We start from the raw sequence: 71,432 nt of genomic DNA on the forward strand, positions 1-71,432 counted from the left end.
TAGCTACCAAGATAGCGGCAGCTGTAATAATTGTTCTCATATTAGTTTCTATGGCCAATCTGCACTGGACATTTAAAACAGTATCATATCACATGAAACAGTAATGGCTCCCCCCTCAAAATAAATAAATAAATAAATTCTGGGAACTATAGTTTGTTAAGGAAGCTGAGAGCTGTTAGCAGACCCCTTTCCCCCTCCCAGAGTTCCCTGGGAAGAGTGATTGACTGCTAAGCCACTCCATGTAGTTAAATCTAAAATACGGTCAGGGTCTCTGTCTAGATTACGAAAATCAACATTGCAACTGCTTTCATGTCCAAAACAAAGTAAGGCACCCTCGTCCTATGTGATAAGCATGCATATTCTCCCACGGTGGACCACAGAAAAAACCCCACAGAAGAAAATACCCCACAACAATGAAAGAGCTGTGCGGGAAAATGTGAACCTTTTCACCATTATTGAGGTCCTGGTGTTTAGCAGCTGTGTTTTTTAAAATAAACAGCATACCACTTTTGTAAAACGTGACTGAATTGTCTAAATAGTTCAGTTGTCTAATCTTTGAGTGAAATGGGTTCCACTTCTTGGCAAAACAAAAGCTTTCTGATTGACAAGGTGGGCAAAGATACCAAATTAAAAGCTGTCTTCTTTGGGCTGCTGAAAATGCTGTGTAGATCTTGCAAGGGCTGTCACATTTGCAAACTGATGATGAAGTCAATCAGCCCAGTTAGGTTCATAATCTCTGTCTGTGCCAACAGTTGCCAGGAAAGTATCTGCTTTGTGATGTAAGCTTGGGCCAAAATGTTGCTATAGAAACTAATTCACTAAAGATGCTTCAGGAAAGGGAGCAGAAAAAAGGCACAACTTCCTCCCTTGACCCTGGCTGGAGATGATGCCATCGAAGTGTCTGCGTGCTTCAGGGAGAAAAGTAGGCAGTTCTGGTTCTGGTTCTGGAAAAGACAATAAGGCCTAACTTGCCCTCTGCGAGAACCAAACACTAACGGTTTGGGTGATGCCCCATGAACCCTAGTGGGGTCTCTGCTGGAGTGTTAATGTTGGCAACCCCTCCATCTTCTGTTCAGCCTGAATATACTGTACATGTAAAATAAGCCTTAGATCATAGAAAAAGACACCAGTCTCCAGGAAACCTTCAATCCAAGGAAGCCAGGCGGAAGGTATGTCCTAAAAGACTTGGGCTGCTCAGAGCTGGGGTGTGTGTGTGTGTGTGGAGAACGATAGGATATTTAGAAAAATGGGTGACTAGTCCAGTGAAATAACTTGCCCAGGATGCTGCCAATGATACAAAAGGCTGCTTCCATTCCTATCTCTCTTTTCAGGAGTTAATGGGGGAAGGCTCTTGTGTTAGTTCTACCCACCACCAGACGTGTGGGAGATCCATAGGGATGCAAGGCTGGGGGTAGGAAATGGTCAGGGAAGCCCAGATCCAGCTGCCCTGGCCCTCCTGGAGAGGGGTAAATTAAGGAGCAGGCCAGGTGCTTGGAAATTGGATGAAGATACCAAGTGTTGACATAGGAGTCAGATGGAGACAGAGAAAGAGTCCACTGCCCATTGGGTGAGGCCTTGGCCAAGATCTGACTTCACAATGGGCTGTGGAATGTTTTGCTTCCCAGGAAACCTGGTGAGTTGTTTGAAAGGATCCTGAGATCAGTTAAAAGCTCATTCAGCTGTCTCCTTCAGATCAGTTGACACCACAGATGCCTTTCTGCTTTAAGAGCTGTCTTTTTTTTGATCAGTTGGCATCGGAAACATCTGTCTCCTTCGGACAACAATTTTGGCTCAGTTGAAAGCCCAGAGAATTGTCTTCTGCCTCCCCTGCTGCCACAGAAGGTAAGGAAAGCGGGGAAGAGGGGAGACATTCTGAAGCCTTCTTCTTCCCCCCACCCCATGGCCAGTTTTTAAAGATGCTCCTTGGTTTTTTGACCTTCATAAATTCCATGCTCCCAGGGAGTGTTCTGGTTAATTTTCTGATTTTCCCCCCATTTTTGTCTCTATCCAAATGTTGGGAGAATTGCCACCCCCCCCAAAAAAAAACCCCAGTAAAATGCTCCCCCTGCTCCCAATTTCACCACCCACAAATAGGAAATTCTGGGAGCTCATTTTTCACGCAGCCCTAAAATACACACCCCACCTCTGCAGGGTTCACACAACCGCACCCTTAAGTACTCCCTCCCTAGGGTGCATTTCCAGCATCTTGAATTAGTTTCTCAATCCCCAACTCCTATCTATGGGATGTAAAGGTGCAGTCAAGTGCAACATTCTGACAGAGGACTAACGGCCTCCATGTTCTAACTGGTTGCTGTGACAACCAGTTTGTCGGTTGCAGGTAGTTTTGAAAAATAACTGCTCAGTTGCAGTCACCTCAGGACCCACTTCCCTCTGGTATAGTTTATTTGCTTGTTATGTAACCTAAGCCTGCCTTCAGGTACACTTCTGAAAACCTGAATGAATCTGAGAGCAAAATAGTTTTATATTAACATGAATCAGATTCGTGTGTGTATTCTTTAAGAGGGATTCAAAGGGATTTTTTAACCAGGAAGGCATCTTTATTAGTAGAACTCAGATGAATCGGCAACAAGCTGATCGCTGCATAAACTTATAAAGGGGATTGTTTAACTCTGCTAAAGTAAACCTTCCCACACTATCGGCTCTAGACAGCAGATCCGGGATGTCAGATGTCATGGAGTAGGGGGAGGAGGGCAGTTGCAATCTAGCAGCAACGTCTGCAGTGTTTGGAAGGTTAGACACATAAAACAAGGTGATTTAGCATCATAACATTGGGTAACAAAAACAAAATAAAAAATAAAAAATTCCTTCCAGTAGCACCTTAGAGACCAACTAAGTTTGTTCTTGGTATGAGCTTTCGTGTGCATGGACACTTCTTCAGATACACGAAAGCTCATACCAAGAACGAACTTAGTTGGTCTCTAAGGTGCTACTGGAAGGATTTTTTTTATTTTTATTTTTGTTTTGACTATGGCAGACCAACACGGCTACCCACCTGTAACTAGAGGTGGAGAGTTAGCCAGGTGGAGAGAGAAGGTGTAGCCCACACCCTAAAATGAAAAGGCAAGAACTTTCAAACCACTGGAACCGATAATACACAATGACTAAAGGAGGAACAGCCGGCCAGCCAACACCTTGGGCAGGCAAGTGAGTTTTCATGAGGTGTTGGAAACTAGATCACAGTCACGGCTCACCTTATTCTCTTTGATTCCCATAGGAATGCAAGGCAGGGGGTGTTCAGGGAAAACAATAAGGGAAGCCCAGATCCAGATGCCCTGGCCCTCCTGGAGAGGGGTAAATTAAGGGGCAGGCAAGATCCTTGGAAGCCGGATGAAGATACCAAGTGTTGACATGGGCCTGAGATGGAGAGAGAGAGAGAGCCCACAGTCCATTGGGTGAGGCCTTGGCCAAGATCTGACTTCACAATGGGCTGTGGAATGTTTTGTTTCCCAGGAAACCAGGTGAGTTGTTTGAAAGAATCCTGAGATCAGTTAAAAGCTCATTCAGCTGTCTCCTTCAGATCAGTTGACACCGTGGATGTCTGTCTGCTTCAGAGAACTGTCTTTTTTGGATCAGTTGGCATCGGAAACATCTGTCTCCTTCAGACAACTATCTTTGGCTCGGTTGAAAGCCCAGAGAATGATCTTCTGCCTCCCCTGCTGCTACAGAAAGTAAGGTAAGCGGGGAGACATTCTGAAGTCTTGTTCTTTCTCCCACCCCATGGACAATTTTGAAAGATGCTCCTTGATTTTTTGACCTTCATAAATTCCAAGTTCCCAGGGAGTGTTCTGGTTATTTTTCTGAGTTTTTTTTGGTTTGTCTCCATCCAAATGGCATGAGAATTACCACCTCTCCACCCCCCAATCAGTAAAATGCTGTCCAGGCTGGCAAAGGGTGGTTGCTCAGTAGTGGAGCCTGTGTTTTTGCATGCAAAATCCCTGATGGCATTTCCAGGCAGGGCTGTGAATGCCCCTTGCCTGAATCTCTCTAGAGAGCTGCTTCTGCCATTCAGTGTAAACCATACGGAGATAGATGTGCTAATGTGGTTTGAGTCAGTAGAAGACAGCTTCCTGTGTTCTCATTTAAATCAGCCCTTTGGGACTGTGAGGACTAGAATCTTATTTTATGTTTAGGCAGGGGAGAAACTAGGTTTTATTTCCCCCGGGTCAAAGGCCTAATTTGGCATGCACACCCCATGCACATAGGGCTGGGAAGCAAAGACTCCTGCCTGATGCCCTGAGGACCCTTCCAGTCAGCATGGAGGTGGACCAATGATCTGACTGGACAAAGCAGCTCCTCAAGGCCCACCAAGGGTGACTCTTTGGGCCACTGGCATAGGGGGCGGGGTGCCCCGGGCAGCGGGATCCCAATAGGGTTCCATCTCGGCACACCCCGCCCCCAGAATGTGCACCACGCCCCTGTGGGCGGCGCACCCCACCCCCAGAACGTGCGCCCCACCCCTGCGGGCAGCGTGCCCTGCCCCGAGAACGCATGCTGGCCCCCCCACCTGCTTCTCGCCCCCAGCGCCACTGCTTTGGGCATTGCTCCCAGTCCAGGAAGAGAGCAGGATCCATCTCTCCTTGAAAGGCAGAACCCACCTCTTAAAAAAACAAAACAACCCCCCAAAACCCCCTACTTTAGCTGCGTTGTTTCCTAACCCTGGTGGGATTTGGTGTCTATCTGACGTTCCTCCCCTTTCTGCCTTCTTTGTGCACAGCTGTTTATGATGGAGGCCTCTCACCTGCGGTTCCTGCACAACCCAACTGTCCTCTTCTACCTCTTCCTCAACCTTGGAGAGTTTCTAAAGATCCCAAATAAGGCTGCTTCTCTTGCTCAACTGGAGACCCTCCAGACCGTTGTGCAGGCCATTGCCTCGTCGTGGGTGGCTCAGGACAAGAGGGAGAGGGTCCTTCTCCCCAGCTCATAGGCCTCGCTCAGGAAGACAATTGGAGGACAGCACCAGATGAGCCCTGCAGCGACTGGATCAGGCCCGAGGAACCCTGCTAGAGTGGCAGCCTGTTCTCAAAAGGGCCTACAAGCAGCATGGCAAGAGGCCAATGATAAAAGGGGAGACCATAAAACCACGTTTCCTCGTTCAAAGGTGGGAAACTGCACAGGCCAGCCCTGGTGTGTAGAATAAGGTTACCAGATTTTTTTCCAGTGAATCCGGAGACACTTTTCAACTTCAATGGATTTTGTATGGGGACTGATGTGTAAATCCAGGGACTATCCTCAGGAAACAGGGACGTCTGGTAACCTTAGTGTAGACTCTTCTACCGTCTTGTGTCTCTTCAGATCCACAAGCGCTCTACCACTTTGTCAGCACTTCAGAAATGGCACCACAGGTATATAAGCTGGTGGCGTCCAGCCTTTCTGAAAGGAGGCAGGGGCTTATGCCACACAAGGATCAGATTTGGAGCCAGACTACTCTGTATGTGGCTGTGGCACATTCATCCTCCACTTCCTTGCTTTTTCAGTCATGGATGTTTCTTGCTATTCAGCTGCTTGCTGTCCAGCTGTGGGCGAAGCTTGACAAGATGCCTCCAGCCTGAGGTTTTGAAGCTCCCACCACCACAGTCCTCCACCAAGAGAAACGGACAGCAGCCACCGCATAAGAAGGGAGCAGCCCCACCCACCCCCCGCAATAGAAGAGAGCATTTCTATACATTGGTACCTCCGGTTGTGCACAGGATCCATTCCGGAGCCCCGGTCAGATCCTGAGGAATTTGCAACCGGAGGTGCCGCTTCTGCGCATGCATGCCGCGCGATAGAGCGCTCCTGTGCATGCGCGCATCATGCGAAACCCGGAAAAATACTTCCGGGTTTGCCACGTTCACATCCTGAAGGATACGCAATCAGAGGTGTGCGGATCCATAGGCACCACTGTACTCCCAGTGTATCTGTTTCTTTAAAACATATTAGCATTTTTTTCTTTTGTTTTATTAATATTTTCATTTATTTTCCAAATTACAGTAACAACAATGAAACAACCAACTGCCCAACAACAAACAACTAAAACTTGCCCTGGTATTTGTACAGACTTGTATCATTATAATAGTTTCACTGAATTATTCCAAAAGGTCTCATTTGGTGGTTTCCTTCTGTGAGATCCAAACCATTGTTTCTCAACCTTGGGCCTTCATCACCCCTGACCACTGGTCCTACTAACTAGGGATGATCGCAGTTGTAGTCCAAAAACAGTTGGAGGCCCAAGGTTGAGAAACACTGATCTAAACAATTCATATATTTAGTAAACATTTGCCATGTATCATAAAATGAAAATTTATTGTGTTTGCCATAAAGTCCTTCTGGAATGAAATATTTGAACACCTAAAGAAAATTCTAAGAATGCATTTCGGGGGGAAATTCGGATTTATTTTTGGTGGGATTAATACCAAAGAATATCCCCAAAAACAAAATAAATATATTATTATACGCAACAGCAGCAGCAAGATTGCTGATTGCCAAGAATTGGAAAGGGAAAAATTTACCGACAATAGCAGAATGGAGGGGGAAATTACTAGAGTTTGTTGAAATGTCCAAAATAACAGCTAATATCAGAGGTCGTAGATTTAATCAAAGAATGGGAAGGACTAAAAGAATACATGGAGAAATACTGTCCAAATTATGAATTAATAATAGACTGAGTAGAGAGAATTGCACGGAAAAATGGATGATAAGAAAATAATTCAATTATAGACAGACAGAGGATTACAACCTACAGGAAACGAACGCAACTGAATACGATAGAAGAAACTGAAATTGATGTTATACACTCACTCATGGGGGAGGGGAAGCAGGGGAGGAGGGAGGGAGGGAGAGGGTAAAAAGGATATCTTAAAGTGAATTGTTTTGTTCTGGGCTGTTTTGTTTTGTTTTGAGTTTGAATTTGGAATTTGATGGACTCAATGTATATGTTAAAACCTGAATATGATAAATAAAGAAATAATTGTGATGTTAAAAATAAAATAAAAAATAATAAGGAAAATTTATTGTATTTGCCTCTAGTTGCTCTGACCTAACAAGTCAGTTTCTCAGCCACTACTACTGACTATACTCTAGCATACCAAGGTTCAGTGTTCAGATCCTCCCCTTTCTTCCAGGATCTGGGTAAACTGCATCCATGCAGATGTTAACAGAAATGTTAGAAGCTCATTATTTGGCTAACCTTGAGTGATCAAGCGTCTTAATTCCTAGCAGCACCAGAGCAGGAGACAATTTAACCATCATGTTACATACCAAGTTAATTTTTTTTTTTAATACATTGCTTTATAAAGTTTTAATGTTATCAAGGTGCTACCACATATGAATATAAGTAACTTTAACAACACATTTCCTCCAACAATTGGGGGTAATTTTTTTTAGCTATCTGGGATAGCCTTACTGGTACATAATGCCACCTGTGCAATAACTTTAATGAAGACTCCCGGATTATGACAGAAACTGATTTCAAAGTCAGACCACAAGGTGGCCTGTTTTTCATTAGGTATTTGAATTTCTAGGTCCAATGCCCAGGGCATTCTTGCACTTAAAAGACTGCCATATTCAGGAGCTATTGGAGCTCTATAAATTGAAAATGCTATCTCTTTAAACAATTGAAAAGTTAACAGAAATGTCTTCTAACATTGTCAGATTCCTGCATGCCTGGACAGAGATATCTGGTTTTAAAAGCAATCCTAACAGCTGGTTAAGACAAAATAAAACAATTAAAAAATTCCTTCCAGTAGCACCTTAGAGACCAACTAAGTTTGTTCTTGGTACAGGTAGGTAGCCGTGTTGGTCTGCCATAGTCAAAACAAAATAAAAAATAAATAAATTCCTTCCAGTAGCACCTTAGAGACCAACTAAGTTTGTTCTTGGTATGAGCTTTCGTGTGCATGCACACTTCTTCAGATACACGAAGTGTGCATGCACACGAAAGCTCATACCAAGAACAAACTTAGTTGGTCTCTAAGGTGCTAATGGAAGGATTTTTAATTTTTTTGTTTTGTTTTGACTATGGCAGACCAACACGGCTACCTACCCGTAGCTGGTTAAGGTGATACCACAACCATCTGAGATTTGGTAGACTGACAAGGAAAAGTTCCCTCCATGTGGGAATACCATTTACATTAGAATATTTTTTAATGTAGAGTCTGTTCCCAACTGCTCCAATCCGGCCATGCCCCCTGCCTCCTGAAAAGACAGGTGGAATCGGCGGGGCAAGGAGTGAGAGGAGAGATCAGTGGGACAAGCTTAAAAAACTTTTGATTTCCATATGGTCACTGTAGTACATCGGAAGGGGTTTGTGTCTTAGCAAGCAAAGTAAGTGAGGAAAGACCTGCTCTATAGATTGGTTCTGAAAGTTCTGTTGTCACACATGGTTCAGCTGGTGGATTAGTGCCACCAAGTTTTTCAGTTGAAAAGCATTCTACTGCTGCATCACAATCAGCAGTGGGGCATATGCCTGTGTTGCCCAGGCTGAGCGTGCTCCCGAGGGGGGCGGTGTGCAGTGGGTGCGCAACCAGGCGCAGGAGAGCCACTTAGGTGCATGGAGCGGTGTGCGCGCCCTGCAGCTGGGGGCAGAGTGAGCCGCCAATGGCGGAAATTTGGTGCGCCGCCCGCCCGCAACTCTCAAGCCTCCCTCAGCTGTCAAAATGAAGGGGGAAGGGGGGAAGGCCGCTGGCAAAGCGGCGCAGCTCCCCCTTCCTCCAACGGCTCAGGGTAGGCTTGGGAATTGTGGGCGGGCAGCATGGCAAATGTCACCCCATAGCTGTCAACTTTCGGATTTGAAAATAAGGGATCAGCAGCCTCACCTATCCCGGGGACAGTCACATGTCAGTGGTGGGCGGAGCCAGAAGCAAAAGTGGGCGGAGCAGCAATGTAAACTCCAAGTGGGCTCGGGCTCGGAGCGGAGCAAAGAGGGCAGCCAGCAAAGAGGAGGGCAGCCATGTGCTCCGCGCGATGGAGCCCCATTGTCTTCTTGTCTGATCCCATCAAAACAGGACAGGAAGCAGCAGCTGCTCAAAGGCAGCCAGGCTCCGCCCGCCAGCTAACTCTATTGGCCGGCTGAGGGGCTTGGCGGCAACGGACAGGGGCTGATGCAGGGGGAGGAATACACCCCCCTGTAAGCACGGGAAACGGCTCCCACTTGCTTTGAGGGCTGAGGCTTTTCTCTCCAAGTAGGCGAGGTTTTTCCACCCAGTCCCTGGCCAGCAGAGGAGGAGCTGCTTCCATTAAAAACGGGAAATTTAAGGGAAATAAAAAATAAGGGAGAGCAGCGGGAAACTGCTTAAAATAAGGGAGAATCCCGGGGAAAACGGGATACTTGACAGCACTGTGTCACCCCCCTCAGCAAAGACACCCAGGGCGGTCTGCCCCCCACCGCACCCCCTTCCTCCACCCCTGATCACACTGCTGACTCATGTTAAGCTTGAGTCAACAGTGTGAAAAACACACACCAGGAAATAAATATCAGAAAGGGGCAGGATTAGACAGGGACACAGAAAACATTTTTATTTTGAATCAAGACCCCTTTTGCTCTGCTCCGTTCCCCCTTTCTTCCTGCCCTCTGCTGGTGCATCGCACAGGGCTGGACCTCAGCAGTGGCAGCCTCCCCTCCTCCTCACCTGTTTTTGGGCAGCCGTGATGAGTTGCCCAAGGGAGGAGGCTGGCAACGGGGTGTCCTTTGCAACTGCAGCCGCTGCTGGAGACAACCGCCGGCTCACCCTCTTCCCCAAGCACGGTGGCAACGGCAGGGAAAATCGGGACATTTGGGGGCCAAATCAGAAGCTGGGGTGACTTTCATAATTCCAGGACTGTCCTGGAAAATCGTGACACTTGGAGGGTATGATAGTAAATGGAACTGAACCTCCTGATGGGATGATAGAGGCCTGCAGAGAGATCAGTTGAATATAAAAGGGGTGAGATTTTTTTTTTTAGGTATCCTGACCCCAAGCTGCACATAGTTTTTCACACCTTGAACTTAGCTTGGTAGTTGACTGGCAGCCAGTGCAATTCTTCAGCATATCACACCGGTGACAGTGTTTTGGTGAACAGCCGAGCTGCTGCAATCCGAACTCGGCACATTTTCTGGGCCAAGTCTACAGGCGAAAAGGAAATGCTGGTCGAAAACTTTCTGCAGCCAGCCCGGCACTCAGCGCTGCTGCTGAAGGGCGAAAAAGGAGCGGCTGAACCTTTGCCCCGGGAGCCACACTGAAAATAATGAGCTTTTACTTTAATGTCAGCGCCACAGCGCTGTCAGAGGAAACAGTAGCGCAGCTATTTTGAGAAACCACAACAATTTAGGTAAATCATGCAGTGCATTCAGGTGTGTGTGCGTGTGTGTGTGTTGGGGAAGAGGACTCAACACATATTTTTGATTCTGAATTGAACACCTTTTCATATCAGTCTGGTGTGGGGAACAGCTTGAAGCTCTGAGTTAAGTCTGCTTCCAATTACAGGCCTTTGTCCTCCTCAAATGTAAGTCTGGCTTTCTCGAGTTGCTTGTGCTGCATGGGGGCGGGGGCAGTACGATTATGAGTCTGCTGTCTGCGTTTGATGGCTGCGGTGAAAACTGGCAGGCCCTGCTCTTTCCAGCTGCTGTCAATGGCCCCTGAGATCAGCTCAGGTATCCTGTCTGATGCAGCACTCTCCATCACTTGCTGATTGGCAGGGCTTAATCTGGACGAGGGCTCCTCCGACCTACTGCAGGGGGTGGTCCGTTCAGTAGCAGAGTGCATCTGAACATCTACAGAGAGCCCTTGCCTTCTCAAAGAGTTATGAGGATTGCCACCCCTGCCTTTGTGTTAGAAAGAATGTTTCCAGACCAGAGGATGTGGCTTTCAGGCAGGCTTTGAGATATGAAATCCTCCTCCTCCCAATTTTATTTACACTTTTCAAGTTTATACATTTCAGTAGTTTTATACATTTCACTCATTTTTCTTTCTTCTTCTTTTTTTTGCAAATCATCTTTATTGGTTTCTTTTAAGTTACATTCATAGAATCACGTTATAACATCTCAGTTCTCCTATGGCTAAACATGTATTTATGAATAATACTAAAGAAAACAAAAACAAAAATTGGTTCGTTCGCATTCCCTTTATACTTGACTTCCCTCCTCTCCTTACTTGGGTCCTCTGTTTTACTTATTTGAATGCCTCTCTTAACACGTCTATGAGTTTGTTTTCCTGTTTTTCCACCGCTGGTTTTGAGTGTTAACTTGGGACAGATTTTCAGGGCACTATGTTATTTCCATGTGGATCGCAACAGCCACGTTAGTTCACCTATGTTTTAAACTGTGGTTTATGGGGTGAAAGTGCTTGGCTCCTCCCCTATTGCTGCGCTGCGTGAAGGTAAACCATGGTTTGGCTTGGTGTTATGTCTGAACTTGGGCTTATAGTTTGTTTCCCCCAAACAAACCATGAGTGGTTAGCCAAGAACAAACTTTGGTTACAGCTCACTATGGATTATTATTATTATTATTATTAGATATTTATTATTGGATATTTGCAGGGACTCAAGGCAGCTTACAGATAAAAATAAGAGCTAATAACATAGGAAATAAGCAATTGTTGTTGTTTTTTAAAAAAATTAAGCATGGACAGAATTTATCTATATTTAAAAATCTATTAAAACCATACAAATAATAACAGTAAAACCAGCTCTTTCATTAAAAGCAGTCTGTTCCCAAGAGCCCTTGTCGGCAAAGGGACAACAAGGAGAGAAACTATCAAGCTAGGGAGGGAGTTCCAAAGTTGCATGTGAGCAGCCACCATGAAGACCCTTTCTCGAAATCTCAGAACCAAGGCAGGTTCAGATACGGGAATATGGTATTTCAGAGAGGCTGGACTAAGCCATGCAGGGCTTCATAGGTGTCAGGAAACCCCCCTCACCAAGGCAGGTAGCGTCCTGGGATCGTTTGGAGTACAGGGACCCTCCTCCGCTGTTCACCAGTTCGTCTTCCCCCTCCTCCGCCGGAAGCGACCATTCCTCCAGTGGGGAGGGGGAGTTAGAGGCAGGAAGGCGGTGCAGGGGCTCTGAAAGGATCGCAGAGCCCAAACGCCGAGGGGATAGCGGGGAACGGGGTCAGGTTCCCACGCTCCGAGGTCGCAGGCAGGAAGGACGTGGAAGGGGGAGGCGGGGGTTCAGAATCCCGCGCCTCTTTTGCTGGACAAAGAACTGGAAGGGTTCATTCCTGGACTCTGCGGAGGGATGAGATGGACGTTTGAACTTTTGCTCCACTGTATATAGCTTGCACAATAAAGAACTTAGTTTAGAAGTTCTACGTTGGCCACTGAACGTCCTTGCAATAGGTCATAACCGACACTTTGAATTGTGCCTGGACACAGACCGGTAGCCTATGGAGCTCTTGCAACAAGGGAGTTGTCTGCTTCCTATAACCATCGCCAGGCACCAATCTGGCTGCAGCTCTTTGAGCCAGTTGAAGTTTCTGAGCACTTTCCAAAGGCATGTTGCAGTAATCCAAACGGGGTGTAACTTAGGCGTGTGCCATTGTGGTAGGGCTGGTCCTGCAGTACTCAAATGCAGTGCTGGAGAGTGTGGGAAAGGACGAGGAGGAAGCCTGAAGGCCAGGTGCTGCTGCTGTGTTGTCTGAGCAGGTGGAAGGCCAGGCTCCTCGTGTCGAAGCCAGACTTGGCAAATCCAGAGGCTTCATACTGCTTACCAATCAGAGATGCCGATGTTGCCCATATTGGTGCAAGGAAAAAATAAGTTATAAACAGAGAATTCCTGGATGCCAAGATCCAAGTTTGGGGCAAGTACTCTTTGGTGGGAGAAACACCCGTGCAGTCACAAAACATGCAGCAAACAGTGGAAATATAGGCTGTTAGACCTTTAAAATATGCCCTTCAAAGTGAGTTCCAGAGATTCCCTCTTCTCCCGGCATAGGAAAAAGACCCCGTGTTTGGTAAGTTAAAATTTTTGCTTGATTATAAACTCTCTAAAGGTCAGATTCATGTGCTTTAGAAAGTTCACAGGCAATAAAACCTGGCTTAGTATAAAAGAAGAATAAGTTAGTAAGTTAATTTAGAATATGCAGAAAATGATAAATGCAAGGAACCGCAGAAAGAGGAGGAAGGGAGTTTTGAAATGTTAGAACTATTGTTTGCACTCTGCTGTATGTTTTGTTTATATTGTTTCTCATTATTGAACTTGTTTTTAATGTTTATGAACCAATTTGAAATTATTGACAGAATGTTGCATATAAATATCAGTCAGTCAACCATAGATCACACCAAAACATAGTAACGTTTCGAATAAATAAAAGACACACGCAGAATGGGTCAATGGCACAAGGTGAGAGGGTTTAGCTCACCTCCCCATGTGTCATGACCCTGACCTAATTTGGGCTCCTTCACTTTGATCTTTTGAAAACAAAACTCAGAAGATCCAATCACAACTCTTGCAGTCACATTTAATTTGGCCCTTGCTCCAGGGTCTTACCTGTTCAATTGTCTAAGAATCCTCTTTGCGCTGTTATGCTGGAGGCAAGCATCATTTGTCCAAGGAGACTTTTACTGGCACTGCTTCAAAATGGACTTGCAGCACATGAATGGTTGACTGGGGGCTCATCCACACTTCCACTTGTCCAGCATGGTGTAGTGGTTAAGAGCGGTGGACTTGTAATCTGGTGAACCGGGTTCGCTTCCCCGCTCCTCCACGTGCAGCTGCTGGGTGACCTTGGGCTAGTCACACTTCTCTGAAGTCTCTCAGCCTCACACCTCACAGAGTGTTTACTGTGGGGGAGGAAGGGAAAGGAGATTGTTAGCCACTTTGAGACACCTTAAGGGGAGTGAAAGGTAGGATAACAAGTCCAAACTCCTCCTCCTCCTCTACTTCTACTTCTTCTGCTTTCCTCCAAGGAAAACCACTCTTTAGTGCTAAGTTGGAGCAAACAGCAATTCAGGTTTCCCCCAGATTGCTATTTGTTCTGACCTATCACTAAAGACTCCTGCCCACCTAGCAGTTCAAAAGCACGTCAAAGTGCAAGTAGATAAATAGGTACCGCTCCGGCGGGAAGGTAAACGGCATTTCCGTGCGCTGCTCTGGTTCGCCAGAAGCGGCTTAGTCATGCTGGCCACATGACCCAGAAGCTGTCTGCGGACAAACGCCGGCTCCCTTGGCCTATAGAGCGAGATGAGCGCCGCAACCCCAGAGTCGGACACGACTGGACTTAATGGTCAGGGGTCCCTTTACCTTTTTTATCACTAAAGAGCTGGTTTTCTCTTGGAAAGAAGTGGAAAATTGCCGAGACCTGGGCTTTCTAGGCCCAAGACAAGCAGAAGGATGGGCGAGCCCTTTGATGCACAAGCAAGATGCAAAACCTAATGAGATGGATTCAACTGAATAGCCAGTACAACAGGTCCCACTAGTTCAATAAGGGCTTTTCTCCCCTCCTCTCCCATATCAGCTCTGCAGGATCTGAAGAACCCCCAAAACAGCACAGGGAAGGGAAAGATGGTTTGACAAATGGCTCAAAGAACTTTCACCTTAGCATGGTGTTGAATTCCACTCAATGTTTGCTTGTCACACACAAGTCTGGAGAAGAGCAATCCTGGGATCCTTGGATGAAGGACAGATATAAATTTAATAAATAATAGTAATAATAATGACAGCAAGGCTTGGCCTGCTCTGAATTGGGTTGCCATGTGGCTCCTCATAGGAGGAAATGCAAGTGTGAAATGTGTATAACCTGCTCTTTGGTGGCAGAATGGATTGAACCTTGCAACCTGTTGTTGTGGCCTTTCCACATCTGTGAAGTGAGCCTGAGTGTCTCTATTTTGAGTGCAAACTACAGCTACATTTGCTACAGCTGAGATTGCAAACTCTTTGGAGTAGCGTTTGGGCGCCTGACCCTTTGTTACTCTCTCAGATCTACGCACAAGATGTAGATCTTCTTCGCTGAGTTTCTCCTGAACAGGACTTTTTGGAGAAACTTTACCAATTGTAAACAGTGGCTCTAAAGATTCCAGCACATCATCATCTGTTGATGGCCTGGTCATAGCATGAGTCCGTCTTTCGATGACAGTGTCACCTTGGAACCACCTTCTTTGCGCTCAGCACGTGGTACAGAGACCATCGCTTGAGAACTGAAAACGCGAAAGAATGGGCGGGGTACAAATAATAAATTATTATTATTATTGCTTCGACTGAGCCTGGTCCAAGCAGCACAAGTCCATTTTTTTCAAGAAAGAGCAAATGTGCACCTTCTGAGCCACAGGCAGACAGAGAATGGCTTCATCCACCCACACTGTAAGAGGCAGCTTTGGTGCTGCTCAGGCAGAGGGAGGTGAGATTGTTATCTTGATGCAGATCACATGGGGACTTGCAGAGCACAGGATGAGCAGGGGAGGAAATCAGTCAGACAGTGAAGTGGTGAAGGCATGATGGGGTGAGAAGCTCAGGAGGAAGCCAAGGTAACTGGGCAGATGGCTCTGTGTCATGGTGGAAGGGGAACTGGTTATTGGGGGGGGGGTTGCAGAATGAGGGGTGAGGAAGAGAAGTAACAGAACTGGGACAGGGAGATGTACTCTGCACCCCTTTGTTGCAGCACATCTTGCCATTGATTGGGTAGATACAATTGAAAATTGAAAATAAAACATTTTTTAAAAATGCATTATTCAGGAGAGGCACTCTTGCACTGTAGCACAACAAAGGCAGGGCAAAAAACTAAACAAAACAAAAAACCCAGAACATTTGTGGTGCAAAAAGCTTGCATAACTAATGATTAAATTTCAGCAGGAAGCTATGGGGCATGCACTGATTGGAAAGGAAGCAGTATGTTCACCCCGAAACTTTTGCAGGTGGAAGCAGTATTGAAAAGGGGATTATGTACAACTGCCCTGACACCCTCAGGAGCAGAAATAAACACTGATGCACAACCAAAAGGATATCCAGAGAGACCCAGAGTCAGCCCAGCAAAGCACAACTGAGACTGAACAAAATCCTGCACACATATGGCCTAAAAGATTTTGCTCTGCAGGTGTTAATCAGCCAGGATTTTCCTTCGGTGGTTTTGTGATGAGCTTGTGCCAGACGAACCTGCTGCCCCAGTTCCTGTGGGTCCCATATTCTCACCCTCTGGACACATCTGCAGTATTAAACCAGGGCTGTGGAGCTAGCTGCCTGGAACAAAGCAGTGCCCACAGCAGGGAGGAGGGTAGGAAATGAAAGGTTGGTCCTCTCTTTGGGATGCACAGAGCAATCCCTGCTCCAAGGCTGGCACCATGCAAGGGGGTTGGGCAGCATGGCTTCCCAGTGCACAAGGGATGTGGTAGGACAGGTTCTGTGGGTCAGGGCAGAGCTGGTTGCTCAAGAGGCAAGCCCCACAGTGCCCCACCCATGGCTCTTTGGAGCTAGGCCAGTCTGTGAGGTTTGGCAAAGCACGGCGAACCTTCTCTTGACGGTTTCAGACAAGGCAGATGGGCTTCTGTTGATACTCCACTGTCCGCTCCCAGGTTCTGCAAGCCTCAAGCAGCTTAGCTTGCAAGTTACAATTAGCAATTCTGCGCGGTGCAATCTCTTTCATCACAGGAAGTGTCTGGGTATGAGAATGACAGTGTGGGATGCAGATGGGCTTGCCATCTTATTTTCTGTTCCTGTTGTTAAAGGCGCAGGAGCCTTGCTAGAAAAATGTCCGTGACTGAAACACAGCCGGTGCAGGGCAACATCTCTCAGGACCAGAAATCTCCACGAATGGACAGGGATGGAATTTGGCTGCGGTAATCCTGCTGCAACATCCACCTGCCACTAAAAAGGACTGGTTCCTTGGTGGAAAAAGCCTACCTTCTGGGTTTCAGGAGGAGAAAAGCGCATCTTTCCATTGCCCTGAGAAGGCAGGTATTGCTTGTGTTTCCTTGCTGCTCAGGAGAGGAAATCCAGTCCATGTGGCTTTGGTCAAACTGCCAAGACAGGAAGAGTATTAGGCCATTCAGTAAGAACCAGAAGGTGGGAAATCTGGGCTCACTTTTAGCTTGACTGTGATAACCCGAAACCTTGCATGGAATACAAGGGTCTTTTGTTTTTGATGCTTTTCCGGAACCTTCTGCATTTACGCTTTTGCTTTTCAGATGGAGGCTCCCCAGAAACACAGGTCCGGAATAGATACGCCGTCCTTGTTGAGGTCCTACAGGTGGCAGACAGTTCTACAGAACGGGGAGAAGGAACCCGAGTTGAACCATGCAACATGGGGCGGCGGCAGCCGGAAGGACAAGCTGCAGAAATGGAGGCGAGCACAAAGCCAGCCAGAGACTGAGCATTCTGAATCTAGCCATGAGCACCCACAAGCACCAGTGGCCCCCCAAGACAGCAGAGCTGCTGCTAAGAGATCCGTCTTCCAGAGGGCTTTCTCCACTCCAGCCAAAGTGCCCAAGGCCCAGGAGAGAAGCAGTAAGATGAGTTTAAGGAAGTACTTGCGCTCTGTGTCCCACCGAAGGAACCAGGAGGGGACCCTCCGATCGGAAAGGGAGACTAAGGAAGCGAGCAAAGGTAAGACAAGGGTAGTTTTGTGATGGACCCAGCTGAGTTTCTGTGTTGTTTTGAACTAGAAGAGAGAAGACCATACATGCAGGACAGGCTGGGGGAAGTGGGTGGCTGAGTAAAGCTGGTTCAAGGCCTAACATTGCTCAAAAACACGTTCCACATCCTGTCTAGGGTTCTCTCGCTTATGACTGAGGTATATTTTGAAAGCATGAAGGCAGTGACTGGTGAAATCCCAGGTGACAATGCAAGGAGCCACGAGGAATTGAGGCTTCAGTGCTCTGCGTGACTCTTTGCATTGCAAAATTAAAAAAGTAAAAAAACAAAGGTAAAGGACCCCCTGGATGCACGGAAACGACGTTTACCTTTCCGCCGCAGCGGTACCTATTTATCTTTTTATTTCTTTCAAAGTTTCAAAAAAACAATTTTTCACACACACCTGTTTACATTAAACCATAATCCGTATCAGTACATTTATGGGGTTCCCTGAACCTCCCGCACTTCACCCCACCCCTCCCTTGGCTTCCATAATTTATCTTCCTTTTTTACTGCACCTAATTCAATTTATCTAAATTATTACACTTCAACTTTATCCTCTGTTGTTTTAAATTACAAGTGCTATGTCATTTCTGCTAACGTTTTTAAATGTTTACAGTGTTCTTTAATACATTCTATAAAGTTATGCCATTCTTTGTTGAATTTATTATCCTCTTGGTGCCTGATCTTCCCAGTCAGCCTTGCCATTTCCACATAGTCCATCATCTTCATTATCCATTCTTCTTTCAATGGGATTCTTTCTTCTTTCCATCCCTGGGCAGATAACCTTCTTGCCGCTGTCACCGCATATATAAACAGTACTTTCTTATCCTTTGGTAATTCTTCTCCTATTATACCTAATAAGAAAGCCTCTGGTTTTTTAAACAAGAGTTAAACATTTTTTCCCAGTTCATTTATAAATCATTTCCCAGAAGAGGGGGGTGGTGGTACTTATTTCTCTACTTGCACTGGTGTGCTTTCAGACTGCTAGGTTAGCAGCAGCTGGGACATGGCAACAGGAGCTCACCCCATTGCACAGATTCAAACCGCCGACCTTCTGATCAGCAAGCCCAAGAGGCCCCGTAGTTTAGACCACAGCTCTACCCACGCCCCAATTAAGAGCAAAATAAATGTCCGTATTTTATTCATGCACAGATTTTGGGTTGTTTTAGCTGAGCTGACACAGCCCTGAGCTGTTCTAATTGGTATTAGTTATTACACGAAAAGAACCAGAGGGAAGTCGATATTCTGGATTAATTTGTCAAGGAAAATAAATGATGTGATACTGTGTCTGTTCCGCCAGTGTCTTCCTCTGTTTCTCAAAGGCTGATCCTCTCCACCTCTCCAGGAATTTCTCTCTTCTTGCCAAATTCTGGGAAGAACAATGGTTGGTTTTAAACCACGGTTTAGAAACTATTGTGCAATAAGTAAGCAGTTGTCTGTCTTTCATCAGGCTGCCGTGAAAAAAAAGAAAGAACTGGTGTGGTGATTGGCTGGGGAGATAGTTAGAAGTTTAGGAAAGTGCAAAGTTCCTAGTCTTCTTCAATTTACCCCTATGCCACATTTCAGTTTGTGTGCAAAATTGAGTGGAAAGTAGGATTTTGTTCCCTGTGGGGCAGAAGGGAGGAATGCTGGCTGAACTAAAGACGATGCAAAATAGATCTATTGCTGACCCAGTTAAGCTGAAACGATTGACTGCAAACCACTTCCGTCCTATTGACACCATTCTGAAGTCAGTGAGGCTCTTGATGCCTAAAGTCATTTGAGCACATCTGAATGTGTTCTTTGGTTTGATTCCAACTCTCGAGCTGCGAAGGAAAATCCCTTGACACTCCCTGCCCTCTCCTGCTCCATTGCTTCTGCCGACTGCTAATAATACGGTTTGGGTAGGCTTAGGTCTTCCTTAGGTATCTGTTTCATGCCTCAGTTTGGTTTACTTGACTGCACCATTAAAAAAAAGTCCCCATCGAAACATGCAAGCTTTATCGTTCTGCTGGTGTTGAAATGACGGCCGGAGCAGCTACTTCCCTCACTTTGGTGAAAGGCCTTTCCTACATGAGTTGGTGTTCTGCTCCATAAATCTCCACTTGTTTGTTGTGCACAACCCACACTCCTTACCTCAAAGCAGCGCTTTTGTGGAATGTGATTGCGAAACAGCTGCGTCTCTGCGTGGCGTATTTTGTATCCTTTATAATGAGTGACGCTGCCGGTGCTACCGCTCTGCCTTTTGTTCCAGTTTATATTTTATTATTTTAAGTTTGTTTGTTTGTTTGTTTAAAAGCAAATAGACTATTTATTTAGTGATGGTTTTGTGTCACTTGCTGTATGAGGGGAATACGCAGCCAGTTTTCTTTCCTTTTTTAAAAAAAGTTTTATTTATGCTTTTCAGGTTTATACTTTTCACTAATTTTTCAATCATTTTAACATTTCAGAAATTGTCTTCCTTCCCCCTCTTTCTGCGGTTCCTTCAATTTATGTTTAATATTTTCTGTATGTCCGATTTAACTTAATTTGCTCATTTATTCATCTTCTTTAAAGACATACTCGTATAAAACTGTAGGTTATTACAATAATCCTGCCAATGTTCTTATCTGTTTACAATTTGTAAATATTCAATAAACCATTTCTATTCTTTTATTTAAAAGTTTGCTATCTTGATTTCTTAGTCTTCTGGTAAGTTTTGCCATTTCTGAATATTCCTTAAGTTTTTGTATCCATTCTTACTTTGCTGGGACTTCTTTCCATTTTCGGGGGCGAGTAACATTCTTGCCGCTGTAGTGGCACACATGAATAACTTTCTGTACAGTTAAGGTAGTTCTGGCCATATAATTCCCAAAAGAAAAGCTTCTGGGTTGTTGTTGTTTTCCCAAACATTGTTTTAAACAACCCAGCCAGTTTTCTCTCTCTCTCTCTCTGTGTGTGTTTTAAAAAGAGGAGATACAGTAGCATGGTAGTGTTGGGCTCCATCTTTTTTTTTTCCAAGTCACCATAAACCTCTTAAAAATAGAGAAATATTCCAAGAGGTATGTGAGGGGTGGTGAGAGAGAGAGAGGAAGGAAATGAACTTGTAACATCTCAAGAGCTAGCCAGTTAATGCTCTGAACAGGAAGACCTAGGATTCATCCATACAGAAGTTTAATGTACAGTGGTACCTCGGTTTCCAAACAGCTTAGTTCACGAACAACCTGGAACCCAAACGCTGCAAACCCGGAAGTATGTGTTCCAGTTTTTGAACCTTTTTTCGGAAGCCGAACGTGCTCTGCTTTGAGTCCCCCTGTGTTTCCTGCTGCGCTGCTAAAATGAACCATGAAAAGAGAAGAAGGGAAGTCGTTGATAGGATGTAGAAATGAGTACTTTAAATTGTAAAACAGAAAATTTAATACAATGGTACCTCGGTTTACGAACTTAATCTGTTCTGGAAGTCCGTTCTTCAAACAAAACTGTTCTTAAACTGAGGCGCGCTTTCCCTAATGAGGCCTCCTGCCGCCGGTGCCCTTCCACCATTCGGATTCCGTTCTTAGACTGAGGTAAAGTTCTCAAACCAAGAATTTCCGGTTTTGTGGAGTTTGTAAATCAAATAGTTCTTAAACTGGAGTGTTCTTAAACCGAGGTACCACTGTAATGTGTGTGTCTGTGTGTTATTTCAGCTTTTAAAAAAATTTATTTAATCATTTTTTCGATACAAACATCAACCACAAAAAACACAAACAATAAAAACCATAATAACAATAATAGCACAATTTGACAATTCAAATTTGAATACACTGATATACCTATGATTACACCTTTTTTTTTAAAAAAAAACACTGTTTCCCCACCTCTCTCACCTCCTTCTACCTCCCACCACTGTCCGCCTTATCGCTTAAATATTCATTCCAGATTTCTTCATATTTATCCATTCTTAATTTGCGACGACATGCAGTTCGTTCATATGTAGCTAATCTGTCCATATTATCAATCCATGTGCTCAATGGAATCTTTTTATGGCTCTTCCAATTCATCAAGTTTTTTTGCTTCTAATATAGCACGGTACATCCTTTTTTTTTTTTTGGACCCCCTTAACTCTCCCACGTTTCCGGAATATAATTTAGAATTAAATTCAGTTTCCCTAAATAACAATTCCTTTTTATTACTTATTAAATAGTGGGTGGACATAGCAGACGGCACAGTTTTTCTCCAAGCAGCTCTGTTTATTCTCAGGCTGGAACAGGACTGGACTGAAGGGCTCAGCCAGCCTGCTTATATAGAACTCAGCTACAAGCAACAGTAACAACTTTCTGTAGTTACCCAATCCCTGAACGTCACTTTCAATCCCTCATTTGCATGTGTGGACCTGAGTGAGAACTGCAGCAGAATGAACTATATACACACACCCCTAGTGGCCTAGGGTGAGAACTTCAATACATAACATTACTCTTGCTATAAATATCCTCACCTTGCACCAAAATGATCTTATTTCAGCTTTAGGGATCTGCCCTGCTGTATCTTCCGTGGTGAAGACGGCATTAATGCAGCAAACTCCTTCTTCTCCTTTTTCTTGCCTTTGTCTCCCTTGTCATCCAAAGGTCCAACCATCTCCCTAGCTTATTTCCTGCTACTGATGCATTTAAAGAGCACTTGACTGTTGCCAGGATTGTGTGGAGATAGGAGGGACCCATACCTCCTTCTACCTGACCATATTTTGCCTGGTGAGGTGCTGCTTGGGGAGCTGCTGGTGATGAGGGGAAGGATCAGGCAGCAGTTGAAGTTCTCGCTCTCTCTCTCTCTATATATATATAATTGATTTTTTTTTAAAAAAATCTAAACATTACAATCAAATACATTTCCCTCCATTTTTTCCTTCTCCCCCTCCCTCCCCCCCTCATCTCCTCCACGACTTCCCCCAGCTCCCATAACTGTTTTGTTGATATATGTTAATTCTGCATGTTATACATCTGTAAATATTGTTGCCATATTGTTCAAATTCAGGTTATGCCAATAAAATTTGTGTATGTTTATTCAAATCCTAACAGTGATTCTAAGTCCGTTTGTTGCTTCTTCAAATAGCTTGTAAAAAGTCCCAATTCTTCTTTAAAATCCCGATTGTCTTTTTCATGCAGTTTGTATGTTAGTTCTGCCAATTCCGCGTAATTCATCAGCTTTTCTTGCCATTGTTCCTTTGTTGATATTTCTTCTTTCTTCCATCCTTGTGCTAACAAGACTCTTGCCGCAGTTGTAGCATACATAAATAAATTCTTAAACTTTTTTTTGTATATCTTGTCCTAAAATTCCTAATAAAAAAGCTTCCGGCTTTTTAACAAAAGTCCTTTTGAACATTTTTTTCCAATTCATTATAAATCATTTCCCAATATTTTTAAATTTCTCTACATTCCCACCACATATGGTAAAAAGTCCCTTCTTTTTCTTTGCATTTCCAACACATCTTGTCCCCAGTTTTGTACATTTGGGCCATTTTAATAGGCAGCAGTTGAAGTATTTGAGCTACATGGGTTGCCATATGTCCATATGTCCAGATTTCCCCAGATTTTTTTTAAAAAAGTTTTTATTTATACTTTTCAAGTTTATTTATACTTTTCAAGTTTACACATTTTATTAGTTTTACAATCAGTTTAACACTTCAAAGTTTGACTTTGTTCCCCCTCTTTCTGCGGTTCCTGACATTTATTTTTTTTAATATCTGGTTGCACTGGTATGCTTCTGAACTGCTAGGTTGGCAGGAGCAGGGACAGAGCAACGGGAGCTCACCCCATCACGCAGATTTGAACCGCCAACCTTCCAATTGGCAAGCCCAAGAGGCTCAGTGGTTTAGACCACAGTGCTACCTGCGTCAACCTAGCACCTGCCAACCTAGCAGTTTGAAAGCATGCAAGTGCAAGTAGATAAATAGGTACCGCTGCTGCAGGAAGGTAAACACCATTTCCGTGTGCTCTGGTTTCCGTCACGGTGTCCCGTTGCGCTAGAAGTGGTTTAGTCATGCTGGCCACATGACCTGGAAAGCTGTCTGTGGACAAAAGCTAGATTCCTCGGGCTGAAAGCGAAATGAGCGCTGCAAGCCCATAGTTGCCGTTGACTGGACTTAACCGTACAGGGGTCCTTTTCTTTTTTTCTTTTTACCTTTACCTTGTCTTATTCTTCAGCTAGAACAGGTCCAGCAAATGTCTGCCCAGGCCAGTCACACCAGAGAAGATTCTGCAGACTTTGGAGACGGCATCTTCCATTGATGAGGTTTTTTAGACCGAACAAAAAGTTCAAAACTGCTTGGTTTCCTTTAGTTTAAAACCAGTTCTCCTCCTCCTGTTCCTGCTCTTCCTTTGCAGGCCATTCAATATCTAGACTCAGGCCTCTAACAGCCTAAAGCATAGCTAATTTTCTTCTGCCTCTTCTACTCTTAAGAATTTCCTTTTGGATTCTTTGCCATCTACCTCTGAATTTTCTTCCATTCGGCTAAATGCTTCCTGAAGTGTGATGTGTAGAATAGTGGGGTTTCAGCAGTTATCTGCACAGCTGTTTCACATGCAGGAATCTACCCTAGATGAGCAGCGCTGCTGAACTGAGAAACACATTTACTTCCTCAGCACTAGAAATGGCGCTTCTCAAGTGCTGTGGGCCCATCTGCAGGATCCCATGCAAGCGCAGAGAAAACGCAAGAATGCAGGACTGTGCCCAGAATTCTGCTTCATGTGCTGAGAATGTTTTTGCTATTGCAGGGAATGGACAGCCCCGGGTTCCGTGTACAGTGAATAGTTTTGGTCTCTTGGGGTGTGATTTAATTTATGCAGGCCCTTACGAGAAAGTAGAAAGCAGTTTGGTTCCAAAATTCCTACCCTGATCCTAAGTGGGTGATAGCAGCCTTGCTGAAGAGAAAAGTCTGCATGTGCTGAAGCATTCTGCTTTTATCCTTCTTATGGTACACGGATCACTTTGGAAGCTGAAAATAAGCCATAGAAAACAGATCCTAAAAAGAATTGAGGGCAAAACTTGTGTCCTTTGCACAGCCATGATTTCATTGCCTCATTATTACATTCCTGTGTGCCATCCCTCCTGTCATTCACCCAGCTCTTTTTCTTCCTGCTCCCACGTTGCTTCTGGCCACAAGGAAATGCCCAGATTCTGATATCTCAGATTACCTGATGCAGGTGAAAGCATAGTTAATAGGGCATGCCGACTGTGCAAAGTCAGTCCATCCACATTACGTTGCATTTTTGTGTTGAGCTAGGTATACAAGTCTCTTTTCATTGGGTTTTGGTTTCCTTTCCCCCGCCCTTCCTAATTGCACCCAAACCCTCTATGCAAATTTTGTTTGGGATTGTTAACCTGGCAAATAATTGCTAGCTGCCACTCAAAGGAGAGGGCGGGGTGGGCAGGGCTGCTGTTGTGGGTGGGGATGTCTTTCAAAGATTATCCTGTGGTGACTGGCATGCCAGAAGGGAGGTGGAACTGTATGGCACAAGCTTTGCTATTTTGCAGGCACTAACTGCCCAATGATGCAGCTCTTGGTAGTGGTGGAAACTTCAGCTCCATGCTTTTCTGCTGCAATTGACTGTGCCAACCCATCCAGCTTTCCGATCTCTATCTGCGCGTAGCCGCACAAGTGTGGGCAGGATCCAACTCAGGGACAGGAGGAGCCTGCAGCCACCCCCTCGTTTCCCTCTGACCTCTCCCTGTGCTTGAGTGGGATAGAAAATCCCAGCCACCAGGAGGACAGCTGTGGCACACAGGGAGGGCATGAGATGCTTGACTTTCCGGTGCCCACAGCCTGGCAGCTTAAAATTTGAAAAGACCGTAAGTGGAGTGCCAATCAACTCAAAACACCAGTATTGCCATTATTTTGCGTGTGTGACTCAGTGAAGCCAAGTTACAGGCTGTGCTACTTTCCATTGTTCAAGGCAAATTTAGTGAGGTGACCCCGGCAATAATGGTTGAGCTCAGCTTCCAAGTGGATTTTGTTTGGTCTGTGTTTCTAAGGGATCCCATTAAGTGGGTGATTTGTACTTCCTGGACTAATATGCAGATCCGATGTCCTATCCTGGTTACCTAGAGGAACTCACAGAGCAAGGCAGCAAAGCGGGCCAGGTATTTCAGCACTACGGAGAGCTCCAACGAAGGTCTAGAGGTGAACTGAGGACTTTCAAGCCTTTGTCCAGCTGGTCACTGCTGGGCTCTAAGGCCATGGCAGAACATCAGTTATCCTTCAGTTTTCACACATCTCTGAATCTTAAAATGCACTTCTCTGGCCTAAGCAAAAACAAACACTGTTCATAAATGCATATTGTATGTTAGAATGCATATAAAATGCCCCCCTCTCTATATAATTAAATTTTCTTTTTTACAATTTAAAGTACAGTGGTAACTCTGGTTACGAACTTAATTCATTCCGGGGGTCTGTTCTTAACCTGAAACCATTCTTAACCTGAGGTACCACTTTAGCTAATGGGGCCTCCCACTGCCGCTGCACCGCCACCGCGGGATTTCTGTTCTCATCCTGGAGCAAAGTTCTTAACCCGAGGTACTACTTCCGGGTTAGTGGAGTCTGTAACCCGAAGTGTTTGTAACCTGAGGTACCACTGTACTCATTATTACATCCTTAAGATATCAATGACTTCCCTTCTTTGCTTTCCATGGTTCATTTTACATATCATAAATCCCTGCATATTCTACAGAAACTATTCAGTATGCCATTATTGCATCCATCAAAACTTATTTACACTGTTATCTTAATGCTGCCAGTGTTTTAGCTGTACACAGTTATTTCCCATATATTCAATAAACGTTTTCTAATCTTCTCTAAACGTGTTCTTCTTGTTCTCTTATTCTATATGTTAAGTCTGCAAGCTGGGCATATTCTGTCAACATCACTCTCCTTTGGTTGGGACCTCGCTTGTTTTCCATTTTCGGGCTAACAAAACATGGGCTTTTTAAAAGCTAAAAAATCATGTAAATTTTGATATATATATTTTAAAAAGCAATGGGACAGACTTCTGAATGAACCCATGTGAAGACCTAGGCAAGAAATATACCTGTCACTCTGAGCTCCAAGAGACCAGAACTCATCTTGTCTAGCTCTGCTGACCACCCATGGTTCAGCTCACATATTCCAGGCCACCTCACATGGAAGGAGCCTGAGCATGAGAAGAAGCCATCCTTCGAGCCACTTTTAAGGAAACTTTGATAGATGCAACTCCGTTTCACTAAGAGCCTGTCTCCTTAGCTTTGGTTTCTGTCACAAGGCTCCTGTCCCGTTTTGGCTGAAAGGGCAAGTCATCAACAAATCTACCACACCTCACTCCTACAGTCTTTTACCACATGGCAATCCCTGTTTCAGGTCCTCCACCCTGTGGACACAACCCAAAGAGGTGGAAACATGCATCCCAAGTAGGGGGAACAGGATTCATCCACTCCTTGGACATCCTGCATGCGTAAACAGAGGCAGTAGATGGCAATAGGGAAAGTGGGGGGAATTTCAAAAAATCCTTTTCCAGAACAGATTCTGTTCCTGTAATAAGAAAACACCAGATACAATAATTTTGTATCACATAATTTTGGATTGCCCTCTTCTCAGCACCCTTCACAGAGATCTCCTAGTGACTCCCTTACAGCTCAAAATACCGACTTGCAAAGAGTTGGTAATCCAATATTTGTTGAGGGATGGTACTCCCGAAACTACCAAGATTGTTTCGGGATATTTGCCGAGATATTTAAAGCTAAATCTACTTGCGGACCTAACATATAGAATAAGAGAACAAGAAGAACATACGTTTAGAGAAGATTGGAAAACGTTTATTGAATATATGGGAAATAATTGTGTACAACTGAAAACACTGGCAGCATTAAGATAAATTCAACAGTGTTAACAAATTTTGATGGATGCAATAATGGAATACTGATTGGTATAGTTTCTGTAAAACATGCAGGGATTTTTGATATGTAAAATGAACCATGGAAAGAGAAGAAGTGAAGTCATGGATATCTTAAGAATGTAAAAAATGAATATTTTAAATTGTAAAACAGAAAACATAATAAAAATTATTATAAATCTAAAGTTGCCTGATTTATTTAATGGTGGTTATCTAGTCTTTTATATATTGTATCTGTTTGGATTATCAATGCATTTGGATGACTTTGTATGATGTTATGATTTTATTGTTTAAACTTATGCCAATAAAGGCTAGTTACAAGTCACAAGGGCATAGCATATAATGGAAAGACATGTTGATGGTAGTTACTTACCTGTACAGTAGTTGGGAGGAAAATGTATTTTGCTCTCACGTCTTTATTAGCAAGTATGAGCCTGGGTAAACCCAAATGCCGCCTTGTTCTTCGTCTTGCAGGTGATGATTCTTCTGTCCAGTTGACCCAACTGACTTCGGCTGTGCCAACGGATGCAACCATCTGGGATGTGGCCAATGTGTCGCTGGTGGATCGACAGCTCATGGTCTTGGGCAGAGATGAGGAGGTGGGGCCATCTCTGACATTGAAAACTGTAGGAGGGAGAAGGAGGGTGTATGTGTCTGTCTGAGCACACCCAGCATACAGCCGCATGTCAAGGAAGTGTATGCTTCTCATACTTCCGGCCAAGCGTTGACTGAAGCCACTGCTGCTCAGAGACCTGAGCCCAACTTTGCTGGTTATGGATGGGATCAGTACCTTAAAGGTTCCTGCCAAATTTTCTAGACTGGCTAAAAAGCCTTCTTAATGCACTGCTTTGGACCATGAGGGAAGCTGCCTTATTTATTATTATTATTATTATTATTATTATTATTATTATTATTATTATCATTATCATTATCATTATTATTTTATTATATTTCATAATATTATTTCATAATATTATTTATATACTGCCCTTCATCAAAAGATCTCAGGGCGGCTCACAAGATAAAAATACAAGGGGAAAGCACAAATAAATAGTTAAAACAGAAACAACAAAACAGTAACACATACAACCCTCCCTTAAACACTAAAAATATATAATGAAGGCGCCAGGCGAACCTCCCTGGGGAGAGCATCCCACAAATGGGGGGGGGGCATTGCTCTTTCTTCTTGCTTTTTTATTGCAAGATACTGATCATTCTGTAACCTTACAAATGGCAAAAATTCTAACTTCCGTTCTGACATTCAAGAGACGTAAGGGATTGTTGGTGGGAATTTGAAATTGAAATTGCTTGGAAGTAACATGCACATTATTTTGTATATTTATTAAGTCTTTTATTGCCACTAATTTTTTTGTTGCCAATTTCCTTTTAAATTTAATTGTGTGAGTGCAATTGCTGTTCCTGCGTTTTTTGTCTTGTCTTGCTATGAGCTTAAAGCTGAAATAAACTGATTGATTGGGGGCCATTGCGGAAAAGGCCTGTTCTGTGTTGCCACCCTCTGGACCTCTTGTGGAGTAGGAACACAAAGAAGGACTTCAGAGGTTGAATGCAGAGTCCGGGACGGTTTATACGGGGAGAGGCAGTCCTTGAGGTCTTGCGGTCGCTCAAGGGACTCAAGGAGGCTTACAACTAAAATAGAAACAGCTAAAAACGTTGAGGGTGGGACGAAGCAATCATTTAAAACAATCAAACATTTATTTTTATTTTTTATTTTTATTTTCTATTAAAACATACAGATCGTTCCAATAAAAGCATCACAGCACCAGCCCTCTCCTTAAAAACGAATCAGTTCTTGTTGTTGGAACAAGAAAGTCTTCACCTGCTGTAGGGTAGAAGAATGGGGAAGAGGGATATCATTATCATTTATCGCCATCATCAATTTTGTCCGTGGTGTTTGTTTTGCTATTTTAGGGTCTGCTCCAGAATGGGAAACGAGCCAGTTCTGCTTCAGAGTCAAGTTTACTATACCTGCCAGGTATCCAGAGGGACAATGGTGAGTACTGAGAGACTGCCATATGCACACACACACAGAGAAGAGTCTGTTGAAAAGGAGAGCAGGACATTGGAAGGATCCAGTCCTTGTCAGCCTCTGAGAAAATGCCCAGGGTGTTTGTATTTTTGACATCAAAGCACAACAACCCAAATCATGCGAGCCATGGAGTCAAAGCCCTACCAACCACTGGGAAGCTAAGTTTTCAGTAGCCACCAACCTCCTCTGTAAATTGGGCCAATGGGATCCTTTAAATGAGGTGACAGAAGTGGTGGAGCCTGAACAATTTCTCCTGGCACGAGATCAGGAGAGTCATTGTATCATGTGTCAAAACGTTTCCTTGAGAGCTCCAGCTTAGAAAGTATTTATGACCATTAATTCCACAGGCCCACCCCACCTATGAGGCAAGGTGAGGCGAGTCCCACGGGAGCAGCAGATCCTGATGTCAATCTTTATTCCCCCCGAATTCCTGATTTAGATCTTCCCTCACCCCTGCTTCCCTGGTGGGGGGACGGGACACCATTTTGGGATCTGCCTCTGGTTCCAAAATGCATTGGGGGGGGGTCAGAATTGGGCTGGCAAAGAGCCTCAGTCCAGGATACAGAGGGAGCAGCGAATGGTGAGCTGGGCGCTGGGCACCGCTTGCTCCCATCTTCCAGGAACTGCCTCCTCTGGCCAACATGACAGCCAACCGGTCCACTTTGCTTGGTCCATTTTGCTCCCGACAGAAATGCTCACCGAGGGACGAAGCTTCTCAGACTCACAGACCCCTGAAAAAAGACCCTGCCAGGAGGCTTCCTCCGGCTCGCAGCTCAGCAACGTGAAGGTACAGAAGATGTTCATTATATTGCAGGTTCAGGGAGCCCAGACTGGTGCTTACTGGGAGTGGAGGAGAGAGGGGGCCTTAGGAGAGAGGCATGACTCCTCAAGGGAGACTACAAAGAGCTATTTCAAAACAGCACTGGGCTGAGCGGGCTCATGATGGTCTGGATTGGCATATGGTAGCACTATGCATGCAAGTGCCATTATCTGACCTGGGGCACTTGTCAGATGAGACCTGTGTTCGTCCAGATGTTGTTGGGCTCCAACTCTCATCAGCCCCAACCTCCATGGCCGATAGTTGGGAGTAGCGGGCGTTGCAGTCCAATTGCATCTAGAGCAAACCAAGTTCCACGCTCCTGTCATGGGGCAAGTCAGGCAGATAAACTCTCTTCTGCACTCAGAAGTCCTTCGTTTCTTCATTTATTGATTGCATTTATTACATCTCACACCATCTCTAGGGGCTGCTATGGAAACGCATCAAGGACCGGAAAGGACGGCTCCAGGCCAAGACTGACTCCTCTACTGGACTTGTTGCTAATGGTAACAGGTAGGCCCTGAAGCCTGTTTCCCCCCCCCCCTGTCTTTTATGCCTCTTCATGGATGCAATGGGCTCCATTTTTTTCCGCCTGTGTTTATATTTTCTGAGAACTAGAACGAAACCAAGATTAGATCAGGGAATTTATCTAATAACTTGGATTGGCTGCATTAAATGCTGGCACCGTGTCTTCTTCAGAGGGGTTAGGATGCTATGGAAATTTTGTCAAGCTCCCCATGTCTGAGAGGTTGCTCTGTTTACTTTGTTGTGGGTACCAGATTGCTTCACAACCACTCTGTTTGGCTGGGGGCCCACACAGCCTCTTTCCCGGGTTGTGATCCTAGGAAGGGGTGACTCCCCTTGAACCCTGTATGTGCTATGTCCCGTGATAGGGTCCTGCTCTTCTTCCAACATCTCCTCCAGTTCCAGGCTGGTGCTGCTAGGAGAATGGCAGGAAAGAAGGCAAAGAAAGATGTTAAGGGAGGGACAAGCCTCTGATAACTTTTTCTGCCGGATGCTGCAAAGTTAGTATAATCTGAGCAGAAATAAAAGTCTTAATAAAATATGAAAGGAAGGGATAATAATGCTTCTGTTGGTGGTGGTGTCAGATGTTCAGGTTTGTCCATCCACAATGTCTGCTCCTATCCTGGCCCCTCTTGTCACTTCCTCCAGGGAGGCCCTTCCTGGTCCAGCTGTTCTCATGGACTTGGGCAACGAAAAGGATGCATTGGTCCGCCCACTTCACAACAGCCTTCTGGGAGAGCGGTACTGCTTTGAGGTATGAGCCTCTTGTCATACCCTTGACCTGAGAAGCTGCATTTCTCCAGTTATGAAGGGAGACGTTCGGGGCCAGGCCTTGGGTGGGTGGGAGCTTGACCCAGCGACGAAAGAAATGCCTTCTGTACGCACTCGGGGACTCTGTCTCCTCCAGCTGGTCCAAGACGTGGAGAACTCGGCTTCCCAACCTCGACAAAGCTGCCTTCAGGCTGAAGCTCAGTCACCTGCAGTGTTGTTTTATCTATAAAGCTGTCGTGGCTACATGAGGGGCTCCTTTGTTGGGACTGGACCTGTAATCAACAATCCAACAATAAACCTAGGTTACGTACAGCTCAACCATAAACCACGACAAACCTGCTGCTGAGAATATTGCATGTAATATCTAATTTTATCTCCACACCGGGTGCTGACGAAGCCGAAAGGCAAAACAGGTTGATTTTATTCCGGAAAACCTTGTTCTGCTTACAGCACCTTTTGGACTTCTTATTTCATTTTATGGGATCCATACATATTGGGTTCCTTTTTGTACATTTGTCATAAATCTTTATATGTGACAGAGTTGTTGAGTGTCACTGTATTTTACTATATTGTTCACCCCGGTGTGGAGATAAAATTAGATATTACATGCAATATTCTCAGCAGGTTACGTTTGTCGTGGTTTATGCTTGGGACTGGATCTGTAGACGAAGCAGAGGAGCATATTCTGGGGAAGGAGTAGGGCAAAGCCAGAGGTTGGCCATTCTTAGCAAGAGATAGCAATGCAAGCACCTTTTTTAAAACGTACAGCGAAGCCCTAGCATTGGCACTGGGACGCAGTGCTGATGCCTGGCTCGGATTAAACCCTGCCTGTTCCCTGTCACTCCCAAGTCCCCCAGGGTTTGGTTGCCCATGGGACAAACCCAGGGCGTGCTCTTAAGCGCAACCCTCCCTTCCTCTTCTCAGGTGCTGAGCCCTGGGGGGCGCCGCTGCTTCAGCTGTAGCTCTGCTGCCGAGAGGACCCGCTGGATGGATGACTTGCGCCGACTTGTCCAGCCCAGTATGGTGAAGAAGCATCTTCTGTACTTTGTGCTGATTGCAAGGGGCGCGTGCTGCCTTTGTGACCGATTTCCCCACTTGCCCTACGGTGTATTTGCCCACTCACTCACCCACCCTTCCCTCTCGTCTTCTCCTGTCCCTATTCCCTGTATAAATCCCCTCTGTTGTCAGGCTTCGGGGAATCAGTTCCTTCCCCCGCTGGCAGCAAAGAAGCAGATTAAAAAAGAAGAGTGCCAATTAGTTTATTCAATAATCACAGTGAGAGACAAAGGAATGAAGTCTCTCTCTAGGAATGGCATTGCTCCAAGTTAAGTCGCACCCCCCTTCGTCTCCCCTAATCTATGTCAGTCCTGTGTTGGTTAATCTGGGCTTTCTGCCTTGGAGCTCTCTGTTCTAATACCCTCAATGCCCGCCTGGTCCACGGGGGTGGGTGGGTGGGTGGGTCAGGTGTGCTCTCCAAGGACACTGGACTCTGTCAGCTGTCTCTTCACTGGTGCTTCTTCTTCCTGATGTTCCTCTTCCAATATTTCCCAGCTTCTGTCCTCTGCAGCCTCTGAACTATGCCCTTCTGCAAACCACTGATCTAAATCTATACGATCCTCCTGTTCTCGGGAAGGTTCAGGAGAAAGGGGGGGTCCCACCGTTCCTCCTCAGTCCAGCCCCTGACATCTGTCCTGTTCTCTGCACTTGTCCACACCACTCCTCTAGGGCAGAAGTTGTGGCCTGATCATTCCATGGTCTCATAGAAGAGTTAGCACTGCTGTAAAGATAAAGGGACTCCTGACCATTAGGTCCAGTCGTGGACGACTCTGGGGCTGCAGCGCTCATCTCCCTTTATTGGCCAAGGGAGCCAGCGTACAGCTTCCGGGTCATGTGACAAGCATGACAAAGCCGCTTCTGGCGAACGAGAGCAGCGCACGGAAACGCTGTTTCCCTTCCCGCCAGAGTGGTACCTATTTATCTACTTGCACTTTGATGTGCTTTCGAACTGCTAGGTGTGCAGGAGCTGGGACTGAGCAATGGGAGCTCACCCCGTCACGGGGATTTGATCTGCCGAGCTTCCGATCGGCAAGCCCTAGGCTCTGTGATTTAACCCACAGAGCCCTGAATTCCTCCCATCTTTTGGCCTTGTCTCTGCTGGCCTCTGCCTCCATTGTTGAACTAGATGATCCTTGGGGTCTCTTCCAAGTCTACAATTCCATTATTCCACCTTGACCCTCCTTCCGCCTCCAACCTCATCCCACTTGCCTCTTGCTTTCCCTTCATCCTGCATTCAGTCTGCCTCTCGTGTGATGGATTTCCAGCTGCATCTGCTTGCCTTGCTCCATGACTCGGTGTTTCTTAACCGAATTGCCGGCTCATTTCCCCCAGGACAACTGCGAGCGGATTGAACGCATGCTGAGCCTCTGGGTGTACGAAGCCCGCGACCTGGTTCCCAGGAAGCGCTACCTAGGCGAGCTGCGACTGGATGGGGTCCTCTACGCTCGCACCACAACCAAGGCAGCCAGCCCCGCTGGAGCCATCTTCTGGGGGGAGCACTTTGACCTGAAGACTCTTCCACCAGCAGTGGAGCTGCAGGTCTGCCTGGTGCAGGAGGAGGACGGGCAGCAGCGGGCAAAGGGCAGCCCAGTTGCTGGCATTGCCATTCCCCTGAAGGAACTGGCTGCGGTCCGCCAGCCCTTGGAGAGGTGGTACCCCTTGGGCAGAGACAGGCCCAACACGCCCGCCCTACGGCTACGCGGACGCTACTGCAACATCCGAGTGCTGCCCATCGTGCAATACAAGGAGTTTGCCGAGTATCTCACCTTCCACTATCGGGAGCTGTGTGCCGGACTGGAGCACAGCCTTAATGCCAGGGACAAGGAGGAGCTGACGGGGGTGCTGGTTCGCGTCTTGCAAAGTACAGGAAAAGCCAAGGTATCTTTTTGTTTGCAAAGGTAGACAGGGCCGGCCCACCCATGAGGCTAGGGAAGGCGACTGCCTCGGGTGGCAGGATCCACAGGGGCAGCAGATATCTAGGACTAGATGATCCTCAGAGTTCCTTCCAGCTTATCATTCCAGAGTTGCAAGGGACCCTGAGGACCATTCAGTGCAACCTCCTGCAATGCAGGAGTATGCAGCTGTTCCATACGGGGATTGAACCTGCACATGTCAGGATGCTGTCAGCGGCTCCTGGCTGGCTGCCCAGGAAAGTATAAAGACAAGGGAAAGTTTCTTACTGTCCTTTTTTATTTCAATCTTTACAGAGAGAGGCCATAGAGCTTAGCCTCTTGGATAGTGGCATTGTCCCGAGTGAATCTCCACCCCACCCCTGTCTCTCCCACTTCCTCATTTATCATTCTCATCATCTCCTCCATGGATGCTGCTACATGCCCTTTGTCTTTGAGCTCTTTGCTCTCCTACTTTTAAGGCTCACCGTGTTCTGGGAGATGGAGGGTCTGGAATGCTTTCTAATGACAATGTGTCAGACAGCTGCTGCTCCGATTCTGCCTCCGCCTCCCCCTCTCTCATTATTTCCCAACTTTTCCCCTCTTCTGCCTCTGAACTGTGACCTCCCGCAGACCACTGTTGTAAATCTAAACTGCCTTCTCTTCCTCCTCCCTGGGAGGGTCAGGATGGGGAGGCGGTCTCCACCATTCCTCCTCTGCCCAGTCTCAGACATCACCCTTGGCATTATCAGCACCATGCTCTAACCAACGGAGCTATTGAGGCTGACTTATCCCCACGACCACCTTCAGTGCCAGAGGTGCCGGAACTTACCATGAACACGCAATGGTGCCCACCTGAGAGGTTCTGGTATTGAGTTCCAGTGAGTTCCAGCTGGGGAAAAAGGTCTGATGCTCCTGGTGTAGATCTTCACAAACCCCTACTTCCCTGGCAGGGAGTGGGACGCCATTTTGGGATCTGCCTCAGGTGCTAAAAATGGCCCACAACGTAGAACAGGCTTCCTCAAACTCGGCCCTCCAGATGTTTTGAGACTACAATTCCCATCATCCCTGGCCACTGGTCCTGCTAGCTAGGGATCGTGGGAGTTGTAGGCCAGAAACGTCTGGAGGGCTGAGTTTGAGGAAGCTTGATGAAGAAGATGGGAAGGCCTTGGATACAACAGCCGCACAGCCGGTTCAAAGCTGATTCCCCCCGCCTGTCACCGTGTTCCGCTGGTTCTAACCTTACAGCCTTCTTCCCTTCCAGGGTTTTCTAGTATTGCAGGGTTATCCCTGGGTGACTAAGGTGGCTCTTGGAAGCCAAGTTTGCTGCAAGAATAACCCTGGACTGCTTTGCAGTTTCCCAGAGCCACAGCATGGACACAGGGCCCAAGATATCACTAGGTTGGGAGCCTGGTTCAGAATTAGGATTCCAGGGTGAGTCAGTTGGTATGGGAGATACCTGAGGAAGGGTAGGGTTTGTCTGACTAACCCTTCCTGTCCTGTGTTGCAGGACTTTCTCATTGACTTGGGTGTGTCAGAGTTGGACCGTTTCGACGAGCGCGAAGCACTGATTTTCCGTGAAAATACCCTCGCCACCAAAGCCATCGATGAATACATGAAGCTGGTGGGAGGCCCTTACCTGCTTTCCACACTGAGTAAGTTGGCAACCAACAGTTAGGTTTCTCTGTTTGATTGCTGCCAGAGTTTGGGGCTCTAGCAACAGAGTATTGCGCTCCGTTAAAGAGTTAACACATTTTATTTTGTGAGCTAGAACCCACTTCAACACCTGCAGGGGTGCTATCCTCAGTTGCAGGATTGGTACAGAACGCCATTCTTCTCTGTTTAAACTTAAACTGGCAGATTAAGTTGATGGATTATGCCAAAATGGCAAAAATGACCAGAAGAATCGGAAATCAGGAAAACCAGAATTTTAATAAGGAATGGGGGGAAATTTATAATTTATCTTAAAAATCATTGTAAACAGTTAAAATTGTTAGTAGGCTTGGAATAACACTTGTGGTTTAATGGTGAATTTTGGATATTATGGAGATGGAAAAGATTTGGATTATTATAAAAGATGCAGGAGGAATGACTAACAATAGGACCCACAAAGGTGAGGAGGGAAGTCCAGGAGATTCCTAGGAATCTTGATTTTATGATGTATTTTGGATATGTGAGTGTAAAATGCTAATTTGAAAAACCAAATAAATACATTTTTAAAAAAGAAAAGAAGTGGCAACAGAATGCAAAAAGTACAGCTTGCAATGAATCTATGGCCTGTAAAAGTGTGGGCGAGAGGATAGTTATTGTGATGATTTTTTTTTTAAGTAGGTCTTTATGCTTTTTTTAAAACTATGTTTTTATTGATGTTTTGTAATGTGTTTCTAATGCTGTGCACCGCCTTGAGATCTTTTGATAAAGGGTGGTTTATAAAATTGAAATAATAATAATAATAATAATAATAATAATAATAATAATAATAATAATAATAAGTCATTTGGACCTCAGGTCTATGCAAAATGGCCCTTCATGGCAGTATTAGCTGGGCATGCTCATGTAGTCTGGTCAGTGCTGGATTTACATATAAGCTAAACAAGCTATAGCTTAGGGCCCCACTCTGTTGGCGGCCCCAAAAAAATTAAAGGAAAAAACAACTGGATTTACATTTCCAAAATATAAGATAAAATAACAAATAAAATAAAACCTACATATAGTAACAGTGTTTTGTGATGTGTAGGCTCCTATGATGGCCCCCGCCTGCTAGCCAGCTTCCTAAAATATCACTGGTTTGCTCCTTTCTATATATAGGGTGCCTACATTCTGCATGGCAACATGTGCAAATGGCTTTAGATACCCATTAGGTCCATAAATTACCATATAGCATATGTTCAACACAAAAAAGTTGTTGTTGTTGACGAAGGACAGCTGGACATATAAAGGGCCCCATTACCTTCAGTAGCTATGGGCCTCATCAACCGTAAATCCGGCCCTGAGTCTGGTCTTCATTACGGGTCGTGTTGTGGCCCGAGGTATCCCTGTTGCAACTACAGCCAACGCTGTAGCCTGGCTGAAATTAAAGCATGAGGCTGTGTTGCAGGTGATATTGTCGCCCAGCCATACACTTTAGAGGACAGCTGTGAAGTGGATCCCAGCAAATGCGCACCGTGTGACCTGGCTGACAACCGCAGCAACCTGCAGCACATCTGCGAAGAGATCTTCCGGAGGATTGCTGTTTCTAGCCAGTGAGTGCTTGAGTGGGTCATTGGGGGCAGGGGGAAGGGGTGGACGCTCTCCCCACTGGGCCTGCAGAAGTGAAGCCGGGGGCACCATTTGTGGTTTTCTGTGTGCGCCACTATGCCTCTCATTCGCAGAGTATCGGGCCAGAAAGCTGCAGTCCAGGATCCCTCTTATGGCCCCCTTGGCCAGGCAGCACTCTGGCCCAAATGAATGGGGAATGGCAGTGCATTCAGTTCGAGGAGGGGCTCCCTGAGATGTCAGGGCTCAGCAATCGCTACCAGAGTGTCACCGTTTTTGGGTGGGGTTCAGTCAAGTCTCAGGAAGTTCAGGCTGCACAGTCAATGCTGATTTGGAGCTCTTGTGAAACAATCCCACTTCCCCCAAAGATTGAACTTCTTTTGCGGTCAGGAAAGAGTGAGATGGCAACTGCTTGATGCAGATTTGTCTTATCAAGATGAACGCTCATTAGATAGCCAACGTTGTCTAATCTCTCTGTAAACAAATTGGGCTGAATGCTCATTAAACAGGCTGCTTGGAAGCTAGCTACCCTAATCATGAAAAGAGTGCCTTTGATCATATGCAGGATAAGGCAAGCAGCTCTCATATCTGAGGTCAAGAGAAAGGATTTCTAGCAGAGTATGTAGATTGCACTATTTTGTTGTTGTTGTTCAGTCATTCAGTCGTGTCCGACTCTTCGTGACCCCATGGACCAGAGCACGACAGGCACGCCTATCCTTCACTGCCTCTCGCAGTTTGGCCAAACTCATTGTTAGTAGCTTCGAGAACACTGTCCAACCATCTCGTCCTCTGTCGTCCCCTTCTCCTTGTGCCCTCCATCTTTCCCAACATCAGGGTCTTTTCCAGGGAGTCTTCCCTTCTCATGAGGTGGCCAAAGTACTGGAGCCTCAACTTCAGGATCTTTCCTTCTAGTGAGCACTCAGGGCTGATTTCTTTAAGAATGGATAGGTTTGATCTTCTTGCAGTCCATGGGACTCTCAAGAGTCTCCTCCAGCACCATAGGTTAGTGCAATTAGAGTGGAGTGCTCCATTTACCCCGGTCAACAAATCCATTAAAAAAACCAAAAACAAACCTGTAGCCTTTTTTGCAGTTAGGAAAGTGACATAGAAATGCCCTGAGAAGTGTGGGATGAACAGGAAGATATTTATGTATGCAACAACTGTGGCCCATGTTTTGTTAGCCCAAGAATGGAAAACGAGCGAGGTCCCAACGGAAGAAGAGTGGCAACTTAAGCTGACAGAGTATGCACAACTTGCAGACTTAACACATAGAATTAGAGAACAAGAAGAATATATGTTTAAAGAAGACTGGAAAACATTTATTGAATATCTGGGAAATGATTGCGTACAGCTGAAAACGCTGGCAGCATTAAGATAAACTCAACAGTGTAAATAAGTTTCGATGGATGCAATAATGGAAAACTGATTGGCATAGTTTTTGTAAAATATGCAGGGATTTACGATAAGTAAAATGAACTATGGAAAGAGAAGAAGGGAAGTCATTGATATCTTAAGAATGTAAAATGAGTATTTGAAATTGTAAAACAGAAAATTTAATAAAATTATATTTAAAAAAACATTAACAGGAAGACTGTAAGGAAATCAGGATGAATGCTGATTGTCACATAAGCACCCTATCAGCAAATCAGAAGAAACATTTTAGTCAAGTATGGATTGTGGGCCTCTCAAGGCAGGTGTATCCTGCAACATGTCATCGGCAGTGATATATTTATAATAAATAAATTTATACTGCTTTATTACTTCTCTAATTCCTTCCCAGTGTTTCCACATTATGCATGTCTAGGTGGGCTCTCTTGTGCTATATAGCACAGGAAAAGTGGAATGGCAGGAATCGCCAGAACATTTGTGGGATTTCAACAAGAAGCTTTTTTCAACAAGAAGTTCCAATGCTTGGAGCTGAAGCAGTACACCTGTCCCAAAACCTCTGTGGGCACAAACAGCATTGGAAGTGGGATTGCATATACTGTATATTCTGGCGTATAAGACTACTTTTTAATCCAGGAAAATCTTCTCAAAAGTCAGGGGTCGTCTTATACTCCGGGTGGAGAATCTGCGGTCAAGTATATCTCAAATTCTATATTTTAACTGGAAAAGCTGGGGGTCGTCTTATACGCCCAGTCGTCTTATACGCCGGAGAATATGGTACTGTAACTGCCCTGATATTTTAATGAATGCACAGTGACAAGGATGTCTGGAGGGGCCCATAATTTAACCACCGTGTAAGCAAATCAGGATGATTGCAGAATAAGGAGATTGACTGGAGGAGTCCTCAGAGTTTCTGAGGCCAGTCGCTGAGCCAGCCATTGGCACATCATTACCGTACTTTGGCTCAGATTACAATGTGAAGGGAGTCAAGAGACCTTCCTTGGGTCTGTTATTGTTCTGCTTCAGGATGTGCTTCTGTGCAACTCAGCTCTGTGTCACTCCGCTAGAACAGCAGCCATTGTGGGGAGGGTGGGTGGGGGGCTTCAGCTGAGGGATATTCCTGGATCTTTCCCCGAATGTCCAACTTCCATTTGAAGCGGCCGTAAAGTACGAGGAAAAAACAACGGAGCAGTATCATACCGCATTGTCCAACAAGCGGCAAAAATGCCTGACATTGGCGTTGCATGCAAAAAAAGCTGGCATCACTGTCAAGCAGAAACTGGTAATTTTATGAAATGGAGTGTTATTTTATGAATATCATAGCTTCAGATGTCTTGTTCAGCCTGCGTTTTGGCTTTGCATGTTCTGTAGTGATTCCCTGTGCTATCCAGGTGTTCTGTGAGGCCCCTTCATCACAAAATGTCTGCCCTCAGGCCCATAGCTGTCAAGTTTCGGATTTGAAAATAAGGGATCAGCAGCCTCACCTATCCCGGGGACAGTCACATGTCAGTGGTGGGCGGAGCCAGAAGCAAAAGTGGGCGGAGCAGCAATGTAAACTCCAAACGGGCTCGGGCTCAGAGTGGAGCAAAGAGGAGGGCAGCCAGCAAAGAGGAGGGCAGCCATGTGCTCCGCGCAATGGAGCCCCATCGTCTTCTTGTCTGATCCCATCAAAACAGGACAGGAAGCAGCAGCTGCTCAAAGGCAGCCAGGCTCCGCCCACCAGCTAACCCTATTGGCCGGCTGAGGGACTCAGCAGCAACGGATAGGGGCTGATGCAGGGGGAGGAATACACCCCCCTGTAAGCACGGGAAATGGCTCCCACTTGCTTTGAGGGCTGAGGCTTTTCTCTTCAAGTAGGCGAGGTCTTCCCACCCAGTCCCTGGCCAGCAGGGGAGGAGCTGCTTCCATTAAAAACGGGAAATTTAAGGGAAATAAAAAATAAGGGAGAGCAGTGGGGAAACTGCTTGAAATAAGGGAGAATCCCGGGGGAAACGGGATACTTGACAGCACTGCTCAGGCCTCCTCACAGCCAGCCGACTCCTTCTTTTCTCTCTGCAGCTCCTTCCCAGCTGAGCTCAGCGAGGTGTTCACCGCCTGGCAGGAGGCATGCCAGCTGAGGGGCAAAGCGGGCATCGGGCAGCGCCTCATCTCTGCCTCCTTGTTCTTGCGCTTCCTCTGCCCGGCCATCATGTCGCCCAGCCTCTTCGGCCTCACTCAAGAGTATCCGGATGACACCACCTCCCGGACCCTGACTCTGGCGGCTAAGGTTATCCAGAACCTGGCAAACTTTACCACGTAGGTAACTGTGTCCTTGACTGTGCCCAGGAAGGCTGATTCAGTATGAGGCTTGGGAATGGTTTGGAATTCTGATCCTCAAAAAAAGGGGAAAAAACCACACACACACCAGGATTTGCACTCAGGACATCGGCATCAGTGTGTGGGTTTCTTTGCATGTGAAGAATTCATAGCAAGGAAGGGTGATTGTGCTTTCTTTCAGAGGTTTACTGACTTAGCTTAAAAGGACATGTTCGGTTGGCAGTTTTTAAAAGCAATCTGAAATGAGCACAAGCAAGTAGGTTGTTTAATCGTTCGATATAATAAGAAATTAATTATTCAGAAATAGCACAGTGTACTCATGTCTTGTTTTGGCAGGGTGAGATAGAAATTTGTTTTTTGGGGGAGAAAGATATAAATCCTTTGCCCCCTTTAATTGTGAATCTACACTTTGGTGGAAGGGTTTGGAAGATGGAAGTGTACTCTGATTTCTGTTTGAGTATCCATAGTTTCACATGTTGTTGTTGATGATGATAATGGGCACAACATCCAACTTGCCCGATCCTCTGCTTAAGCATACCTAACTGCAGAGGATTGAGCTGCAGGGCCCAGAAGTCTCCTTCAGCTTTAAATCGGGCTCTCATGACATTCCTCATCGCTCTGGCTAGCAGGATTAATAGCAATGGTGGTGTGCAATGTCCCAGCAGGAATTGTGTAGTTGACAGAGGGATTATCCACACTTCCTTTGTGTGGGACATGGGTGGCGCTGTGGTCTAAACCGCTGAGCCTCTTGGTCTTGCCGATCAGAAGGTCGGCAGTTCGAATCCCTGTTATGAGGTGAGCTGCTGTTGCTCTGTCCCAGCTCCTGCCAACCTAGCAGTTCGAAAGCATCCCAGTGTGAGTAGATAAATAGGTACTGCTGCGGCGGGAAGCTAAACGGCATTTCCGTGCACTCTGGTTTCCGTCTTCCGTCATGGTGTTCCGTTGCACCAGAAGCAGTTTAGTCATGCTGGCCACATGAGCCAGAAAGATGTCTGTGCACAAACGCCAGCTCCCTTGGCCTGAAAGCGAGATGAACGCCACACCCCATAGTCACTTTTGACTGGACTTAACCGCCCAAGGGTCCTTTGTTGTTGTTTAGTTGTTTAGTCACGTCCAAATCTTTGTGACCCCATGGACCAGAGCACACCAGGCACTCCTGTCTTCCACTGCTTCCCGCAGTCAGACCCATGTTGGTAGCTTTGAGAACACTGTCCAACCATCTTGTCCTCTTTCGTCCAAGGGTCCTTTACCTTTACCTTTTACCACTTCCTTTTGTGCCACATTTTTAGGCACAGGTGTGGGCTTTCCAGGTCCAGGTTAGAGCAGATTTTGGACTGGAAAGCCCAGACCTAATATGTAGCAATAATAGAGCAAAGGTAAGTGTGAACAAGTCCTTAGTTGCCCCGGTGGTGCAAGGAGCCAATATCTGATCCATAGTTCACAGCCAAACCTGATGCTCCATTTCCTGCAGGTTTGGAGAAAAGGAGGCGTACATGAGCTTCATGAATGAGTTTCTGGAGCGCAACTGGGGCACCATGAAGTCATTCCTCTGCAGCGTCTCCAGCCCTGGCAGTGCCATCCACTTGCCTGCCTATGACGACTCCATTGACCTGGCCCTGGAATTGTCCGTCCTGCACTCCCTGCTCTGCAACATCTTTTCTACCCTGGAAGAGGTACCAGCTGCTTGTGTTGTGTGGCACCTCCACTTTGATGGGCTTGGCCTGCCCCCTGGCGGCAAGATGCACTGACTGGGCCTGCTCCTGGTTTAGCGGGGGCTAGGAGGAGCCAACAATTGGAGCAGAAGCCAACCCAGGAGTCAGCAACAAGCCAACCCAGGGGTCCCTCAGACCATGTGGTGGGCCGGACTATACAGTATTATTTTGGGGGGGGGGGATGAATTAATTCCTATGTCTCACAAATAACCCAGAGATGCATTTTAAATAAAAGCACACATTCTACTCACGTAAAAACACTAGGCAGGCCCCACAAATAACCCAGAGATGCATTTTAAATAAAAGGACACATTCTACTCACGTAAAAACACCAGGCAGGCCCCACAAATAACCCAGAGATGCATTTTAAATAAAAGGACACATTCTACTCACGTAAAAACACCAGGCAGGCCCCACAAATAACCCAGAGATGCATTTTAAGTAAAAGGACACATTCTACTCACGTAAAAACACTAGGCAGGCCCCACAAATAACCCAGAGATGCATTTTAAATAAAAGGACACATTCTACTCACGTAAAAACACTAGGCAGGCCCCACAAATAACCCAGAGATGCATTTTAAATAAAAGGACACATTCTACTCATGTAAAAAACATGCTGATTCCCGGACCGTCCGTGGGCCGGATTGAGAAGGCGATTGGTTTGGGCCACATCCGGCCCACGGGCCTTATGTTGCCTACCTCTGAGCCAACCTATCAGGGACTTTGCATCTGTCAACGCCTGTCATCCATGTTCCTCAGACCCACTGTGTCCCCCTCTCCCTCCTGCAGCTCCTCGGTGGCTTATACCAGCTATTTTACATAAAGGTGCCATCAATTTGGCTAATATTGTTATGGGCTGCTTACAGGTGGGTGTTTATTATGGGATTGGTGCTCCTCGTGCATGGAAGCTTTTTTTTTTTTGCAGTAACTCCATGACATTCTTAGCACCAAAACGTCAGCCCGCATTTTCTCACTGTCTAATCCAAAATTTCCCTTTTTCTGCAAAAAATCTGATAAATAATAACCACAGATCCCTGCTGCCAGCTATCAGTTTGCAATATCTCAGTGACCCGTTCACAAATTAAGTGTTAAATCTGCAAGAGGGGAACTCGGTGGCATTGCAGTCAGGAAGAAAAGGAAGTGATTTGGGGACACAGGGAGACACGAGAGAGGGAGCAGTTTTTGTGATGGGGTGCGTGAAGGTGGATGGGAATTTGTTTCTGAATTTTGAAATTCGCAATTTATTCTTCAAATATATTTGCTCATTCAGGCAGGATTGGAAGGGTTAGGTGTGTGGAGGGAGGTTCACCTAAAGCAGGAGATCCTGTTAAAATAAGGTGTGTGTGTGTAATAATAATAATAATAATAATAATAATAATAATAATAATAATAATAATAATTTATTTGTACCCCGCCCATCTGGCTGGGTCTCCCCAGCCACTCTGGGCGGCTTCCATCAAATATTAAAATACATTTAACAAATGCATAAACGTGAATTGTAGGGTCTGATCCAGGTGTGAGTGTGATCATCTGCTTTCATTTGTCAGAGGGAAAGCAAATCCTTCTGTCAGTCTTGCCACGGCAGTAGCAGTGGTTTCTCATTTTTGCAAGCCCTCTGGGAAATGGCTGCGTTCTTCTCACCGGTACTTTTTGCTCTGTTGCATGTAAGCGGACCAAAGACAGATTGGAGCCTCTGCCCACAATCCTCCGTGCTATACAAGAGGGAACACCGGTTCCTGTCATCGTTCGACTTGGGCCCAGTGCAGAGGACAGGTAACGAACAACTGAGCAACTGTAAGCACTCGCTTCTGGCTCTTGGGGTGGTTGGCTGGGAGGCATACACTGAAATCGCAGCAATGGTTGCTGGCTCTCGAGGCTCAAGAAGAAAACCAGCTTTCAGGGAAATCCAAAAGACAGATTTTGATCACGCTCGGGGTTGAAATGGCCACCGCATTTGGTGCTGGAAAGGCATTTCCCCCAGATGGGATTGGCTTATGTCCTGCCATGGAGTTGCTTTCTTTGTGGTTTGGGTGTGAGGGGTTGATAGGATGATGGGTCGGTTCCCTCACTGTGAGAAGTGAGGTTACAGGGAACCACCTTCTGTTTCCTACTTGTCTATGATTCTATGATTCTGGGTAGTGGCTCCCACCCTGTGGAACACCCTCCCTTCAGATGTCAAGGAAAAAAACAACTATCTGACTTTTAGAAGACACCTGAAGGCAGCACTGTTTAGGGAAGTTTTAATTTTTGATGTTTTATCATGTTTTTTAATATTTTGTTGGGAGCCAGATGGGTGGGGTATAAATAATAAATCCTACATCTTGGATAGAGATTAGGTGATTTCCCGGAATTTCCAGAAGAAATTTCCTCACAGGCCCTCATTTACCCCAGTCCCAATTCCTGGCACCCACATACATCCTTGCCTGAAAAGATTCTGCATGTTTTGCATGTTCAAATATCAGATTAAAATCAAAGAAACGTGAGTTCTTTATGCCATTTTTTAAAATGCATATATTTCAGTTTTGTTGTTTTTATATGAAATAAGACCATCCCTGCTATGTGCCCCCCCCAGCCCTACTCACACACAGTTAAAAAAAAAGGTAAAAGGTAAAGGAACCCTGGATGGTTAGGTCAATCAGAGGCGACTATGGGGTAGCTCATTTCGCTTTCAGGCTGAGGGAGCTGCCGTTTATCCACAGACAGCTTTCCGGGTCATGTGGCCAGCATGACTAAGCCACTTCTGGCACAACAGAACACCATGCTGGAAACCAGAGCGCATGGAAACACCGTTTGCCTTCCCTCCCCAGTGGTACCTATTTATCTACTTGCACTGATGTGCTTTCGAACTGCTAGGTTGGCAGGAGCTGGGACAGAGCAACGGGAGCTCACCCCGTCGTGGGGATTCGAACCGCCGACCTTCCAATTGGCAAGCCCAAGAGGCTCAGTGGTTTAGACCTCATGTTCAGTAAAGAATGATAGCCGGGGTCATCTCTCTCTCTCTCTCTGGGTTTGACAGGTTCAAGTGTTGTTTGTCGCATTATAGTCACACTGCACTCCCACCCTTCCTTTGTGTTCCAGACAGGCGGAAAACCAGAAGCCGGGGTTTGTGCCGCCACGGGAGCTGGGCAAGCACAGTCCTCTGATCAAGAGCCAGTCCATGACCAGCATCCAGAAAGGCCGAGGCAAGGAAGAGCCGCTGGCCCCTTTGCACCCAGTCAAAACCAAGACCAAAGTGCAACGCACCCAGAGCGTCCCGACTCAGAACAAGGCAGCCCGGCGTCTCCAGAAGCAGAGGAGCACCGAGCATGTGGCCGAGAGCAGGGAGAGCAGCCCTCGACTTTGTGCCTCTTACCCAAATGGCAGCAGCAAAGCATCCCAGGTAATTGGAGCTCTAGACTGGCCCTCCCGACTACTGGAACACAGCTTGGTTGGCCACTGACTGCCTGCAGCTCAACACACGTTCCCTGGGCAAGACGTAAAGAACCGGAACCTGTGAGGCCAACAGGGTGTGCAGAATGGGGGGTCATCCACTGTCATAGAATCATAGGATCTTAGAGTCAGATGGGACCCCAGGGTCATCTAGTCCAACCCCCTGCAATGCAGGAATCTCAACTAAAGCATCCATGACAGATGGATGTCATCTTTAGAGGAGTCATGTTTAGAGAGTGAATAGGGTCTGGGTGATCAGGGGTGGCGTTTCTTCTTGACACAGGACAGCACCGTTGTCTTCCATGTCACTTTCCTAATATGTTTACTCAGGAATCCCACTGCAATGGTTTGAATCCCCGCAACGGGGTGAGCTCCCATTGCTCTGTCCCAGCTCCTGCCAACCTAGCAGTTCAAAAGCACACCAGTGCAAGTAGATAAATAGGTACCGCTGCAGCGGGAAGGCAAACAGCGTTTTCATACGCTCCGGTTTCTGTCCCGGTGTTCTGTTGTGCCAGAAGCGGTTTAGTCCCGCTGGCCACTTGACCCGGAAAGCTGCCTGTGGACAAACACCGGGTCCCTCAGCCTGAAAGCGAGATGAGTGCCACAACCCCATAGTCACCTTTGACTGGACGTAAGCGTCCAGGGGTCCTTTACCTTTTCCTAGTAAAATATGCAGGTAAAATGAACCACGGAAAGAGAAGAAGGGATATTTTAAAGTTTGTAAAATGTTTATTTGAAATTGTAAAACAGAAAATTTAATAAAAAAATATTGCAGAGTAATAATAATGTTGATTGTGTTCTATCTAGGGGTATCCGAAGCTCCACCCATCTGCATCGCTGCCCCGGAAGCCCACTGTGCCTTGGCTGAGGCACTCTGAAGAAGCAGCTGCCCAGCAAAGCAGCCTCTATTCCATGCATCCGCTGGAACAGGTAGGAGAATCACTTCCTCTCAGAATATCAGACCCAGACACCCCACTCCTGAGTGCACGTGCTACCCTGTTTCTCCTAAAATAAGACATAGCCATAAAATAAGCCATAGCAGGATTTCTATGCATTTGCGAAATATAAGCCGTTCCCCAAAATAAGCCATACCCCGAAAATAAGCCATAGTGACGCGGCACCTTCCATTAAAACAGCCTGGGGAGGCGTGGCTATGCAGCGTACCGATGCGACACGGTTAAAATAAGACATCCCCTGAAAATAAGCCATACTGTGTTTTTTTGAGCAAAAAAAAATATAAGACGGTGTCTTATTTTAGGAGAAACACGGTAGTAACACTTTGCATTCTGGGACAAGAACGGCTGTCCACTATTGACTTGAGTTAGTTGTGATTTCTCAAAAAAAAAAAAAAAATGTTGTTCTGGGCAATGATGTTTGGCTAGTTTAGAGGGGGGCTTCCACCCTGTAGACATGCTGCACTGCCATACCTAGAAAGGAATGAATTATGTCACCTGGAGGCAGTCTTTTGTTCCAGTACACTTAGTCACCTAAGGTAGAGTCCCCCTCCGCCACAGAACAAAAATCATAACCCTGTTTCATGCTTGGCATCCCAACATTTTACAGACTTGAGAAAGAGAATGGGATAGCGGGAAGATTCAGGACCTTTGGATGATTCTGTAATGTTTAGACTTAGGAAGCAGGCGTGTTAATGTCATCCCTAGGCTATAAAAGGTGATGGGGGAGGACTGGGAATGCCTCCAAAAAGGCTAATGGCACAGGCAAGATTTGAACCCAGGACTCATCTCTCAGGGCTTATCCACACTTACCTTTCCCCAGCTCTTTCCAGGCATGGTCCGGTCTGTGCTTAAAAGGTCTTTGTCGAGGTGTGCGGTTTTTTTTTTTGCCCTAGAGCCATCTGCAGAAAACCCACTCTTTAATGCTAAATCGGAGCAAACAGCCATCTGCAGAAAATCCAAACTGACTTTTGCTACGATTGAGTGCTAAAGAGTAGGTTTTCACAGGCGAAGCTCTGGGCAGAAAACAAAACAATAACACCATGCTAGGACACAGCGATTTTAATTGTGGACCTCTTCCTGGAAAGAATGGGGCAAAAGTTAGGCGTGAATAAGCCCGATGATCTAGTGGCAGGATTCCTGCCTCTGGGCCCCTTGCCATGACTATGACCTTGCTTCTGCCCTATTGACCCTTGTGCAAGGCCACCCAGGAGAGAGAGATTTCACTGCTTTAAGCCCCTGGCTGCTCTAACTACTAGCCTTCTTTACCCCCACAGTATGGGAAGCAGATGGAAGAGCTACAGATGGAGCTGACCACAGCGAGGGAGAAGCAGCAACTCTTCGAAGAGCAGCTGGAAAGACTGACGACCCAGAACCAAATGCTGCTAGAGGAGCAGGCCAAGTTTCAGGAGCGGGAAGAGGCTCTCTGCAAGAGGCTGGAGGAGACCGAGAGCTGCCTTGTGCAGCTAAGCACCAGGTGAAGGGTCCTACGAGATGCTCTAAAGACCTGCATAGTCACCTTAGCTCTGGTGCCTGCTGTTAAACTTCAACGCGCAGGAGTTCACTGGCTCCTGTAAGCTTTTCAGTCATGCCTCATCATCAGGCACTGCCTTGGCCCAAGTCCCCTGCTAGGAAGCAAAGTTCAGAGGACATCTTCTGAAGGCAGAACCAAGCTGACCAAGGGCAGCTGCCCTGAATCTTGGTGAGCCCAGCAGGTAGTTGTTAGGACACAAACCGATTGTGCCAAGTGACTTGGTTGAAAGAAGGTCATTTAAATCCTGCTCAGGTCAGCAGAATTCCATGCAAACCACATCAGATCCACTGCTAAAATGAAGGGTTTTTTCACCTGCTTTTGAACAAGGTTTAAAGAATGAGATTTGGATTAGAATCCCCTGCCAAAATGAAGGGGTGGCAGAAATCTTCATTTTAGCAGCTCCTTACCAGGGACGCGGGTGGTGCTGTGGGTTAAACCACAGAGCCTAGGGCTTGCTGATCAGAAGGTCGGCAGTTCAAATCCCCTCGACGGGGTGAGCTCCCGTTGCTCGGTCCCTGCTCCTGCCAACCTAGCAGTTCGAAAGCACGTCAAAGTGCAAGTAGATAAATAGGTACCGCTCTGGTGGGAAGGTAACGGTGTTTCTATGCGCTGCTCTGGTTTCGCCAGAAGCAGCTTAATCATGCTGGCCACATGACCCGGACAAACTGTCTGTGGACAAACGCCGGCTCCCTTGGCCAGTAAAGCGAGATGAGCTCCGCAACCCCAGAGTCGTTCGTGACTGGACCTAATGGTCAGGGGTCCCTTTACCTTTACCTTTACAAGGTGCTTTGAAGTTCCAAGTCCAAGAAGGAAGTGGAGTAAAAAAGGATCCCCAGTGGTTTAGTGTATCTAGTGTGAAAAGTTTTGCATCTCTGTCTTACGTCCTTCGTAAGCCTTGTGAGGTCTTGTAGGTCTTGGGCTGAGAGACAGTGACATCCAAAGCCAGCCAGTGAACCTATGGTAGGGATTGAGGAGGTTGAAACCAGGTCTCGTAGATTGAGTTTGCTAGATTATACTGGATCCTCTTCTGTTGCAGGGTGACTAGTGTAGAGGCCAGCTGGAAGAAGGATCACGAGAAGCTTCGAGCTAGTGAGGAGAAGACCAAGAATCTGGTAAGAGCTCTCTGTAGACATTCAACCTGGTGGTCAAGGGGCAGGGGCAGGAAAAAAAATGGGGAGCCACTCAGGGGAATTGCTCAACTAAACATCTTCCAAGATAATAATGCCCATTCACATCATAAAGAGCTCATAACCCACCTACTGTCGGCAGCCAGAAGCATCATAGCCAGACACTGGAGAGACCTGTCAGGAATAAGCATGGACCAATGTATCAAATAGTGTTATTAGAAAAACTAACCAACAAACTGAAACTGAAATGGGGACAAATAGAAGAAGATGCCTTCACCCCAGTATGGTTGGTTCCCCTTTATCACATACACAGCCCAACAAGACAACAACAAAAATCTGCTGACCGCATACGAATCAATCTGGCTAACCTGATCCAAACACACACACACACCACTCACACATAAAAACAAATCTCACTACAGACAACCAAAGACAACCAACAGCACCCTTGGCCACCCACAACCTCTCTCACCACCAAGGAAATACAAGCGAATAGTAAGAAAACCCATACAAGTGACGCTGACACAAAACCCCACAGAAGAAGAGAAGCATTGCCACCCCACCCCACCCCACCCCACCCCACCCCACTCACCACCACCACCCCGCTTTTCTTCCTAACCTAACACTGTATGAAACACTAATGTCTCACAACAAATGGAACTGATCTGTAGAAAACACAACTTGAAAAAAGAGACAGTGCATGTATTTTTGTAAACTAAGAAATCACACACACACACACACACACACACACACACAGGAAGAGGCTCATTTGGGAGGCACACTCCAAAGAGATATTTCAGCACACATGCCCATTTCATTGCAGTAAGATGTGAGTCGCTGGACCAGCTGCAAAATGCCCCACCGGATTGTTTTACTGCACATAGATATGCTGAAGTTAGACAATTGATTCACTGGGGGTTCGGTGGCCCTCGCTTGCCCACTGCTTGCACCTCTCACTGTACAAGAGGTGCTGGGGCTTAAGCCAACTGTTTCTCCAATGTCCCCTTTGCAGGAGCGCCGCCTGTCTGGGATGGAGAGGGACCACGACCAGCTCCTCCGTGCCGTCGGCCAGATGCTGGGATATGCAGGGAAACCGTCCAATGCACAGCAGAAGCCTCTCTCAGGGCCTGTGTGGGTGGACAGGGCTGAGAATGGTGACGAGACCTAGCCCGCTTCCCTTCGCTTCTGAAAATGCCAAGCTGGCGCATCTCCGTAGTGGAAACTCTCCTCTCCCAGGACAGCCCTGGAAGCCTCTCCAAGGGGAACCTTCCTGTACATCGCTCTGGTGGATCCTTCAGCTGGAGCCCACAGGGAACTTTGCTACAACCTCCCGTGCCTTCCTCTCGGCTTAGTTTCCGGCGCTACGCAGCCATCGCCACCTTTTCATCCCCGCCTGAGACGGCATCCATACCACAAGCCCCCGGTCTGCTTTCTGGCTGCAGCTTTCATCTGCAACAACTGTGTTCTCTTCTCTTCTGAGATTAACCGTTTCTCCTCCCATCTGATCCCCCCCCCCCGTATATTCATATCACAATAGCAGAGATGTGGACTTGTTCATACTTCACTTCTCCCATGTCCAAGAGGTTTTCCACTTGTCCCGTTTGTAAAAAAAACCAATTACCGTTTGTTCCAATTTAGCACTTAACCGCCCCAGTTTTCTCCAGGGGAAAGTGGCCAGGAAAAGGTGAGTGTGGACGATCCCAAATTGCTAGGGTTGCCATACGTCCGGAATTTCCCAGACATAGCCGGAATACTGCAGCTAGAAGCAGTATAATGTCTGGGCCAAAAAAAAGGGTCTTTGCCAAACTTTCATGTCTGGATTTTCACTTTTTGAAATACGGCAACCCTACAAATTGCGAACCTTCTTCTTCTTCTTCTTGCAAATATAGCCCGTCAAGCAATAAAAGCATAAAAGTGAAAGCACTTGTGTGTGGACAAAGATACACAATTGTACACACAGAAAAAGCAGCCCAATGTACACATGAATGCTCTAGTGTGGACACAGTGTTAAAGAGTGAAGGGGGAGGAAACTGCACCTCTTTGAGCGCACCACTTGGCTCCCCAGATAATTTTCTCTTAGCCAGGCTCACTTCCAGTGTCAGAATCTGGCCAGGTGCCAGGGTCATTCTCCTGGAAGACAAAGACTGTGGTGAGAGAAGTAAGCCGTGAACAGAGAGAGGCTCCATACCCAGGGCCGTCTTAAAGGGATCGGTCGCCCTGGCGCGACGATCCCTTGGCGCCCCCGGTGGGCCGCCTCTTCGCCCATCTCCCTCCCGTGCTGCCCGCCCCTCGGGATGGGGGGTGGGCAAGCGGGAGATGAGGGGCGTGGCGCTGCAAGCCGGCCACCCTCTGGAGCCCCAGCTGGAGCACTGGGAAGGGTGCGCAAAGCCCCGCGCCGCTCCAGCGCCACGCCCCTCATCCCCCGAGGGGTGGCCAGCGCGGGAGGGAGGTGGGCGAGCGGGGGATGAGGGGTGTGGTGCTGGAGCGGCGCGGGGCTCTGCGCGCCCTTCCCAGTGCTCCAGCTGGGGCTCCGGAGGGTGGCCGGCTTGCAGCTTGCCCGCCGGCGCGTGAGCGCCCGCCCGCCCATGGGGGCTGGGGAGAGGGCGCCTGGTATGCCGGCGGGCTCGCGGGGGCGCCCATGGGGGGCCTGGCGCCCTGGTGCACCGCGCCACCCAGCCCCTATGATGAGACGGCCCTGTCCATACCTTTCACCCCTACATCTCCTTGCTCTTTGACTCAGACCCTCCTCTGCCTTCCCCTTTCCTGCATGATCAGTACAGACCCAGGTTCAAATGCAGGGATCTGATGACACCTTGTTTACTTTGAGGCTGAGAATCAATAGCTGGTGTCTTTCTGCCAAGCTTGTTTCGGCATGCCTGTATAATCCAGCATCTGCCATTGAGCTATGCAATGTCTCAGCTTTTCTTTTACCATGCAAATATAATTCTGGTTTGTTGGTTTTGAGATATATATGTTAAGAACTTGCAGTTTTTCGGCAGGTACGAGGCCGTGGGGTGGGGTTGTGGGGTACAAATGGATAAACTGTGTGCAGAGGGCCACCAGGACTCCTGCCCCCTTTCCATCAGAAGGTCTTACATTATTTCTTTATAGGCATAGAGAGCTGATTTTTCTTGGAAGGGGGTGTTGTTCACATTAACCCATCAATACACTGAATCTCCAACCGGCCTTGGGGAATGTGCATAAATGGACTGATTTTTTTTTAACATTCTTCAGCCAAGCTTTGCAGATGCTTCAAGGGCCTCTGGGGTGCACAGTGCTGGTCTGAGTCCTGGGCATTGGCTGGGATCAACTGGAATCTTACTTTTTTGGAGTCCTTTCCCATTTTGGTGGCTCTTTTCAGATGGAGAGAGGAGTTCAAAAGCATCAAAGTCCACTTTTGATGTGGTAACCAAGTTGTTGTACGACTCCGAGTGGGTCTTGTTCCTGGTGAGAGCATTTGCGCTGGTGTGCTTGGCACCAAATGTCTTTCAGCTTGCCACAAAAACAATGATGCTGATGCACCAGCTCACTTTCAAGAGACGAGGTCCTGATCTCAAGCACTGGGAACTGCCATCAACTCAGAACCATTCCTGGAGGACCTTGTGGGAACGTGGGGTTTTGTTGTTATACTGTGTCAGGCTTTGGGGACTCGGCTCCCCCCCCCCTTTGGCCGTAGATAAGCAGGACAAAGCGAAAAGAGTCTCTCGCCATTTAAAGAGTCTTTAATGGTCACAGGAAAAGAACAAAGCATCCATTCTCAGAATGAAGGTGCTCCCAATTAAGGTTTCCACCCACTTCCTGCAACCATCGTGCTTTTTGTGTAGCCACCTTATCTGCTCTGCGTGACCTTGGACTGATAGGCTGGACACTTTCCAGCGAGAGAGACTTGTTAGCTCTCTCTCTCTCTTCCAGTTCTTCTTCACCTTGCTGTTCACCCCCCCCCCCCCAGTTCTTCCCAACTTTTGTCTTCAGAACTATGCCCTTCTGCAAACCACTGTTCCAAATCTATACTGCTCCACTGCTCCTGGGCAGCTTCAGGATCCTGGTCAGGGAGAGTGGGAGGCTCCCACCATTCCTCATCAGAGCCGTACTCCTCAGCCTGGTCTCTGACATACTGGAAACGTATGTCCCTTGATTTCCAGGCACAGGTCTGAGCGGTTTTGCTTTCATCATGTCACTTTCCCTGGGAAAACCCACTCTTTACTGTTGAAACGGAACAAACGTCAGCTGGGGTTTCCCCAGAGATTGACATTTGTTCTGCTTTAGCAGCAAACGGCGGGTTTTCTTGGGGAAAGTGGTGGGACAAAAGAAAAACCTCCGAGACCTGTGCCTAAGAAATAGTGGGACAAATGGAAGTAGGGATGAGCCCTCTTACAACAGGGCTGTAGAAACCTTCCCAGGATTTTCCAGGAGTTGGCATATTTTGGCATCAGCTGAAGCCCCACATCATTTCCGAACAAGGATTGGTTTCGTTTGCTTTCTTTTTTTTATGAAGAATTTATTGGCATTTTCATAACAAAACACACACCCAAACCCACACCTACAAATATAAAACAAATACATATATTGCCAGGATTCTTCTTCTTGTTTGTATACATAGAGAAAAATTTCTATTTCCGAATCTTGACGGTTGACTTCCCCTGCCTTTTCACCTTCGGTTTTAAATCCATAATCTACTTTTTTAACAACTTCTCTCTAAAAAATTTAACTTCAATTAGAAATTAAAAAATAATATCTTAATCATCTTATTCTATCATAAATCTTAACAAAATATTCTCGTACAATCTAAACTTATTTCTTCTGTTCTTTATCATGCTGCTATTAACATAAAATCTCAATATCTCCTTACTTATTCAGAATAAACTTACAACTAACAACCTTTTCCCTCCAATTTCAGGTACCATAACAGACCATTTAAGTTTTACATTTAATGTTTCACCCCACCCCCCTCTGTCCATTGACTTTCTCTGTCTATCGCCGGAACCAATCTTCCAATTTTCTTCTTTTCCCAAATGTCCACAGATCCAGGCAGAGTTCTCAGCAAACCTTGCATCGAGCTTCAGGGTCCACTCCTCTTTTCTCGGCTCCTCCGCTTCTTTGTACCATTCTTCTTCTTCTTGTAGATATCTTAATTCTTTGTCCCTTGCCCCCGAGCTCACACCTCGGGGTCTGGATATTGCAAATTTTACCGTTCCGGGACTGCCACCCCCAAAGAACGGATCTTTTTTCCGGAGTTGCCCAGCCATCTCAATCCATCCTTCAAACACCCCTTCTAGCTCTTTGCCCAGGTTTCCTTCCATTGTGTAGAACTTTTGGAAAGCCTCCTCTGTGGAAAGTAGATTTTTTTTATTTATTATCCCACTCAAGACTTTCAGTTTCCGATTCAGCAGTTCCAGCCTCAAGACAGTAAGCCTTTCTTCCTCCGTTAGTCCAGAGTTCAAAACAAGTGCAAACACAAAGTCCATCATATTGGGGGAGGGGGTGAGTATCAAATTTCAGTTCCTGTCTCTATATTCCTCCCTTTGTTTCAATTGTTTCCCACATCAGTCCAAATTTTCCATCGCCACTTTTCTGAAGCCAGAGCGTAAAGACCAAAACTTTAAACGGAGATATTTTCTGCAAACTTAATCCCCAAAGGGAAATCTCCACAGTCTCACTTTTAAAAATTCAAACACTTTGTATCCAATACTGTAGCAGCAGTCACTTAAACTGGTTATTTTCTTTCCCACCGAAGGGAGGGAGGCAGGCTTCCTTTCCTCTTCCCCCCGGATCGTTCAAAACATATGAGTCAATCCATTTCAAATACTCACGACCACCGGGTTCTTTAGCTCTATTAAAGACAGGTAGAACTTAGACGCTCATCGCGGGGGCGACCGCCGCCCGCTGCATTTACATCCCGGTTGGGGCATGTCCCCTATAGCCCGGCTCCGTCGTCCCTTCACCCCCACTCCCCCTTTACAGGGGGAGCGAGGGAAGGGTTCGGAGCACTAATGGGCACAGCCGGGGAGCCCAGGGTGCGGGACGCTCTTCCCGCACCCCACCGGAGCCCCGCTTTGCGGTAGCGGGGCTCCAACCCCCGGGATGGACTGGGTAGCCTCGCAGCCGAGGCAACCCACGACCTCCCGCAATGGCGTCGCCGCCGGAAGTCTGGTTTCGTTTGCTTTCAACCGCCTTGTCACATAGCCAAATCTGATTGGCTACATAGTGCCATGATATCATCACATTCCCTATGTATACGGTAACCATAGCTGTCAAGTTTCAGATTTGAAAATAAGGGATCAGCAGCCTCACCTATCCCGGGGACAGTCACATGGCAGTGGTGGGCGGAGCCAGAAGCAAAAGTGGGCGACACTGGTGTGAACGCGCGCAGTAGGCTTACTGTATTTTGGAAACACTGCCCGTGGGCTACGACGCCTGTATGTGTGGGAAATGGCTCCCGCTTGCTTTGAGGCTGCAAGGAGGTGAGGTCTTCCCAGTCCCTGGCCAGCAGGGGGAGGGAGAGGAGCTGCTTTCTTTGAAAAAACGGGAAATTAAAGGGATATAAAAAATAAGGGATAGCAGCGGGAAACTGCTTGAAATAAGGGAGATTCCCGGGGAAAACGGGATACTTGACAGCACTGACGGTAACCCCTGCTTGGCTGGGATCGCCTGGGAAAGAAGAGAGCCGGGGTAGTGGGATTGGGGTAATGGTGATAAAACAGGAGCAGAAGGGAGAACTGGAGCTCAGAAACTCAGTGAAAACTGAGAAAGTAAATGTACTGTTTAGAGGGGGGGTCATTTTGTGCCCCCAAAGTCTGCTTTTCTTTCAAAAACATTCATAGGGATAAAATCAGCGCCTCTAGGGCACTTTACATCCACTGCCGTCCCACCACTGGTTTGGGAAACAGTTTACACACAACATTAGTTGCAATCCGTATCGGTCCTGTATCTATCCTGGGATTTCTTAGGAGACGCTGAATGTTGATGCATTTTCCAGATATCCAGCTTTAATCTGAACAAAGGCGGGGAGCGGGAGGGGGAGGGGGGAGGGGCCCAACCTAGCTGCGTTTTAAGCCAGTCATGCATCCAAAGCCAAGCAGCCAAAACTATATGTTGCAAAAAGCACTTCTGGACACTAGGAGGTGCCCTGTTTCCAAAAATAAAAGTTTTCCTTTTGACATACTTTCACCTCCGGGGCAAGGAAAATATTGTACCCCGTAACCGGTGGTTCCTGTCAAGGCTGGGTGGCGATGGGGGTGAGGAAGGGTCTTCCTGGCAGGGAGAGGGAAGCTGGGGAGGGAACAGCACCGACCGTTTAGTTTATTATTTTTATTATTATTATTAATTTGTTTATTTCATGAATTTTTTACACCGCTTGTAACTCCTCAAAGTGGATTTATTTTTATTTATTTATTTTAAATTTTGCGGGACCCTCTCTAATTTTGCACCCAGGGCAATAGCCCCTCTGCACCTCCCCCCCACCGCTATGCCATTGGGCTCACCTACTGAATATGCCACCACACAGGTCACAAACTCACCTCTAGGAAGAGGCAGTAGTGGAACCTCCATACCTGTGAGTGTTTTGCTTCTGTTCTGTTCTTCCTTCAGAAAAGAAAAAAGGGGGAAAGAAAGGTTTCACTTCGGGAGCTCTGTTCAAGGTCGGAGTCACCAGAGGTGGACTTCGGTCTTTCAAATTTCAGCGGCGCCCTGTGCGAGGCCAAAATTTGGCAACACCGCCCCCCCCACCTCTCACCTTCTGTTCTGCTCATTTCACTACATCATAGACCTGCCGCCCTGCAGCGCCCACTAGGCTCGGTGCCCAGTGCGGTCGCACTGCCCTATATGTGCCTCTGAAGTCATGACATCAAAATGCCGGTTCCCAAAGTTTTGTCACACTCTGTTGATGTGACCAAGAAACCAAACCTGGGAGGGTGTGAATGATCTGCAGTCTCCTGAGAAAGGACTGAACTTTGGGAAGAAGCAGAAGTCCCAGCAAAGGAAGAAGGGATGCAGAAACTTATGGAATATGTGGAAATGGCGAAACTTACCAGAAGAATAAGAAATCAAGATAACATTTTTTTTAAAAATAAAAGAATGGAAATGGTTTATTGAATATTTACCAAAAAAAAAAACATAGACAAAAACATTGGCAGGATTATTGTAGCAACCTGCAGTTTCATACGAGTATATATTTAAAGAAGGTGAATAAAGGAGCAAATTAAGTTAATCTGGATATGCAGAAGATAACAAAAAAAAATTAAAGGAACCGCAGAAAGAGGGGGATGGAAGTCAAGTTTTGAAATGTCAAAATGAATGTAAAATTAGTGAAATGTATAAAAGTAGTGAAATGTATAAACGTGAAAAGTAGAAAGAAAGAAAGAAAACAAGAAAGAAAATGAAAGAGAGAGGGAGGGAACTAAATTTGTGTCACATCCCAGACTAAGGCAGTGTGTCTTTTTATTTTCTCCCTTAAAGAGGAAGGAAAGTACTGGCGTAATGTTGTGGTTGGGGCAAACAGGCTTGCTGCCCCTGACTGGGAGACTCACCATGCTCACCACCAAGTCTCTGACAGAAAAGCATGGTCACTCAGTGCTGCAAGTGCCACAGCAGAGTCGTGGTGAAGAGTGTCATGCTGGGATCTGGGAGAGACCAGGGTTCAAATCCGTCCTGGACCATGAAATTCCCTAGGTGATCTTCGACCTTCGATCTTTCAGCCCAACCTACCTCAAAGGGTTGTTGTCGGGGTTAAACGAGCATGGGGGAACATGGGCACCACCTAGAGCCCCTTGGAGGAAAAGGTGGGATACAATTGCAATAAATTAAACAAACAAACCCTGCTGGATGACTTTGTGGCACCCGCCCTGTGGAACACCCTCCCACCAGATGTCAAAGAGAAAAACAACTACCAGACCTTTAGAAGACATCTGAAGGCAGCCCTGTTTAGGGAGGCTTTTAATGTTTAATAGATTATTGCATTTTAATGTTCCGTTGGAAGCTGCCCAGAGTGGCTGGTGAAACCCAGCCAGATGGGCGGGGTATAAATAACAAATTATTATTATTATTATTATTATTATTATTATTATTATTATTATTATATTTATGGATATATATTTTTTTTTGCTTGGTTTAAATAAGTGTGGGCTGTGCTTTTCTTCTAGAAAGAAGGTGCCAGTACTTGCTATGAAGTAAGTGCAACACTTTTTAAGAAAGAAAATGTGCCTGTACTGCATACCCTTGAGTACTCTCAGAAAAAAAACCACACTGAGTGTGGGAAAAGGAAGTAAGGAAGTAGGCCCCACTGGTCTTCTTCTTCTTCTTCTTCTTCTTCTTCTTCTTCTTCTTCTTCTTCTTCTTCTTCTTCTTCTTCTTCTTCTTCTTCTTCTCCTCCTCCTCCTCCTCCTCCTCCTCCTCCTCCTCCTCCTCCTCCTCCTCCTCTTCTTCTTCTTCTTCTTCTTCTTCTTCTTCTTCTTCTTCTTCTTCTTCTTCTTCTTCTTCCTCCTCCTCCTCCTCCTCCTCCTCCTCTTCTTCTTCGTGTCCGACCTGACCAAGGCTGAAACTGAAAACCCCTAGAATTCCCACAGCAGTTGCAGAAAGAGTCTGAGATGAATTTTTTGGAAGGACAGCTCTGGACTGGCAACAAGCTCCATGCAAGTATACCCAGCCATATAGCAAATGGTGTGATTTCTTAAGAATGCACATTGTCTGTAGGGTGGGAATCTCCCCCACCCCCCACCCCCACCCCAGCTCAAGCTTGAGGCGAAATGGAAAGTTCCGCCCCACTCTGCAGCGCTGAACACCCCATCCTTGCCAACCCACCATTCATCTCGGCCGGCACAGCCACCTGCCGCTGCCGCATCTGCTAACTTAGGGCAAGATGTCACGAGACCTTGCTGAAGCCTCACAAGATCTCTCACTCTCCGTGACGTCTTGGCGAGATCTCTAGCTGGAAATTGGCACCAATGTTTCTCCGCCTGCAGTGGGGCAGGTGAGGATGCCCATGTGGGTGCTGCCTTGGGGGGTTCAACCACCTGAGGCAGCTGCTTCACCCCCCCCAGCGTGGATGAGCTGGCCCCATTCTGTGGCCACATACCTCGTCTAGGACAAGAGATGTTGATTCAGGCATTCGAGAGGCATTGTCACGGGGTTCAGGGGTGCGCCCTGTCCAGACAAAAGCCCTCAAGGAGGGCAGGGAGCACGGATGGCATGATGAGACACATAGCTGGACATTAGTCGGGGGAGGGAGGTTTAACAAACTGAGGGACATCATCCTCTTTCTATGTTCCTCCTGCAGATGGGGACAGATATGCCCCTGCTTTAAGTCGTTTACATACTGTATTTTCTTGCACATCATTTACTATGAAGCTCAATGACTAAGCTCTTTAGTGGTGAAATGTCGGATTACTGGATGCCCGAGCACTGAACCACTGGTGTATCACATGTCGGGATGCAGGTGGCGCTGTGGTCAAAACCACTCAGCCTCTTGGGCTTGCCAATCGGAAGGTCAGCAGTTCAAATCCACACGACGGGGTGAGCTCCCATTGCTCTGTCCCAGCTCCTGCCAACCTAGCAGTTCGAAAGCATACCAACGCTAGTAGATAAATAAGTAGGCCTACCGCTGCGATGAGAAGGTAAACGGCGTTTTTGTGCTCTCTGGCTTCTGTCATGGTGTCCCATTGCACCAGAAGCAGTTTAGTCATGCTGGCCACATGACCTGGAAAGCTGTCTGTGGACAAACGCCGGCTCCCTTGGCCTGAAAATGAGATGTGTGCTGCACCCCATAGTCACCTTTGACTGTCCGGGGGTCCTTTACCTTTACCTTTTTTATATCACAAGTGGACTCTTTATTACTGCATCTGCAATTGTTCAAGATAAAATCCATTTTGGAAAGAGAGTAAATTGAGCACCAAACCAGTTATTATATTACAAGTGAACTCTATATTTACTGCGTTTGCTATTGTTTAAGATAAAACCCATTTGGGAAAGAAACTACTTTTGCCATTTTCATGGACGTCTACTGTTTGTTTACAGATAGTTGCCTTGGGGATATTATCTTGTGTCGATTGCAGGGGAAAGAGGCAGCAGTTTCCTATCAATAGTGCTACTGTAGTGTTCATCAGATGGGTCGGGACAAGGTTGCAGTGGCAAAGTCAGGGGAACTTGTACCCTCAACATTTCCCCAATAAAAATAGGGACATCCTATTCAATAATAATAATAATAATAATAATAATAATAATAATAATATATTAATTTATTAATTAAACCCTGCCCATCTGACTGGGTTGCCCCAGTCACTCTGGGTAGCTTCCAACATATAAATAATAATAATCAATCATTAACTATTTAAAAATAACACCTTCCCTATACAGGGCTGCCTTCAGGTGTCTTCTAAAGGTTGAACAGCTACTTATCTCCTTGGCTCAGGGGTTGCATAACTCCATACCCTCCAACATTTCTCTGAGGAAAATAGGGACATCCTAAGGCGCTGTGGTCTAAACCACAGAGCCTAGGGCTTGCCAATCAGAAGGTTGGCGGTTCGAATCCCCGCAACATGGTGAGCTCCCATTGCTTGGTCCCAGCTCCTGCCCACCTAGCAGTTCGAAAGCATGTCAAAGTGCAAGTAGATAAATAGGTACCGCTCCGGTGGGAAGGTAAACGGCGTTTCCGTGCGCTGCTCTGGTTCGCCAGAAACAGCTTTGTCATGCTGGCCACATGACCTGGAAGCTGTACGCCGGCTCCCTCGGCCAGTAACGCGAGTTGAGCGCCACAACCCCAGAGTCGGGCACGACTGGACCTAATGGTCAGGGGTCCCTTTACCTTTAAGGAAAAGTGGGACATTCCAGGATCAAAACAGAAACCAGAACAGCTTCTGTAAATCTGGGCCTGTCCCTGGAAAACAGAGACACTTGGAGGGTCTGGGAGTTTGCCCAACCTCACTGCTGCCCCTTTACCCCACCCTGCCCTGATGAAAATACAGCTGTGAGGAGACCCCACTCTCTCTTCCACTGCCACCACACTTGCAAGCCACTGCTTTGGTCTATAGAGGTGGCATAGCCTGTCCCATGAGCAGGACAGAGAGGCCCAGAGGTCTCCATTTGGTCCCCATGTGTGTTGCATTCCCACCACTGGTCTATGGTTTGCCAGGAAGAAGCACCAGAATAGGAAATGTTCCTACCTGCCACTCCCAGATTTGCTGTTGCAGACTCTGGTTCTCAAGAGTCTTTCCCCCACAACATGAAACAGGATGAAGTCACCCTTTCCCCACTTCTCGGGTTTGTTGACAAACCTGTCCAAGAATTTAAGGCTTGGTACCTATGAGTAATTCAGATGTGCCAATGCTGCCAGGCATAATGTTCATCCCAGGGAAGAAAAAGGTTCAAGACCTGTGAAATTTTGTCTTCCAAGTGGGGGGCAGATTCCATTAGAAGGGGCTGCCTCTTAAGGCTCACAGAAACGTTCGCCGGACGGATGAGGAGTTCTGTGTAAATCCAAAGTCTGTGTGGAACTGTTATGCTGTCCTGTCTGGTTGGTGGGCCTTGAGGTAACAGCTGTTGGAACCCCCATAATCATCATGGAAATGTGGAGCTAGAGAAGACCCCCACTCTGGGGGCCTGGGCAGAAAAAATGGAGGAAAATTATTTCCTCAGTCTCGTCTGCGTCAGAGATGCCTCATTGCAAGTGACAACTGCCACACCTTGTGTGAGCAGAAAGCAAGCAGACGGCCGCCAAATCAGAAATAAACAGCACTGGGTGTCATGGCCCACAAGAAGACGGGTGTGTATTCATGGGCCATGCTGCCATCTATAAGTGGCCTCTTATGCCCCAATGCCTCGAAGGTCCAACAAGGCTTGGAGGAATTGGGTCTGTCTGCTTTTGCTGGGTGTCTGCTGGGGTCTCTCCCCACCAAAGCTTCCCCTGCCCCCAAATGCTTTATTTGATACCCCCAGGGCTAGCTGATGAAGGTTTTGACACTTCAGGGTACAGAGAGTTGTGGACAAAATAGTACCACACGGAGGGCTATTTCTAGGGTGAGTTCAGGAAGGCCTATTGGTCCCAAGACTCCTAACCATTCTGGTTTAAAGCCAAATGAGATATAATGGGGCGGCTACTGTGAGTAGATTTTATTTATGCACCATTCACACATAATCTGAACAAACACAAACCCCTGTGTTGCAAAATGTAACAATCTACAAAAATGCAAACGCAACACGCTGGCTAATAACTGTTAGTGAATATATAATCAGTTATGATGTCATTCAAAATATACGAATAAGCCACTTCAAAATGATGTATATATCATACAACACATCTCACAAAATATACAAGTAACTACAAGTTGTTGTATGTATCAGAGTCAAACAAAGAAACAAACAAATCAATGAATGGCGAGGAACGCCAAGTCGTCTCTCAAAGGAAGACGTTTCTCCAAAGTCTCAAAAGGACAGTATATCCGGAATAGTTCAACTGTTTTGGAATAAAGTCTTCATCAGCGAATAATTATCAATGAAATATTCATACTACAGGGGATCCACCAGCATGATCCCCACTAGTATGAATATTTCATTCATAATTATTCCGAAACAGTTGAACTATTCCGGATATTTTGAATGACATCATAACCGATTATATATTCACTAACAGTTATTAGCCAGTATGTTGTGTTTGCATTTTTGTAGACCATTCACACGAAAGGCAGCATCTGGGGTGTCTTAAAAAAAAAAAACATGGAAAGGAGTAAACTTACATTTACCTCTCACACCATATAACTGTCAAAACAAAATAAAAAATTCTTTCCAGTAGCACCTTAGAGACCAACTAAGTTTGTTCTTGGTATGAGCTTTCGTGTGCATGCACACTTCTTCAGATACTTCTTCGTGCATGCACACGAAAGCTCATACCAAGAACAAACTTAGTTGGTCTCTAAGGTGCTACTGGAAAGAATTTTTTATTTTGTTTTGACTATGGCAGACCAACACGGCTACCCACCTGTAACTGGAACCAAATAACTGTGGCAGTTACTTTCAGCCCATAGGGATATCACACTGCTTTAAGACGAAGGACTCGTGTATCTCCAAATCCCATGGGCGATGGTGCGTTTTTGATGACGTAGGCCTGTATGTGTATGGAATCATGAGGGATGCAGGGTGCCTGCATGACCCACAGAAATCGGATCCTTGTGATCCTTTGGCCTAAAGGGGAAAAAGCTGAATGATTACGGGAGCTGAACATAACACATGTAGCGCCAGAGCCGTCTTTCCCATTGGGCTTACTGGCGCATTGTGTAAGGGTGCCGGCCTCTCAGGGGCACCCCAGCAAGTGGGGGAGCTGCGCAGCTTTGCCAGCAGCCTCCCGTTTCCCTCCTGCATGCCTGCCAGCTGCACCCCGTCAACCATATGGCTGGTGGGTGTGCAGCTTCCTTCCCAAGCCTCTGTGGGAGGAGATTGATCTCTGCAGAGGCTTAGGATGGAAGCTGCGCCCCACCAACTATATGGCTGGTGGACGTGCAGCTTCCTTCCCAAGCCTCCGCGGGAGGAGAGCGATCCCTGCAGAGGCTTGGGAAAAGGTTGACAACTCTGGGAAATGGGGAGTGGGGTGCTGGAGGGATCTTTGCACCATGGCGCCGGATATGCTTAAGGCAGCCCTGTGTAGCGCTCACTCTGTCAGTTCCACAGCAAGGAGACAAATACATGTGAAACCGATGCTCCACTAGACACATAGGGTTTCCAGATGGGGGTGCATGTGAATCATGCCAAAGATTCACCCAGGGGCAGCCCGTTTAGCCACCTGAGGCGAGGCAAGAATGTGCCACCCCTTGAACACCCTCCTCTCCCCAAAACTTGGCATGAAAGAGGTGTTCCACAAGGCCTCGCTATTTGTCTTCTCCACCCCAGGGGCAGGGGGAAAGAACAGCAACACTGCGCCCTCTCACCAAAATGTGGCGACAGTGGGGCATCCTGGCAGCGGCAGAATCTGCAAGGCAGGTGGAGTGCTGCCTCTAGTGCATCTGCCGCCGGAGGCAGCCGCTCTGTATGCACCTTAAAAACTGTCAACCTCCCACACCGGCTGAGCTTTCCTAGACAAGAACCTGCTTCATCGTGACCTAAACAGACATCCAGATCGGCTGAAGGACCCCAGAGCATAATACAAATTCTAGAGGGAGGGAGAGGCAAACTGAAAACAACTGAAACACAAAAGGCGTGGCTTAAGGGCTCATCTGCTGCCTAGCAAAGCTCCTGCAAACATTGCATGCAAACACTCTCGGTTTCTGCCACTCCAACCAACCAGCTCTTCCGCCCATGGGTGACTTAGGAGGACAGTAGTCAAGAGAGCTGCTTCAGAGGCAGGAAGCCCAGCCCAGGATCTGAGGAGAGCGCTACCCTCTGCAGCTGTTTTGGGCGTGGGGATTCTGCACATTCTCTGCATATCTCTACCCCACCCCGTGCAGTCTTGCAGCCAACCCACGGCAGCGAGGGGAGGAGTTGCAAAGTGGTCCGAGGGAGCCTGTTGAACGTCATTGCGAATCAGCAGCATGTAGGAGGGCCTCTCCAAGGAAGCCAGAGATTCTTGAGATGTGGGCTGGGTGTCGCCTTCCTGACAGATGTGCATAGCTGCACATAGAGTAACGCCCCACATGAGGGTGCTGTGTTTAAATCCTAGAATGAAACACATCTTTCTGCAGTGTGTGAGAGAGAGAGAAGGAGAGATTGTGGCCCTCAAAGTGGATGCAAACACAGTCTCTTATTTATGCCTTCCAAAAAGAAACCCTGTCCTGTTGCTACGTCGTTAGACTTCCTTCCTGTAATATTATGGGAGGAGTTCAAAGTCATGCTAAGGCAATCGTCCCACCAGGGCAAACTATTTTTTAAAAAACTTTATATTTTTCAATGTTACATTTTTCAAAACCACATTCACATTAAAATAAACCTGTCCCCATTCGTATCTTTCTTTAAAATAAACCAGTCGTTTACTACTTCCCTTCTTCCCCTTCCCCTTCAGTAGCTTAGGGCCTCATCACCAGCCCTGTCACACCCACTGAGTCAGTCTGTCAGCTTGCCCTGCGAGGTCTTTGCAGGTTTTCCCCTCAATCCCTGCCATTCCCCAACCCCATCCATTACTGCCCTAGATTTGGAAGGGACTTTGGAGACCGACGAGTCCAACTCTCTGCCATAGAAGGATGCAATGACAGCATCCCTGACAGACGGCCATCTAGCTTCTGCTTGAATAGCTCCAGGGAAGGAGAGCCTGCCCGCTCTACTGTCAGAAGGTGGGGGAGCGGGTGGCGCTGTGGTCTAAACCACTGAGCCTCTTGGGCTTGCCGATCAGAAGGTCGGCGGTTCAAATCCCAATGACGAGGTTAACTCCCGTTGCTCTGCCCAGCTCCTGCCAACCTAGCAGTTCAAAAGCACACCAGTGCAAGTAGATAAATAGGTACCGCTGCGTCAGAAAGGTAAACGGCGTTTCCGTGCGCTCTGGTTTCCGTCACGGTGTCCCGTTGCGCCGGAAGCGGTTTTGTCATGCTGGCCACATGACCCAGAAAGCTGTCTGTGGACAAACGCCGGCTCCCTCGGCCTGAAAGCGAGATGAGCGCCGCAACCCCATAGTCACCTTTTAGTGGACTTAACCATCCAGGGGTCCTTTACCTTTACCTTAACTGTCAGAAGACTCTTGTGGTTGGGCAGTTTCTCATAATGTTTGGCCAGATTCTTCCTCCTGACAATTCCAACTCGCTGTCTCAAGGCCTACTCTCTGCAGCAACGGACAACAAGTCCACTCCATCTCCTGCATGGCAACCCTTTCATGTTTCGAAGACGAATATCACATCCCCTTTAATCGTCTGTTTATCCAGACTTTTTCAACCTATTCTGCCTGGGGCTTCGCTTATGGAGCCCTAATCATCCTGGTCGCTGTGTTTCTTCTCTTCATGTGCCTAGCTATGAATGTTATACTGCATCTGGCAAGAGAAGCTCTTGCTGACAGTGGCGGAGTAAGGCTCCGCGGTATCCGGGGCGGCAAAGGAAACGCCCCGGGGGCGGGGCGTTGTGACATCACATTGTGACGTCATGACGCTCCGCCCCCAGGGCGTTTCCGGGGGTGCCGGCGCCGCTTCTGCAGCCCTCTTTTAAGCCGAAGAGCTCGCTTTTAAGCTCTCCGGCTCAAAAGGAGGCTGTGGAAGCGGCGATCCGATGACAGAGTGCGCCTGCGCGCACAGGCGCACTCCGTCGTCGGGCCGTGCGCTGCCGCTCCCAGGGTGACGGATGGAGCGGCAGCGCGTGGGAATGGTGGGAGGGGCTGCCTCTTGTCCCCCCCACGTGCCGCCGTTCGCTCCGTTGCCCCAGGAGCAGCAGCACCGCACACACCGTGCGCTGCTGCTCCCAGGGGGACGGAGCCAGCGGCAGCGCGTGGGGCTGACAAGCGCCGGCCCCTCCTGCCACTCCCCACGCTGCCGGTCACCCCGGGAGCAGCAGCGCTGCACGGACGGGGTGCTCCCTCGGCCGTGCGCTGTTGCTCCTGGGGTGACGGAGGGAGCGGCAGCGCTTGGGAATGGCGGGAGGGGCTGCCGCTTGTCACCCCCATGCGCCGCCGCTCGCTCCGGTCGCCCCAGGAGCAACAGCGCACGGCCGAGGGAGCACCCCATCCGTGCAGCGCTGCTGCTCCCGGGGTGACCGGCGTTGCCTGGGGAGTGGCGGGAGGGTCGCCGCTTGTCGCCCCCACCCGCCGCTTGTCGCCCCCACCCGCCGCTTGTGGCCCCTGTCGCCCGGGGGCGTACCGCCCCCAGCGCCCCCCCCCTAGCGACGCCCCTGCTTGCTGATGCAGCAGTACCAGCCTCCACTGCTGTGGAAAAAACATCTTAGACTACACAAACTGCTTTTCTTGCATTCATGTTGACATCAGGTTTGATCTGGATCTCTCTGTCTCTCTCTTCTCTGTACAAGTCCATCCCCCCTCGCTTTATGCACAGTTTTTACCTCATTTCACAGTGAGGCCTAACCCGTGTTTGATCTGTGCCCTCAATAGGGATGGGTGAATCTGTCAATTACAGTCATTTTTACATTTTTCCAAGCTAAAGTTTGGTTCTCCACATTAGTTTGAGAATGTAGTTGTTGTTTTTTTGGGGCGGGGAGGGGAGGGGAAACCTCATGAAAATTCACCAGCCTTTTGCTGCAAATTTAAGCTAATGTACACATTTCTGTATGACGTTTCCCCTAATATACACATTTTTGCAAATCGCTTTCCTCATATATAATGCATTTCTGTATGTTATGGTCATATTTTACCCTAGCATACACATTTTTTTGTACACGTTACCTGGCTGAAGAATTGTGTTGCAAAATTCAGAGAAATGCAAATTCTGAAGATTTTTTATTTTATTTTTTATTTTATTTCTATATCACCCTATACGCGAAGGTATAGAATTGTGGTTTCGGTCTGCATATTGTGTGAAAAAGTGCAAATGTTGCCTTCAAATGCAAACATGACTTCAAATTCTTCCCCATTCCTAGCCCTCAGTAAAGTACTGGCCGACCTTATCTGCACAGAAAACCTCCAGGGAACAAGCAAAGCATTGCTGGCAATTTCAACGTTTTCAATATACTGCGAACTAAAAGTCCTACAAAGAGATATGCCATAAATCATACATTGCAACACTTGGCCGAAAGCAGAGGCGATTATCCTGTGGTGTACCTGGCAGAGTTTATTTCTCTTTGCCCTTGGGTTCCCACACTGCATTATTGCCTTGCTCCAGTATTTGTGCAAACACGAAACAATGCCATGGTTATGCTAATGTTACTTAATATTAAGCAAAATAGGTCAATCTGGAAAGACAAAGCTTGGCAACCTGTAGCCTTTGTCTCAATTTGATGTGGGTTGCAAGGATTTGGGAAACGGGGGTAGCAGAAAGAAAGGGAAAAGGGGGAATCACAGAAATAAAAAAAGGGATGGCTCCACCAACTTTGGGCTCAAACTCTGCCCATTTTTGGCTGTTTCCACCCACTAAGCATACATGGCTCCAGACCTACTGCTCCTGAGAGAATGCACCCCTGTTGAAAACGTTGGCAGAATTAAGATAAATTCAACAGTGTAAATACCGATAAGTTTTGATGGATGTAATAATGGAATAATGAATCGTTTATGTAAAATACGCAGGGATTTATGCTATGTAAAAAGGGTGTGGGTGGCACTGTGGTCTAAACCATTGAGCCTCTTGGGCTTGCCAATTGGAAGGTTGGCGGTTTGAATCCCCGCGACGGGGTGAGCTCCCGTTGCTTGGTCCCTGCTCCTGCCCACCTAGCAGTTCGAAAGCACGTCAAAGTGCAAGTAGATAAATAGGTACCGCTCTGGCGGGAAGGTAAACGGCGCTTCCGTGCTCTGCTCTGGTTTCGCCAGAAGCGGCTTAGTCATGCTGGCCACATGACCCGGAAAAACTGTCTGCGGACAAACGCTGGCTCCCTTGGCCAGTAAAGCGAGATGAGCGCCGCAACCCCAGAGTCATCTGCGCCTGGACTTAGCTGTCAGGGATCCTTTACCTTTACCTTATGTTATGTGAAATGAACCATGGAAAGAGAAGAATGGAGGTCAATGATATTTAAATGAATCTTCTAAATTGTAAAACAGAAAGTTTTATTAATTTATTTATTAATTTATATTATCTATATATTATAATATATTGTATACCACACACACACACACACAGAGTGGTACCTCGGGTTACAGACGCTTCAGGTTACAGATAGGTTACAGATTCCGCCAACCCAGAAATAATACCTCAGGTTAAGAATTTTGCTTCAGGATGAGAACAGAAATCGCGCAGCGGCAGCACAGAGGCAGTGGGAGGCCCCATTAGCTAAAGTGGTACCTCAGGTTAAGAACAGTTTCAGGTTAAGAACGGACCTCCAGAATGAATTAAGTTCTTAACCCGAGGTACCACTGTGTGTATATATATATATATATATATATATATATATATATATATGTATGTGTGTGTGTGTGTGTGTGTAATAAAAATTTCTTTTGCAGGGGCATTCTCTCTCTCTCTCTCTCTCTCTCTCTATATATATATATATATATATATACACCGTATATATTTATAAGGAGAATGCACCTGTAAAAGAAAAAAAGATCCCCCACACCTGTAGCAGGATAACAGACTAGGAATTCATCCCCAAAACCGAACATCTGACCAACGCAGCCCAAAAGACAGGCCGGTACAGGACAGAGTGCTGAAAATGGACTGGGATTCTGTTTTTGTGCTCTCGTTTTGGGGCCCCAGGTCAGGCGCGGGAAAGCTGTGTGATGTTTTCCATCAAAGACGGAGGTTAAACTTTTATGCTCTGCTCCGTACTGCAATTAATCTAATATAGTCAAATGGGATCCTAATTAGCGTTTGCGTAAAGAAAGAGCACAATTTATTAACCTGCGTTGAACCTAGAGCAGATGATGTGGTAGCTTTGGAGTTTTCACACAGTGAAGGAGACCCTACAATGGCAGCTAAAGCAAGGAAAAACTCTTAATTTTTTTTTTTTTTAAATCCAATAAAGGAATCACCGACTTCCTGCTTAGTGAATTGTCAGCTCAACCACATAATCTTTGGCAGGACGTTTGGCAAGAATGTGCAGGCGAACAGAGATAAGCAATTAAGCCCTTGGAGTCTCAAATTGATACCACAGAATCCCAGGCAGTGGAAGTAGCTAAGACAATGAACAAAGCCCTAACATCATCATAAAATATAGTCATAAAATTTTCACACCTTTCTGCAAAGGATGCCATTTTATTTATTTATTTATTTTTCATTTTTCAAAAAAAATTATACTTTTCAGATTTATACATTTCACTAATTTTACAATCATTTTGACATTTCAAAAACTTGACTTCCTGTTCCCTCTTTCTGTGGTTCCTTAAATTTATTTTTAGTATCTTCTGCATATCCTAATTAATTCAGTTTCTTCAGTTACAGGTAGGTAGCCGTGTTGGTCTGCTGTAGCAGAAACAAAATAAATAAAAAAAATTCCTCCCAGTAGCACCTTAGAGACCAACTAAGTTTGTTCTTGGTATGAGTTTTCGTGTGCATGCACACTTCTTCAGATACACTGAAACAGAAGTCACCCGACTCTTATATATAGTGATAGAGTGGGGAGGCGTATTGTTGTAGCGTGGGAATAGTGATTCAGCAAGTGACTTCAGCTCTCTGACATAGCAGACAGGAGACAGCTTCTTCATGTAACACTCTTTATTCAAGTAAACAAGACTGGGGAAC

At 46.7% G+C, this 71,432-nt stretch overlaps 1 protein-coding gene across 3 annotated transcripts; it reads left to right on the forward strand.

Annotated features, from left to right (window-relative positions):
• The first annotated feature begins 12,805 nt into the window (after positions 1 to 12,805).
• RASAL3 (RAS protein activator like 3) lies at positions 12,806 to 51,660 on the forward strand. 3 transcript variants are annotated; one of them, XM_033173610.1, is made up of 19 exons: positions 12,806 to 12,925; positions 17,088 to 17,505; positions 27,861 to 27,985; positions 29,316 to 29,397; positions 30,123 to 30,220; positions 30,675 to 30,763; positions 31,424 to 31,529; positions 32,471 to 32,569; positions 33,935 to 34,480; positions 36,002 to 36,146; positions 37,589 to 37,733; positions 41,191 to 41,427; positions 42,920 to 43,121; positions 44,832 to 44,935; positions 46,241 to 46,541; positions 47,399 to 47,521; positions 48,822 to 49,021; positions 50,115 to 50,190; positions 51,218 to 51,660. In XM_033173610.1, exons 1-19 carry the CDS (start codon positions 12,860 to 12,862, stop codon positions 51,371 to 51,373), a joined length of 3,318 nt encoding a protein of 1,105 aa, XP_033029501.1. In that variant the 5' UTR covers positions 12,806 to 12,859; the 3' UTR covers positions 51,374 to 51,660. The 3 variants fall into 3 exon arrangements, with proteins under 3 accessions (XP_033029501.1, XP_033029502.1, XP_033029503.1); XM_033173611.1 differs by lacking the exon at positions 12,806 to 12,925 and adding an exon at positions 15,247 to 15,434; XM_033173612.1 differs by lacking the exon at positions 12,806 to 12,925 and adding an exon at positions 16,237 to 16,562.
• The last annotated feature ends 19,772 nt before the right edge of the window (positions 51,661 to 71,432 follow it).

This window comes from Lacerta agilis, chromosome 16 (genome assembly GCF_009819535.1).
Source record: "Lacerta agilis isolate rLacAgi1 chromosome 16, rLacAgi1.pri, whole genome shotgun sequence".
Taxonomy (NCBI): Eukaryota; Metazoa; Chordata; class Lepidosauria; order Squamata; family Lacertidae; genus Lacerta; species Lacerta agilis.

Bases quoted from the DNA above. Each gene is read 5' to 3' on its own strand.
- RASAL3 (XM_033173610.1), top strand. From the start codon at position 12,860: ATGCCCTTCAAAGTGAGTTCCAGAGATTCCCTCTTCTCCCGGCATAGG. The intron at 17,506-27,860 runs GTAAGACAAGGG...TTCGTCTTGCAG, and splicing joins GACTAAGGAAGCGAGCAAAG to GTGATGATTCTTCTGTCCAG. The intron at 30,764-31,423 runs GTAGGCCCTGAA...CACTTCCTCCAG, and splicing joins CTTGTTGCTAATGGTAACAG to GGAGGCCCTTCCTGGTCCAG.